Below are 72,089 nucleotides of genomic sequence, written 5' to 3'. Positions count from 1 at the left end.
GAATTGTTTATAATCACTACTGTAATTATTCAAAGTAATCCAAACAGCACTACTGAGTTGAGTTCTATTGTTACTGAAGAATTGTTTATAATCACTACTGTAATTATTCAAAGTAATCCAAACAGCACTACTGAGTTGAGTTCTATTGTTACTGAATAATTGTTTATAATTGTTTCGAGTGACCAAATTTGTAAAAAAAAAAAAAAAAAAGTAAAATTATACAAAATAATCTTGAAACGTAAGCTTACTGGGATTACTAAATTTAAACCATGAACTAAAGCAATTTTTTGGAAATTATTTAACTCGCAGTTCACTTGACTCAATAATATTGCATCTGCACCAACAAAAGCCACTTGCTCATCTAGAAGGACAAACCAAGAAACCCTCAGCCATCATTGTAATGTAGCGTTGTAGTAATAAAATGTTTTTTGTTCTGTTGTTTTCAGATAGTTACGTTATTCTAGTGAGCATAAACAAAGTATTAAATTACCAAATAAATAGTTGGAGGACATGTTTTACAACGGCCACTCTATCACTGCTAGTACTCTGGTTTTAAAAGCCGTAACCTAAGATTCTGGCTTAAGTAAGAGTTATACCACTCAGCCAGAATGAGAAACTAACCCTAAACCCGTAAAACACAGTCGTCGGATTCAGAATCACTGTGTAAGCTAACATAGGAATTTATTACGATGTTTCATGCAGTTATCTTCAATTACTGAAAATACTTTGTGAGTTTGTTGAAACTATAAATTGATTTTGCGATCCTAAATCTTTGTTGTAACTGATATCGAAGCCAAAATACGAAAACATAGGTAGAAGTTTCCATTTTTGATATTTATTTACCTATGTGTGCCAAAGTAGCATCATGTAATTAGATCGCGTGAAACATATAAAATCCACTAAAAATTTTGAATGATTGATAACTCTGATCTGCTTCCCCACTGTATAGAATACAAAGATATTTGACGGTACGCCAAGACAAGAGATGAGGAACAGATACTGGTAAACTTGGTTTATCGTTCCTTGCCCACAAATCAGTTCCTGTATAGATGTAAACAAAGAAAACATTTCTTATATAGGAGAGTTTTTATATAGCTTTTAGTTTGTACGTCCGTCAATCAGGAAACCGAAACCTTATCGTTAGTGTTCTCTAGCCTGAAGCTGCTAAATACAGCGAATTGTTTTGTTCTAAAAGTTATAGAACTGATCTCGTTTCAAGTTACCGCTATACATGCAACTTAAAATATCTGTTTGTAAAATATCTGTTTGTAAAATATCTGTTTGTAAAATATCTGTTTGTAAAATATCTGTTTGTAAAATATCTGTTTGTGCGTGCATCAAGCGTGAGCTTTTTCTTCCGTTTTTTTTTTTTTTTTTTTTTTTTTTTGGGGGTGTTAAATCCACAAAATAATTGTTGGGTAATACACAGATGTCGATGGTGTCCAAAGAGTGGACATTGGTCTCCGCCTGATAGAGAAACTTAAATGTTGTATAAGTTCCGAAAATTCATAAAATATCAAAATAAAGTACGTATGTGCTTTATTATAGTAAAATCACATTGAGCTATATGCTGTGTCCAGCGGGAAGAATCGAAACTCTGATAGCAGTATTGTGAAGCTGAAGATTTACCGCTGTTCTACCAGGGAACCCGGCATGGCCAAGCGTGTTAAGGCGTTTGACTCGTAATCTGTGGGTCGCGGGTTCGCATCCCTGTCGCGCCAAACATGCTCGCCTTTCAGCCGTGGGGGCGTTATAATGTTATGACCAATCCCACTATTCGTTGGGAAAAGAGTAGCCCAAGAGTTGGCGGTGGGTGGTAGTGACTAGCTCCTTTCCCTCTAGTCTTACACTGCTAAATTAGGGACGGCTAGCACAGATAGCCCTCGAGTAGCTTTGTGCGAAATTCAAAACAAACAAATGTTCTACCGGGAGACAAAAAGAAATAACAAAACGGTTAAACTTCAATGTTTGCTTTATAACAAATATTTCTATGATAACTACTGGAAGAAGCACAATGAGAAATATCACAGTAATTACGTTTGTGCAAACAAGGATTCAAACGTACTAAAAGTCTGGATGAGACATTAGAATTAACAAAGAAGGCTGATATCTCTGACTCTGGTTGTTACGTGTTCTAGCGCTGAGCTACCAAGCCATCACAATCTGGGATTTTTCTGTTTGTAGTTAGGCACAAAGCTACACAATGGGCTATCTGTGCCGTACCCATCAAGGGTATCAAAGACCAGTTTCTAATGTCCGAAGACTTACTGCAATGCCACTAAGAGGGTGAGAAGTACAGTCTAGGACTGGACATGATACGCTGTACTGTAATATCTACATCTTACCTTGTTCACATAGGACTAGGCGAGATATGCTATATTGTAACATCTACATGTTACTGTATACACCCAGTATTAGATGACATATGCTATATTGTAACATCTACATGCTACTTTATATACTCAGAACTAGATGAGATATGTTATATTGTAATATATATACATGTTGCTTTATACACCCAGGACTGGATGACATATGCTGTATTATAATATCTACATGTTACTTTATACAGCCAGTAGTAGATGAGATACGCTGTATTGTAACATATACATGTTACTGTATACACCCAGTACTGTATGAGATATGCTATATTGTGATATGTGCGTGTTTCTTTATAAGCCCAGAATTGGATGAGATATGCTGTATTGTAATATGTGCATATTACTTGATACACCCAGGACTGGATGAGATATGATATATTGTAACATGTACATGGTATAAAACAAAGTAAGTGACATGGGTATTTGCTTTATTTGGATTACTACTGTTGATTTTTCTGGTAAAATAAAACCATACTATAAAAAGTCCACTCCCCTTCTTGTTCGTTTGCCTGGCAATATGATTGTCCTGTCTTAGCGAACAAAATAAAACTCAGGAACATGTGTTACTATTATTAATACATATACAGTTTATCATAGTATGAAAATAATGCTACAAAGAATAAGAAGGCTTAATTATGGGTTCATCCCTTTCATAAGTACTCAGTAATCTCTACATGTGACATTTCAGTTAAAGCCCACAATATAGCCGCTCTACAACCCAAGATGTAGCCCAGATGTATTGATGATACATGTCTAGTACAGCTACACCTTGTAGTCAAGGGTCAAGAATTCACGAGCCACATGAAAATATCTACGTGATAAAATTCAAATTAGAAATAGAAAATAGAAGAATCTGCCTTAGCTAGTTATAGTTACCCAAACACATAACTCATATACCACAAAACCCTGATGGTTACCAACACACATAATTTATATACCACGGAAACCTTATAGTTACCAACACACATAACTTTTATACCACAGGAACGTGATACTTATCAAGACATATGATTCGTATATTACAACAACGCTATAGTAACCATGACACATAATTACTATACAACAATATCGTGATAGTTAACGTGACACATAACTCATATACCACAGGAACGTGATACTCATCAAAACATATAATCAATATACTACAGTAATATAATAAATAGCATATCAAATAGCTCGCATATCACAAGAACGTAACAGTTACCAAGACACAGAAGGAACGTGACAATGATTAAGATATAATTTATATACCACAGAAACGTGATATGTACCATTTAAAATGATTCATATACCACAGGAACGTGATAATTACCAACACACATAACTCCAATAGGACAAGAACGTGATAATTACTGAGACATAAATCATGTACCACAGGAATTTACATGAAACTTAAACATACTATAAATCATAACACCACAACCGTATAGACTTTCTAGTTTAAAGAATGAACAGTAATTATAATAATAGTGAAGTTCCTCCACAACAACCGAGAACATTTGATAAAAATAAACATAAAGTAAAAAAATACCACCATATATGTTTACCTTTGTAAAAGGTAACAGAGTATGTTAACAATATGTAATAAGAACGATATTTAGAAGTCACAGAAATATGCAGTCACAATCAACACACGCCAAATCACTTAAAGACCTCACAGAAAAGGAAAATACCATTTACTACATCCCCTGTGTGTGTGTACGTGAACACATTGAAATTCGCGCAACACAGAAAGCAATAGCTTACCATGCATGAGAGAACCACAATAACTGAAATAACAGGCTACTCGATTTCAACAGTCAGTTGATTCAAGGAGATTCCATTCGAGTTGACATCACACCAAACTTCCACCAGGAGGACAAGGGATTGAATCCTAGTTTCTACCGACACAGAAATCAGAAGTTATTTTGTTTTTTCAAAACTTTACTGAAGATGGCAGAAAATTAGCAACGAAAAGGTAGGATAATAACTGCTTAATAATTTTTGTTGTTATTTCAATGTAAAGCTACAGAACGGGGAATCTGCGCTGTGACCCACCTGCGCAATCTACCTCAGATTTTTACCATTGTACGTCCATAAACATACAGTTTACCGAGCTGAGGACTAGTATTTAGTATCTAATTAAGAAACATTAAAGATATTGCTAAATTGTTTGTCCTTTTAACACGACACAACACAGTGGGTGGTGTTGATTATCACTTGCAAATAAGGATCTCTAGCGCAAACAGCTCTCGAATAGCTTAGAATGGAATTCAACAACACAAAAAACGTATTCGTCTTGAGTAACTGAATCTTCTGTCACGTGTGCACAGTCATTTTATTAGTTTAAGCAAATTGTTTGTAATTAGGAAAGCAGTTTAATGGTTTAACTGAAAACCAGATGCACAAGAACTAATTCAGCTTGGATCTCACTATCCAGTTTTGGAAATTCCTCTAAAATGACAAACATGCATTTCAGTAAACAATGGCAATTTTTACCAATGTAGTATAATGAGTGTCAGCATTTAAAATACAGTACGCATAACGATACTGTATGAATCTACCATCTGAACCTTCACGTGAGTGGTGCAACGGATTTATCGTTATGCATTTATTTTAATATATATATACGTTTGTTTCACTTATATATTTAAAAATGCATGTAACTTATACTGTTAAATGTGTATTGCGAAAGTCCTGCCTATTCTCTAAATTTGTAGAAGATTCTCTAGCGCATGAATCAACAATGTACGACCTATGTTTGTAAAATACTAGCGATTGACAGCATTGTTGCTAACTGAATTTTCTAGAATTTCGCCTAATGCATAAAAAGGTAGCTATCGTAACACGCTGGAAAACAGTTTAATATCGTTGGTTTGCTATAGTTGATATATTATAAACCTCGAAAGATATAACTGTGGCAAACACTTATTAATAGGAAAACTGTTGATATTTAACAAGGACTGTTATAGTCTTCGAACATTACAAACTTCAGTAAATAATCTTCAGGCGTTAGTATTTCTACGAGAACATTAGATATCTTCGTCGGGAAAAACTCATGGGTGAATAAAGTAGCTTCTTTCCTTGAAGAGAAGTGTACATACACTACTGGCCAAAATCTTAAGGCCAATGAATATAAAGAAAAAATATGTATTTCGCGTTGTTAGACTTAACCACTTATTTGAGTAGAGCTTCAAAAGATGAAAATAATAAAAGGGAAAATAAAAAAAAAGTTTTTTAGCATTTAATAGGGAAAATGTAAACACTATGAAATTAGCCTAAATACTAGCTGGTCAAATGTTTAAGACCATACTGAAACGAAGCGTTAATCGGTAAACACGTAACTAAATTTAGTCATTTGCGTTCAAGCATTAGCGTTGTCAACATCTCACACTGACATCTCCTGTGTTATATTGGATAAAAATATGGCAAAGGCTAAAAAGTTGATAGAGGTTGAACGTGGCAGAATTGTCGAGCTGCAAAGGCAAGGTCTTTCTCAACGTACCATCACTGGTAAGACTGGGTGTAGTAAAACTGCTGTTGCAAATTTTTTAAAAGACCCTGAGGGATACAGAACGAGAATTTCAAGTGGTCGACCCAAAAAAATTTCGCCGGCGTTGAGCAGGAGGATTCGACGGGTTGCCCGGCAAGACACCAGCCAATCGTCGAACCAGATTAAGGCCCTTACAGACGCAGAATGCAGCTCAGGAATAATAAGACAGCATCTAGGAGAGAAGGACTTTAAAAACCGTAAACGTCTTTTCAGGCCATGCCTCCTTCCACACGACGAAACAGCTCGGTTAAACTTTGCAGAGAAGCACCAAACATGGGACGTAGAAAAGTGGACAAAGGTTTTGTTATCTGATGAGAAACAATTTATACTGGATGGTCCAGATGGTTTCTAACATTACTGGAACGATAAGGGTATCTCACTGGAGACATTTTCTACAAGACACAGTGGAGGAGGTTCCATCATGATCTGGAGTGCTTTTTCCTTCCATGGAACAATGGAGCTTCAGGTTATACAGGGGTGTCAAACAGCATCTGGCTATTGGCATGTTGGAGAGAGCATGCTTGTTGACTGAAGGCCCTCGCTTGTGTAGAAATGACTGGATCTTTCAGCAGGACAATGCTGCAATCCGCAATGCCAGCAGGACAAAGAACTTTTTCATGGTGAATAACGTGATTCTTTTGGACCATCCAGCGTGTTCGCCCGAACTGAACCTCATTGAAAAACTTTGGGAGTGGATGGCAAGGGAAGTCTATAGAGATGGACGTCAATTCCAAACGGTGCATGATCTTCGTGAACCCATCTTCACTATTTGGAATAACATTCCAGCCAGCCTTGTGTAAACGCTTATATCGACCATGCCAAAGCGAACGTTTGCAGTAATTCGCAATGACAGCCGTGCAATTCACTACTGAGACCTCTTGTTGGGCATTTCCTACCCTGTTCTCCAGTTAAAGGCTATATTCTAATCTATAATCTAAGTTAGAGGTTTATAAGGCAACTTGTTTCAGATTCTCAACCTGAATCCAGTAGAAAACAAATCAGTATTTACTGTGAGAAAAAGATGCAATTTCCCTTTTGTATACTGTAAGCAGCTCTTGTATTAGTAGCCCAAGATGAAAGAAACTGCTGTAAACTAAATTTCATATAAACATCTTTTTTCACAATGATAGATAAGATGTTGAACAGCCTCGTGGTACAAATATGTGGGAAAGAAAAGACTGACAGGTTGAGCCTAAGACAAACTTTAATACAATATCCAAGTTAGTGTACAAAATGATTAAAAGCCATTACGTATAACTGAGAGATGGTTCTCTATTCTTTTGAATAATATTGTGCCAGCCTCTCCAAAATGCTTTATTTACTTACATATTTAGCAGAGTATATCATTAATAGGTTATTATTTTTACCTCATCTTTGTTTTATCAATGTACGTTTCTTTTCTGTCTCTATAAATGTAAAACTTTTATATACAGGGTGATTCATTTATCATGAACATTACGTGGTGCTTGAAGGATGACTTGCAAAGAGAAAATGTTTATTTTGTGTGCGTTTAGTTTCTTTTCTTTTATTTGTTTAAGTTTGACAAAACCAAACCCAACTCTTTGGTTTTTTAGAAAATCCTTATAATGACTCGATAAATAACAAATAGTTTGTTTCCTATGAACAAACACATGACGTTATGACCAAGTTTCTTTTGAAAGCTGCTGCTAATCAGGAAATTTATAAATCTGACTTTAAGATTAAAGGTATGATCAAACTAAACTCAGAATTCTCTTCATTAAGTTAATCGTTTCTAAAATCTAGTAAAATATGTAGTGCAACATCTTGACCTTATTCACCAATACTACAAACATTACCCGATTTGTTTGTACAGATATAAAAAAAAAATATATTTAAATTTTGAATGTGAAATCAAATACTTCACATTTTCAGTTATGTCTTAATTGTACAGTAATATGGTTGTTACCGGCATAATATGTGTGAAAACATTATTTAAGTTAATAAAATTTGTTCACTCGAAATGGGGTTGGCTCAAACTAAAGTTGTTAAGATTCATGTCATTTTTTGATCAAAGTATTACTTAATAATCTTTGCTCTATAATTCTAGTACGATCCTACTACATACTAGATTTTCATACATTGTGCGTGGCATTTCTTGGTCAAACCGAGGGACATAAGGAAAATAAAGATGTTGACGTCATGTGTTAACACAAACCTGGTCTTTTAATTGTCTACGAAGTTTCTTATTCAGTGAAAGGTCCAGCCTAAAAGGAAGCTACGTCTGTGTCACAACTTTTAATGTTGACTGAATTAGAAATGATTATACTTGGTAAGAGCTAGAGAGTTATGTCAGATATCACTGCTATTTACAAATGTAATATTCAGACTACTTCCACTTGGAACTCCAAGTCTCACAAACAGTGTATTCACTGCTTAGTTTGAATATTCTACTAAAGGTTACTATGAACTAGACAGCTCTGTAACTTGGTGTTGTGTTTCACGCTAAGTATGCATGCAATAAAGTGCTAATTTTAATTTTTGTCCTCATATCTCTAACTTTTCAACTGTAACCAAACCGACAGAAGAGAAAGGTTATTCATGATTATTTCTTTCGAGTTTTTTTTGTAATTTAAAATCTGTATAATAAAATTGCTCGTGACAGTGTTTGTATTCTCTATTCTTATGGATTATTTACAGACTTGTTGTCTGTGGTCAATCATGATGTTTTTCCCTTGAAGAGAAAACTTTACTTGAACATTGTTGAGAAGAATTTCACCAAGTCTCTCAATCCGATTCGTTACCATCGACAGGTTACATCAAGATGATTCCTTTCGACAAATTTTCAATTTCATCTGAAAGTTTTAAGCGAAATACCACCGTCAACACTATCAAAACGAAACTACTTTGTATCGGTTTAATTTCAATCCAGTCCTAAAAGTCTTTCGACTTTAACTATTTGTGTTCAACATGGAACTCTTTTTTCACTGTAGAATTCATCATCACCACTAAGCGGAACTAACCCTTTTCTGTATTCCTTAAGAACGTGAAACTGTCCATTACAATTAAGGATATCCTACAGTCCCTAAAAATGCCACAAACACTAAAATCTAAGCTGTACACAAAACCCATACCAGAAAAACAGGGAAATTCACGAAGTAAATGAACGTCCTGAAGACCTTCTGTGGAGAGAAAAAATACGCAGAAAGCCGATACGCTAAATGAACACATAACATTCAGTACTGTAAACAGAGCCCAAGTTGTCGTCAACATCACTACAATTGACAATAGCCAATGTTACAGACTTGGAAGATAAGAATACAGAAGTCCTCACCACCAAGAAGAAAAAATTACAATACTGACAGTTACAGACGCAGACATTTTAATACAGGAGCATCCACTAATTTCCCATCGACAATAGATTGGTGGACCCAGATGAAAACAAACACTAGAATTAAAAACACAACAACTTCACACACAAATCAATCCCGAACCCAAAGCTGCAAAATTCACAGATCATAGGGTTTTGATGAAACAGAGTGTTTTCCAACACAAGCCAAAGATAGTCTACTGAAAGGTGCACACCAATCCCTATGGTAATTCGCAGAACTAAAAAGAATCTCGAATGACAATGGCTCCATGGACGACAACTACTCTTTTTCCTTCCCAAACATTCGTCAATTTTTTTCTCAAATTCAAGTAGCCTTACTAATGTAATAATATTTTCAAGCATGTTCTATAAAAACATTCTTCCATTTCAGCTTTACAGATCGGACAGAACTTTCAGCGAAAGTAGGTTTTTCTCAAAATACTCCTGTTTTCCCTCACAACAAATTCTTTAGTAGTGGATCACTTAATCCACTTCTTTTTAAATTGGATCCTTCAATAACATATTTTCTTTTAACTAGACAAGATAATCTACGTATAACTAACCATATATGAATTCCATACGAAGAGATCGTATAAACTAACACATAAAGATGGACTTATTCGGACATTTTTCTCTACAGTAGCTCTCCTGGTGAATGAAAATCAAAACAGTCAAGTTTTTTTTTTACAACAACAATTAAAACTACGAGTGGGATAAAGAGAGACTGGCTGTCCCCTGATTTATTTCAAATATAAATTCCTAAACAAATTTTTGGGCTGTAATGGTATCCCACAAATTTATTATTTATTTATTTGTGAATTTGAGAACATCGCACAAAGCTACACGAGAGCTCTCTGCGCTAGCCGTCTCTAATTTAGCAATGTAAGAATAGAGGAAAGGCAGCTAGTCATCACTACCCAACGCCAACTCTTGGGTTACTCTTTTACCAACGAATAGTGAAATTGGCTATCACATTATAATGCCTTTACGGTGGTTAGGGCGCTCGACTTGTAATCTGAGGGCCGCGGGATCGAATCCCGTCACACTACACATGCTCGCTCTTTCAGCCGTGGAGGCGTTATAAAGTTACAGTCAATTTCACTATTTCATTGGTAAAAGAGTAGCCTAAGAGCTGGTGTTGGGTGGTGATGACTAGCTGCTTTCCCTTTTAGTTTTACACTGCTAAATTAGGGATGGCTAGCGCAGATAGCTCTCGTATCGATTTGCGCGAACTTTAAAATAAACAAACCATTTCCCAGGAACTAATTGTGTCAAGTAGAGACAGGCACTTTCCTGTAGTAATAACAACACGCTTTTTAATTAGTAAGCCTTGTTATTCTTGCTGGCAAATTTCATAACATCTGCAGACGGACTCATCCGTGATCTTTACTGCCTGTTGCCCAAATGGTATGCTTTGTTGTATTAGAAACTTAAGACTTCATCGCCATCTTTAGAAATCGTTGGACCTGAGAAAGACGATTTTCTTTAGATATTTTTACAAATTTTTACAAGATTTTACACAAATTTTCGCTGATGTTAAGTTTTATAGAATTTACGTAGATATTTACACATGACAGCAGAGTTGTTTTCAATTGGACTGGAGTGGTGTTGTGTGTGTGTAACTTTCATGTGGATCTCCTAAAGTTCTTGTTTTTGATTGCTGGTAACAGGTTATGTTTATGTCGTTTGACTGTCTGAAGACAAATCACGTCCTCTGGTAACTTTATATTTAATTTTCATTTATGCATGTACAGTTTGGTTTTTCCTAATTTAGTTAAGTAATGATTAAGCTCGCCAATTAATGAATTGTATATAACTTGTTTCCTTGAACAATATAGCACAAATTTATTTTAACTTTAAGTACCGTAATTCACTTCTATACGCCAGCCTACGTTACGGGGGAAGAACACGTACTATCAGAAACATATTAGCTAATAAAATGTTAATTACACGTGCTAGCCCCACAACCGTTTTGTCACACATACAAATACATGATTACTTATCATAAAATATATTGCTGTAGTGTTTTCTTGTAATGTGTGATAGTACCTTATTGTTTGTATTCTTAACTGTGAAGATTTACAATCATATTTATCCTTTTTATAAATCTTTGTCCAACCTCATTCTTTGTGTCCCAGTTGTCGCACCTAATAATAAATAAACACTTGCATACCAGATCCGCGAGCTTCCCGTTATTTGCATTCCTTATGATATAACATTAGAGGGTGACCAGGGAAAACTTATTGTGCTATGGCCAGATTCTTTGTATTGCTGGTGTGATGTGCCAACGAGTAAGGTAGAAACCATAGTGTATAACCACGATTTCGATATAGTGCGTGTGAGGTACCAACGAATAAGGTTGGAACCATGCCGTGTGAAAACAATCTCAATATGCAGATATGAATTACGGGCGAGTAAGGTAGAAACCATACAGTGTGACCTCAGTCCTGGTATTGCAGGTGTGAAGTACCAACGCGTAAGGTAAAAAACCATACAATGTGACCTCAATCTGGTCCATTCAATCGGCCTTATGAAGTTTTTAACATGAGGTTAAAGCTCATTTTCAAGAACCATGAATCAAAGAGTATTTCATATAGACATGATCCATATATTGGATTAGTTTTAGATGTGATAATGATGGTTCGCCAAGAGATGCCATTTTGAAAGTATAGACAAACCCAAAACAACCACACCTGGGAAATGGGTTTGTCTAAGATCTTGTTAGGTGTATCAGCATGCAAGTGTAAAATATGTATTACAATCAATTTATATGTGAGGACACTTGGTGTTTCTAAATGATAACCTTAGCTACTTATGCCATGATATATCAACGATTATTACTGGTGATTTTGCATCCTCAATGTTTTAAATCGTAATTCATTGTTTAAATCAAATTCATACATACTGCATATTTTGTTATACATTGTTTGACTTCCACTAGTGTTATTGAAAAATATTATTACCAACAAATTGTCGTCTGCATATAGCATTTGAATTGTACTTTGAAAATCATGTTTTAATTATTTCGTGAATGCTTTACAACAGTTAATTAATTGCCCATCTATGTAGCAAATTATAGACAGGAATTTAAAATAACTGACATAAATTTGGAAATAATTCCTTTTAATTATTATAGGGACGATTTGAGGAATATGATGCCCTATGACATGTATCATTTACTGTCAATTAATTACTCCTTCCAGAAAAATATATATGTTCTGAAGTTTTTTTATATTGCTGAAAAACTCAAAAATATTTTGAAACAAAAATGATTATTTCTGGGGACAGTTGTAGTAAGTAAAGGGCACGTACAATTTAGTATCATATAATGGCCCATTTAGGGAACAGTATGGTTCTACGTTTTTATAATTATGTAACGAAGACTATATTACATCCTTACTTTTCGTGAGATTTTCGTACCCACTATAATTTTATCACATAAAGTTGCTAAACAGGTCGTATTCAGACGTCAAATAATATGAACGCTTCAAAGATATTTTTGACCCCTTCTAGAATTTATCTTTATACGGCTAATATTTGATTTTTGTATCCAGGAAAACTTTTAAGATAATGTATGATGTTTACGCTCAGCTTTATATTAATGGTTTAGATATCAGAACTGTGTAAATATTTAATATAAATATTTATTATTGTTTTCATTCAACGATTAATTAAGATATCAACTAAAAATTTCAGTAAAGATGTTGGTTAAATTATTATGCAATTATCATAGTGGAAACAAACACAAATTTCTTATGTGGCAACTTCTTTAGATTAGTGTTAGCAACAGCACTACTAGAGTTTAATGCACCATTGTCTTGTCATTTTACAAGTTTTATCTCAATAATTTACCTACAAGATATGATAGAATTTGTTATATGAGCATTCATAGTTTATAGATTTAAAATATAGTAACATCTGTCATTTTTTAGGTATATATTGATGGCAGAGCCATACTGAATATATGAAAGTTTAAAAAAATTGTAATACTAATAAAGCCATTTAAGCACTAAAATAAATTAGACTACACAATCCCCATGGGTTTACAAAGTGGTTCCCACTAATTCTTTAATAACTGCTAAGAAAGTGATTATGTTTTTGTTGAATTATTAAGATGCGGTACAGATGAAACAGTATGGCAATCAAGATGTGCTTTGTTGTATGTGTGTGCAATTCAGAAACGTGTTTTTCCCGGAATTTTTGCAACTTAGAGCCAGTTTAAATCTATTTTGATGCAGTGGAGGCCAAGATACGATGGAAATTCGGGATAAAATATACACGAAATTAACAAGTTACGTGTGTTCATACTGTAACACATCTGTGTTAACAAATGCAGGTGTTTATATTGTGACGCAGCATCTTTATATACATCAGTTGTGGGAAACAGTTAAGGAAAGTTGTGTAATAAAAACTAGTGCTTTTCACGCTTGATTTCTCGAAATGGGAGAAGTCATAAAAGCCAAACTGCATTTATCAAGATAGAATAGTTCTATAACTGTCTGTCCATTAAAGTTTTAGTTAGGGGGTGCTCTGAACTTTATGAGTGGACTAATTGTTGTCATAATAAACCTAAAGTAAATATGCAGTGTGGGATGATCTAGCCTAAAGCCAAATACATAAAATTTGTCATCAAAGTAAAAATATCAATAATTTATTACCAAACTTAAATCGTTCCTGATTTAAACTACTTCCTGTTATATCACCAACGTTTTTAACGTGACAGACGCTAACACACACACAACATAATAGATCACCTTTATAACTTCAGTGCAAGCGTGCGCAGATGTTTATTGTTACACAGCTTGTCAATTACAGATACATGTATAGCAACACAACTTTTATGTTAACAAGTATAGGTACTCGTACAACGATATATCTGTTGTGTCAACAAATACAGGAAATCATACAACGACACATCTGCTGTGTCAACAAATACAGGTAATCATACAACGACACATCTGTTGTGTCAACAAATACAGGAAATCATACAACGACACATCTGCTGTGTCAACAAATACAGGTAATCATACAACGACACAGCTGCTGTGTCAACGAGTGCAGGTTCTCATACAGTGTATTACGTATTATAATTTACCTTGGACAAATCTCTGAGTTATTTTTACGTATTATAATTTGAAATAGCCTGAAATTTTAATTTAGAAGCTAACTGAATGTCAATATGTGTCAAATCTATGATATTTGCCAAAAAGATTGATGCACATAATTTTTTCTTAGGACAGATATATTTTAATATACAAGCAATAATACAACTTATAAAAACAGGTATTATAAATAGTTGTTATAAATAATGATTTTTATACAAAAGTTTTACAAACAATACTGAGTTTTGTATCTCGTCTGGAACTGTATATTCTATCGACGGTTCACGATGAGCGAATTAATTCTGTGTTGATTCAGGTACACTTCAATTAACGGGAAGTAGGTAGATTCTTCAATGAGCACACGTGAGTTTTTTACTGACGAAGATATGTAATGTTCTTGTAGAAATACTACTTACAAAGTTAATTCACTGAAATTAAACTGTTTATGATGTTCGAAATCTATAAAAGTCTCTGGTCAAATATCTCTAGTTTCCCGATTGCGTTTATCACAATTATAGCTTCCGAAAATTAGGCTTAGAATATACTAACTGTAGCAAACCAACGATATACACATGTATAGTCTCTCGGCGCTTCGGTTTATAAACGTTAAGGCAAGGTTCTAGAAATTATCAGTTGGCAACAATACGCTAACGCTTTCTTAAAATATATAGTTGTTTCTTACACTCGAGAATCTTCTATACATTTAGAGAATAGGCGAGAATTTCGCAACACATATCTAAGTGTACGTTACACACATTTCTAAATATACACTTAACTGTAATAAATATTGATATTAAAATAAATATATAATTGCAAATCCGTTACAAGTGACATAGCTGCTGTGTCAACAAGTATAGGAACTCATATGCTGATACAACTTCTATGTCAACAGCTATTGGTACTAATACAATAATACAGCTTCTGTGTCAACAAGTATAGTGGTACAGGTCCTCATACAGTGACACGGCTTCTGGGTTAATACCTACAGGTATTTAGGTAATGTAACAGCCTCCGAGTCAAAGAAAGACAGGTGTCTATATAACGAAACAATATCTGTGTGAGGAAGTCTAAGTTTGTATATTGTGCTATAGCGTCTGAGATTTATAATTCTCTAATTATGAAAAGCTTGAAGAAACTCAAAATTCCTCAGCTAAATACTAGTTTTGTTTTACAGATGACGAATAGGGTGTGGACTAGTAACCTATAGAAACTAGTGGATGGATAAATTGATTGCTTTTAGATAAGAATGAAAGGCAAATAAAAATTTTAATGAACCAGAAATAAAATAAAACAAAATATCTGAAAAACAAAAATAACAGGAGTCAATAACGTTGGTAGGAATATTTGACATCTGTAACATAATAATTTGGTCAGGTATTGTATACTAGTATGTTACTATTGAGGCTTAAGTCTAACTTTTGAATATGCTTGACCGTCTACGTAAATCTACAATCACCTGTTATATAAGAAATGTTGGGTTCAACAGTCTGTAACAATATCATAATTAACAGAATATGTTGCAGTCTCTACTTTCCAATTTTCGAACTTCAGTGACTTTAGTTGTTTTTGTTAGCTGGGCCTTGCCTGGACTTCATTGTTGTCAACTGTAATATTTTCGGTTGTATTCTATTTTTGTGTTCTCTCCTCTATTATTATTGCGACTTACCGCTATTGTTTGTTTGTTTATTTATTTATATTGTTGTTGTTGTCTTTAAGGTAACAATACGAACGCAAATACTTTTACATGTTTATTCTACTACTTGACCTCGATATCTCATCCAATCAAATCAACCGAACACATGTAAAGGGGCGGGATTTGATAACAGCACGTGAAAGACCAGAGCAGTTCACCTTTAGTACATAGTTTGGGTTTGTCTGTTGTAGTGTTGAGCTTCGAGATACTGTTTAATTTTTGTGGTTAAAACGTTACTCTATGACATGCAACCAAGTCTGATCCCTTACAAGGATTTTGTCAATCATGTATTTTCCAGAGACTGTGATGGTTTCGTACACTGTGGATAAACTATCATGACGCAGTGGATCTGGAAGATCTGTTTCCTGGGTTTGTTCCTTGTTACAGGTACGTGGAAGCCTCGCTGATTTTTTACCAGTTACGTCATCTACGCATAGGTATGAATGTGTCTTGACCTTTCTTTTAGCCAAATGTGACACACGTAATTTTAAATAACCTTCATAAACATTCTCAAAATCAATCATACAAATAGGAATAGACACTTTGATCGATCTGAAGCGACTGAAAACTTTATAGTTCGTTTACTTCTAAATTGTCTATTAATTAAATAAGAAGTTATATATGTTTCAGATAGAGAGGCAGAAGAAGTAATCAGTAAACCAAATTGATTTAAATTATTCATGTACAATAAAAGAGGAATATTTTTTTTCCTCTCCTGAAAATAACATGCGGCCTCTGTGTTTCCACACACGTATGTCGAAAACATATAAATCGATGAACACAACAATTTCACAAAAGATGGGAAGGGCCCGGCATGGCCAGTTGGATTTAGATACTCGACTTGTAATCTGAGGGTCGCGGGTTCGAATCCCCATCACACCAAACATGCTCGCCCTTTCAGCCATGGGGGCGTTATAATGTGACGGTCAATCCCACTATTCATTGGTAAAAGAATAACCCAAGAGTTGGCGGTGGGTGGCGATGACTATCTGCCTCCTCTCAAGTGTTACACTGCCAAGTTAGGAACGGCTAGCTAAGATAGCCCTCGTGTAACTTTGCGCGAAATTCAAAACAAACCAAACCAAAGATGGGAGGTCTGTGTGTTTGTGTTTTTTTGTATAGCAAAGCCACAAAGGGCTATCTGCTCAGCCCACCGAGGGTAATCGAACCCCTGATTTTAGCGTTGTAAATCCGGAGACATACTGCTGTACTAGCGGGGGGCAATGGGAAGTCAGTATGGGACATTTCTCCCCAAACTTGATCCAGATTCAAATTGGGATTCTGGATCACTTTAAAACATTTTTTATAATGAGAAAATAGTGCATTTTCACGTTTTGGAGTTAATAAGTGCAAATTTTGATCGCACTTGTATCAAATGTCATGGACCCATTAAGTTTGAGCCTCCTCATCACATTAGATACTGAAATACACAGAGTTTCAACTAGTATATTTTGGTCATCACTAGGATTTGGTTAAACTTTAAATTAATCTGAGTTGGGTCTACACAAAACTGGGGCGAAAGTAACAATAACATAGTATTATTGATAAAAAAGCACGATCAGAGCAACTAGGGGAGAAAACACGTGCGTAACATGATAAAATCAAGATAATATGACAAAAATCAGAGGCGTCGCTAGATACTTAAAGGATTCAGGGCTCGGGCGCCGGGAGATTTCGGCGTTTCAGTGTGATATTGAATATGGTTTTCTATTCTAATTTTTCAAGACCCAACTGGCGAAATAGAATCAGGTTAAGGGCGTTGTGTACTAGCGACGCCTCTGATTAGCGATATTATAAAATAACTTATTAGAATCAATATACTGGTTAATAACATCACGTGCGTTATTTCAAGACCCTCTTCACTTTTAGCCGGGTGATCAACAATTTATGAGAGTGAGAATTGAAATGTGTGAACTGTGTGGGTCAAAACGTACGTTACATAAGGAACCACGTTAGTCTTAGCCTAATGATAAACAAACTATGATAGTCAAAAGGTCCATCATTTCTGGACCTATATTACTCTTACCACGATAATGACTAAGCTATGCCAGTCGAAAGGTCGCGTTTTATGCGTTAAATGTGTTTCTTTACTGAAGTTAATAAATAACACTACTTGTTTTATGATGTTGGAAAACAGATTTGTTGTGCTTAACAAATAGTCATGTCTAAAATTATTTAAACTTCCTTATACATAAATAAAAAGATGGAATATGACTGAAACTAAATGTCTGAGCTTAAGAAAGATCCTGATAATGTATTAGAGATGTTTAATTTGGCTTGTGGTACGTACCCTTATGTGTAAAATAACAAACCTTTTAGTAAGTCAGTCCTTCTCATATCCTGTTTGTTCCGTGCTCTCTCTCTCTAACCTGAATCTGGCGGAAACCGTAAAAGTAAGACCGTGTCGTGACATCACGCCTCGCATATTATATTACCGCCATTCAAAGTCACAACATGCCAATGCATAAGCACGTGTAGAAAGTTGCACGTGATACGTGCTCACGTGACTACGAAAACCATTCCTTTTATTTGTAAAACTATGTCGTGAAAAGCGAGTTATGTTAGGGTTAAGGTAGATGTTAAACCGTCTCTCTAAACTGGTATAGAAGTTAACAGTCGATATATTATTTACTGATCTCGTATTCAAGGGGAACGTTTTTTGCCTTTTTTTCAGTTCTAGCGTATTAAATTATAAAGATACAATGTTTCAGGCAAAAACATCGAATTTCTGGAAAGGTATAAATTTTAATTAAATTTATTATTACTGTTTAAACTTTAATTTTTATTAGATCTTTTTTATGATTTTCTTCAATTGCAGTTCCAACTTTTCGTGCTTAGGCGTAATAGGGATTTACACCCAGAAAAAAAGGTGGGTATTAATTAATCTATGCCCATCTAGCTAGCTGTTCATTCTAAATTGCTAAGATGATAAAGGAAAGCTTACATTGGCCTTTTCTTTCAAAAACTGTCGGTCTGATGAAATTCAATCGGTTTCCTCGTTGTTTAAGTCAAGTTTGTACGCGCTATTCGAAGAAAGAAGCATAGTTCTCGCAAAGATATTTCATTCTTTTTATAGTAGTAATTTTAGTAGCACGTTTCATAAATGCAATTTAAGGACAATGTTCAAACCATGAAATTTAAAAACAATGTCCAACATGTCATGGTTAGACTCGCGGCTGGTAATATGACTATATAGAGTAAAACGTCTCTTTGTTACTTTATGTACGGCAATTCTTTTTAGAATTAGGGTTCTAGAATAGAACACCGTTGTTGCTATTTTCTAGATAACTATCTTCTCATGAAACTCCTATTTATGTGGTAATCATGAAGCGGCGAGAGCAAGTGAAACAGGTTTTTCTCTCGTGACACTTTGTACCCTTTCTGTCAATCTTCCAACAAACTGCTAAACAGAACGTGACTGGTAGAAAATGTTAAAAATTCGGCGCTCCTTGTTCTATAGTCCACGTTCATTATGTCGTCCTTGTATTGCTTCGTTTTTTAATATTGTTAGGTATCGTTTAATATGTCATGTGCTTACCGCTAAACGCCAAAATGTTTGGTCCATAAATTCGACTTTTTGTCTTTTAAATTTTCAACATGTCCAGACGATTAACGCTAGCCTTGTTCATTAAATAAAGGAAAACTAGAGAGGGTTCATTTTCAGCAGGTCTAGACGATTAACGCTAGCCTAGTTCATTAGATAAAGGAAAACTAGAGAGGGTTCATTTTCAGCAGGTCTAGACGATTAACGCTAGCCTAGTTCATTAGATAAAGGAAAACTAGAGAGGGTTCATTTTCAGCAGGTCTAGACGATTAACTCTAGCCTAGTCCATTAGATAAAGGAAAACTAGAGAGGGTTCATTTTCAGCAGGTCTAGACGATTAACGCTAGCCTAGTCCATTAGATAAAGAAAAACTAGAGAGGGTTCATTTTCAGCAGGTCTAGATGATTAACGCTAGTCTAGTTCATTAGATAAAGGAAAACTAGAGAGGGTTCATTTTCAGCAGGTCTAGACGATTAACGCTAGCCTAGTCCATTAGATAAAGGAAAACTAGAGAGGGCTCATTTTCAGCAGGTCTAGACGATTAACGCTAGCCTAGTTCATTAGATAAAGGAAAACTAGAGAAGGTTTATTTTCAGCAGGTCTAGATGATTAACGCTAGCCTAGTTCATTAGATAAAGGAAAACTAGAGAGGGTTCATTTTCAGCAGGTTTAGATGATTAACGCTAGCCTAGTTCATTAGATAAAGGAAAACTAGGGAAGGTTTATTTTCAGTAGGTCTAGATGATTAACGCTAGCCTAGTTCATTAGATAAAGGAAAACTAGAGAGGGTTTATTTTCAGCAGGTCTAGATGATTAACGCTAGCCTAGTTCATTTGATAAAGGAAAACTAGAGAGGGTTTATTTTCAGCAAGTCTAGATGATTAACGCTAGCCTAGTTCATTAGATAAAGGAAAACTAGAGAGGGTTCATTTTCAGCAGGTCTAGATGATTAACGCTAGCCTAGTTCATTAGATAAAGGAAAACTAGAGAGGGTTCATTTTCAGCAGGTCTAGACGATTAACGCTAGCCTTGTTCATTAGATACAAGCAAGGTAGAGAGGGTTAAGTGTAGAACACAGTTGTAACGGCTATTATTGTTAAATGAATTGTTTTGCACTATTGGGTGTAAGCAATAATACAATGTAGAGTCCACGGAATAACTAGAAATATGTTTATTTATTGGACTAGAGATTTTACAACTATCACCAGTAAATAAACATTTCCCTAGTTATTTCAACTGAAACTAAAGAATATATACCATTAAAGAGTAGTTACTTAATTTAGGCGTTTCTATTTGTTTATACGAGAGTTCTAGTAATTGGTCTTTCATAGTAAAATGTTAATAACCACCGATTATCGTGAAGTCAGACAAACCATAAATATTGTTTGAATTTATTCTCTTAAATAGTCTCCATGTCAAAATAAGTTATCTTACTTTTTAACCGAGTAGCTGTCAGAGGCGGTGACAGTACCAAAATTTTGGGAACAAGTGGGTGGCAAGCCTTTTTTGAAGGGGGAATAAAATATCTTTTATTCACGTGTAATATTTACAGGAACTCGTATTTTCCCCATCACGTTAAACTACATTGGGTTTCAAAAAGTACTTAGTTGTGCGTTTAGAAGCAAACCGAGAAATTTAACTGAAACGTAGTAAATAATATTATTTAACTTCTGTACCACGTGATAACTCTAGATAAGTTGACAGTACACTTAAGCCAAGATGTGGTAAATTCTGGTATTTAACTAATGTACCACGTAGTAGCTCTGGATAAGTTGACAGTACACTTAAGCCAAGATGTGGTAAATTCTGGTATTTAACTAATGTACCACGTAGTAGCTCTGGATAAGTTGACAGTACACTTAAGCCAAGATGTGGTAAATTCTGGTATTTAACTAATGTACCACGTAGTAGCTCTGGATAAGTTTACAGTACAACTTATCAAAGATGTAGTAACTTATATTATTTAACTTAAGTACCATGTTGTAGCTCCAGATAAGTTTACAGTACAACGTAGCCGTGATATAGTAACTTATATTATTTAATTAATGTACCATACTCTCTCGTTTTCTAACGTCGAGTGTCTTACTCCAATAACTGAGTTGTATCTTTGAAGATAAATGTCTTAATTTTTTTTTCTGTTTTTCCTCTTTTAAAAATGTTTCCTCTTTTAACTAAATTTTCTGTTGATAACGTTTTTAATAATAAGCACTAGGTTTTACATTAAGAGAGATTTATTTGAAATAGAGTTAATATCGTTAACACTGGCCTCAATTTAGAAACAGAAAGAAATATGGTGCAATATAATAATTGATATTTTATCTAAACCAACTCATTTCCTGATGGACAATTCGAAGCATCAAATTGGCCTTGAATGTTCTTCCCCGCGCCACTAAAATTCCGGCCCACCAGGCCAGATGTTTATCCGGAAGCAATGCTCATCCTTGACTTTGTGTTTCATACTTAGATCCCGTTATTTCAGGAATATCATAACCGTTAAATTTAACACACCAATGTAACATGTTACATGCACAGGTTTCGAACGTCATGTAGGAGTTCTTGGCAGCCTAACGTGGCAGTGTTGAAAGATAAGATGATGTCATTAGACATTGAGAGAAGGTATTAAAAACAGTTTAATTACAAGTCCACCTGAAAATGAAATGATTTATTTTAACCGATTAAGATAATTTGAAAGTAACACCTTGTGATGGACTCTTTCACTAATTTGTTTTCACATTTCGGATTTGAAGTCTACAAACGTGATATCATGCACTCAGATCCCTTCACGTAGAAAAACTTCTAACGATACGATTAAAACGAGTTTTAGTAATTGTTGTTATTCCTACACATAATTTATAAATAAATCCGATCTCGTCAAAAGTAAAGTATAAGACCATATTTAACACAAAAAACTTCATATAAGGGTGTGAGTGATCAGTTTCAGTTAGGGTGTTAGTAACATAACGTTCTTATTGGTTAGAACACAGTGAATTTTAATTAAGTTGTCATAAACATAAGGATCGTATTGGTTAGAATAAATTTCATTTAGGTTTTGGTAACAAAACGGTCTTATTCGTTAGTTTGTTTTGGAATTTCGCACAAAGCTACTCGAGGGCTATCGGTGCTAGCCGTCCCTAATTTAGCAGTGTAAAACTAGAGGGAAGGCAGCTAGTCATCACCACCAACCGCCAACTCTTGGGCTACTCTTTTACCAACGAATAGTGGGATTGACTGTCACATTATAACGCCCCCACGGCTGGGAGGGCGAGCATGTTTGGCGCGACGCGGATGCGAACCCGCGACCCTCAGATTACGAGTCGCACGCCTTAACGCGCTTGGCCATGCCGGGCCCTTATTCGTTAGAACATAGTTTCAGTAAGATTGTTAGTAACATAACGGTTTGACTGGTTAGAAGGAAGTGAGTTCCAGTTAAGTTGTTAATAACATAATGTTGTGGCTGAGTGAAAAACAGTGAGATTCGGTTAGACTGTTAAGTAACAGAATGGTCTTATTGGTAGGAACACAATGAGTTTCAATGCGATTATCAGTAATACAACTGTCTTATTGGTTAGGAAACAGTGAGTTTCAGTCAGATTGTTAGTAACATAACGGTTTGATTTTTGTTGTTGTTTTCGCGCAATCCTACAGGATGGATTTTTTGCGCTACACGTTCCTAATTTAGCAGTATAAGACTAGAGAGACTGTAGCTCGCTAATACCACCCAACGCCACCCTTTCGTTTTATACTCTTTTACCAACAAATAGTAGGATTCACCCGTAACATTTTAATGTCCCCATGGTTTAAAGGGCGAGCATATTTGATGTGACGGGGATTCTCACCCATCAATTTCAGATTACCAGTCGAGCGCCCTAACTACCGAGGCATGCCGGACCTAACATGATAGTGTGGTTTGTCAGAACACTGTAAGTTTCAGTTTGGTACTTAGTAACTTAGCGGTCTGACTGATTAGAACACAGCATGTGTCAGTAATAGAATGGTGTGACTAGTTAGAACACAGTGAGTATCAGTTAGAATGTTAGTAACATAATGTTCTTATTACTTAGAACACAATGATTTTCAGTGAAGTTGTCAGTAAAACAACTGTCTTATTAGATAGGAAACAGTGAGTTTAAATTAGGTTGTAAGTAACATAAGGGTCTGACTTACTAGAACACAGTTTCAGTTAGGTTGTTAGTAACATAATTGTGTTATTAGTTAAAATACATTGTTTTTTCTTTAGATTGTTAGAAATATAACGGTCTGACTCATTAGAACACTGGATATTTCAGTTAGGTCATTTTTAACATAACGGTATTACTGGTGAGAACACAGTGAGTTTCAATTTGGATGTTAGTAATATACTGGTTTGACTGATTAGAAAACTGTGAGTTTCAGTTAAATTGTTAGTAATGTAATATTCTTAGAACACAATGAGTTTTAATGAGGTTGTCAGTAACACAACTGTCTTATTGGCTAGGACACAATGAGTTTAAATTAGGTTGTTAGTAACATAAGGGTCTGACTGGGCAGAACACATTGAGATTCAGTAACGTTTTTACTCAGATAACACTGCACAACAGTGGGTATTCCTTATAAATATTTGGCTGCTGATCATGAAAATCACATCCAAATTTGCCCATCACGTACCGTTTCATCGAAATCTTCAGTTTCGCCAGGACATTGCTACAATGGAAAAACAATATCAGGGCAACTTGAATCCGTCAATGCTTGCTGACTACTGTTAGACACTGCAACGTGATGCACCGGACATTGAATACAAACGAAAATCAGGAGCAAAAAACTTTTAATTATGTTGAATTTATTAGCGTATTAGAAACATAAACGCAATTAAATACGTTATTGCCGGTAAACAGTTAACTGTCTATTTCTCAGAGTTCCTACGTGATGAAGCAAAACCAAAACTATATTTGTGCATACCTACCCAGGTACCTGTCACAATCGGAAAATAACTTTTCAGGTTTGTTTGTTTGGAATTTCGCACAAAGCTACTCGAGGGCTATCTGTGCTAGCCGTCCCTAATTTAGCAGTGTAAGACTGGAAGGGAGGCAGCTAGTCATCACCACCCACCGCCAACTCTTGGGCTACTCTTTTACCAACGAAAAGTGGGATTGAACGTTACATTATAACGCCCCCACGGCTGGGAGAGCGAGCATGTTTAGCGCGACGCGGGCGCGAACCTGCGACCCTCGGATTACGAGTCGCACGCCTTACGCGCTTGGCCATGCCGGGCCAACTTTTCAGGAAGCAAAACTTTTCAAAACAATTGTTGTGCAGTGTAATGGTTCAACTGGTTATAGCATAGAAAGTTTCATTTAGTTTGTTAGTAATATATCGGTTTTTCAGGTTAGAACAGAGTGAATTTCAGTTATATTGTTTGTAACATAATAGTCTTATAAGTAAAAACACTCGTCCTAGTTGGTTTATTGGGCCATAACGTCTGACGGATTAGAACACAGTGAGTTTCAGTTACGTTGTTGGTAACATAACATGTCACTGGTTGGAACACAGTGAGTTTCAGTTAGTTTTTTTCAGTAACGTGACGGTCTGACTTGTTAGAACGCAGTGAGTTTCAATTAGGCCCCTGGTGATATAGGGGTCTGACTGTTTTAAACACTTTGAGTTTCATTTAGGTTGTTAGTAAAAGAAGAGTGTTAATAGTTAGATTACAGTGAGTTTCTGTAAAGTTATTAGTAACATAACGGTCATACTGGTTAGAAAGAAGTAAATTTCAATTAAGTTATTAGTAACATAATGGTGTGACTGAATAGAAAACAGTAAGTTTTATTTAGGTTGTTATTAAAGGAACTGTGTTACTGGTTCGAGCAAAGTGAGTTTCAGTTGGGTTGTCAGTAATATAACGGTCTTGTTGGCTAGAACACAGTTTCAGTTAGTTTGTTAGTAATATAACGTTCTTATTGGTTAGAACATATTGTGTATCAGTTAGGTTGTTAGTAACATAACGTTCTTATTGGTTAGAACATAGTGCGTATCAGTTAGGTTGTTAGTATCATAACAGTTTGAATATTGTTGTTGTTAGTTTGTTTGTTTTTCGCACAATCCTACAAGTTGTTAGTAATTTAACAGTTTGACAAGTTAGAACACATTAACTTTCTGTTAGGTTGTTAGTAACATAATGGTGTGGCTGATTGGAACACAGTGAATTATAGTTATGTTGTTAATAACTATGATTTGAGTGATTGGAACGCATTGAGTTTCAATTGGGTTGTTAATAAGAGAATGGCGTGATTCTTAGAACACAGTTTCAGTTAGGTTCTCAGTGACATAACGGTCTAACTGGTTCTAACACTGAATTTCAATTAGTTAGTAACATAACGGTCTGATTACTTAGAACACAGTGAGTTTGAATTAGGTTGTTGGGAATATCCTGAGACTAACGGTCTGATTACTTAGAACACAGTGAGTTTGAATTAGGTTGTTGGGAATATCCTGAGACTAATCGCACCTTTCAGAAAACCATCAATACAAGACCAGAAACAACTGATGAGTTCAAAACAGTGTAATATTGAAATATATTAATGTAATGTAAAGACGGCGTCAGTACTACAATAGTGATAAACATAAAGATAACTTTTGTAAAGATAGTATCCGTACGTCGGTAATGACAAGCATATCGAAAAGGTTTCTAAGGAGAGAGGAGAAATACAATAATAATGACACTCTTTGACTTCATTATTAGTCATACGTATCCACTACTGGGTATGACCCCCTTTTGCCTCCAGAATAGTCTGAATTCTTCACGGCATGGATTCAACAAGGTGCTGGAAACATTTCTTCGGGATTTTGACCCATGTTTACTCAATAGCATCACGCAGTTCCTTTAGATTTGTCGTTCACACATTCACGCTGCAAATCTCCCGTTCCACTTGATCTTACAGGTGCTTTATTGGATTAAGATCTGTGGTCTGTGCAGGTCATTGTATTATGCTGAAGTCACAATGCAGAGAACGCAGTAATGGTGCACTGCTGATTGTACAGGAGTGGAATCAGCTCGAGATGATGCGTGCTTTGTCACATGGCGCATTATCCTGCTGAACATAGCCATTGTAAAATGGGTAGTCTGTGATCATAAAAGGATACAGATAGTCAGCAACAATGCTAAGTAGCTTTCATATGATGCTCAGATTGTATTAAGGTTCCTAATATGTGTCAAGTAAATATTTACCACACCATTACGCCACTACCAGCAGCTTGTACCGTTGACACAAGGCAGGATGGATCCATGGATTCACGCTGTTTTAGCCAAATAAATTCTGATCCTATCATCTGCATGTTACAGCAGATATCATGATTTGTCAGACCAGGCGACGTTTTTCTAATCTTCTATCGTCCAGTTGTGGTGATTTCGTGCTCACTGTTACCTTATTTTCCTATTCTTAGCTGACATGAGTGAAACCCGATGTGGTCTTCTGCTGCTGTAGTCTGTTTCAAGATTCGACATGTTGTGCGTTCATAGATGCCCTTCTGTACATCAATGTTGTAGAGTGATTATTTGAATATTTGTGGTCTTCCTGTCAGCTTGAACGAGTCTCACCATTCTCTCCTTGGCAAAGTGTCTTAGCCCACAGAACTCCCATTAACTGGATGTTTTTTTTCGTTTTTGTTTTCTACACCATTCTCTTTAAACTCTGGAAACTGTAGTGCGTGATAACCCCAAGAGGTCAGGAGTTACTGAAACCATCACGTCTGGAATTAACAATCATTCCACGGTCAAAGTCGCTTAGATCACGCATCTTCCTCAGTCTAATGCTTTGTCGAACAACAACTGAACCTTTTGATCATGTCTGCATGTTTTATATATTGAGTTGCAACCACATGATTCACTCTTTGGCTATTTACGTTAAAGAGCAGGTGTACCTAATAAAATGGTCACTGAGTGTATAACTATTCTAAAGAAATTGTCCATACCACGTTAATGACAGGAATACAGACAAGTGTTATAAATAATTCGTCCATACTACAACAATGGCAGCATTATAGACAAGGATTGTAAAGAATGCATCCATACTGAAACATTGATAACAATATATGATAGATGTGTATTTTAAAGAAGGAATTCATAAAACAATAATGATAAGGATATAGACGTGCGTTTTAAAGAAGGAATTCATAAAACAATAATGAATAAGAGAAGTATATAGCAGGTGTTTTCTTGGTCTTGACTACACTGGATTTTTATGAACAAAAGTTCATTGTTCGAAACTGATTACTCAGCAGATAAGAACGATAGTGAGTTCACTGTTGTAGTTGAAGTTGTATGAGTAACGTGTGTGGTTGTTTATAGTATGTGAACATATCACTATTCTTCTATATTTGTACAATAACTTAGAGAATCTCTACAGTTCATGGGTGTTCTTAGCAATTACCTGAAGCAAAATATTCCAGCTGTTCGATAATATTTACTATTAAAACAACCGGTTTTAATGTCCTTGATCCAGTTTCTAGAAGATGTAGAGTAATCTGTTTTATTCATTTTTGTGTCATCCTAATCGCGTCTGAAGGCTGTTTCTTTCTTTTTTTTTTGATATTGATAACTCTGTTGCTAAATAATCAACCCAGAAGGTTCTTCATATTTTTACTTATAAAGATCAATTACAGAAACTCAATCGAATCTCTCGAACTGAGCTAATTCTGTTTTCTACACATTTTATACTTTTCAACCCTTGAGACAAAGTGGTTTGCGTTATTTTTGTCAATTTATTTACCGAAATTTTCAGATACTTAATGTTTTACTTTAAACGCAGCGACCGAAGTCTTCACTTAAATTGTAGTTAGTTACGAATCATTTACTCAACTATTTATTGTGCTAAACTTTGGAAAAACAGTGGATATTGAAATTATCTTACAATAATTGACATCAACAATTATTGTAATTGTTAGTATACAGGAATTACTGTTACAATATTATCAGTATTCATTTATGTTAATAACATTTAGGTATTCACTCGTGTCATTGTTCACTTATCAGTACTGTTATTTTACAGGAAATAGTGTTACAATATTCTCAGTATTAATTTATGCTGATAACATGTATGTATTCGCTTGTGTCACTGTTCACTTATCACTGTTGTCAGTTTACAGGAAGTACTGTTACAGTGCTGTTCTACAAAGTTATCCTGCACTACAAACTCTTACTGTGCTACAATACTATTAGTAAAGACTAATAGTGTGTTACAGTACTGTTACTACAAGCTCTTATTGTGCTACAATACTATTAGTGGAAACTAATAGTGTGTTACAGTACTGTTACTACAAACTCTTATTGTGCTACAATACTATTAGTGAAAACTAATAGTGTGTTACAGTACTGTTACTACAAACTCTTACTGTCCACACTACTGTTAAAAGAAACTTGCATTGTGCTATAGAACTATTAGTACAGACATATACCGCGTTACAATACTGTTATTACAAACTGATAGCGTACTACACTACTGTCAATACAAATATGTACCGTACTGAAGAACTGTTAATATAATCTTATACAGTGTTAAAATACTGTTATTAGAAATTGATATCGTACTATAGTACTGCTAGTGCAAACTTATATCGTTCTACAGTAGTGTTGCTACAATCTGATACTGTATCTACAACGTGTAACAATTACTTTGTGTAAGAACGAATACTTTATAAAAACGTATATGCGTGTAAACGTGTAATGTAATAAAAACTTGTAACTGTTTTTACCTGTAATAATTTCTAGTCTATATAAAGTGTTATAGCACGATTAGTACAACCTAATACCACATTAACAATGTGTTAAGAATTTGCTTCTTTAATAACTACTAGTTTGTATAAAGTGCTAGAGTACTGATAGTGTAAATTTGTTTTATCCTAAGTCAGAAATTGCGTTCGGTATTTTGACTCGTACATTTTATTTTGATTTTTAATCCTTACAATTAATGTCAATAAAAAATGTATTTTTTAAAACGTCTTTCTTCTTAACTAACTCAAGGCGGTAAGTATGATTGTTTGTTTTTGAATTTCGCGCAAAGCTACTAGAGGGCTATCTGTGCTAGCCGTCCCTAATTTAGCAGTGTAAGACTAGAGGGAAGGCAACTAGTCATCATCACCCACCGCCAACTCTTGGGCTACTCTTTTACCAACGAATAGTGGGATTGACCGTCAAATTATAACGCTTCCATGGCTGAAAAGGCGAACATGTTTGGTGTGACGGGGATGCGAACCCGCGACCCTCATGTTACCAGTCGCACGCCTTAACCCACCTGGCCATGCCGGGCCCGGTAAGTATGAAAACTTTGTTCTAGTTTAGTCTGTTACGTACATTAGTTACGGTTATCGAGTTTCGCTAAGTGAAGCAGTAAACAATTCCTTACAATTTTCTTAAAACTAGGCCTTATAATTAATTAATTAATGTGTTATAGACTGAGAAAATATTAAACACAAGAGTCCTACGTTGTATACTTGAAAAGCGTTTTTAACGGATTGCGTCTGTCTGATGAGTGCTTGAGCTAACATTTCAATCTGTCGTGTAATTGTTCATCAGGACGTTGTCCAAAAACTTCTCAAACGGATGCAGTCCATCACAGTGGAAGTATTCTCACCTCATTCTAAACCTTCTCTAAAGCGAGGTTCGTGTCTAATAAAAAAATATTACACGTATAAAATTGTGTTCAAATTGACATGTATTTTTCTGAAGTAAGAAATTCATCCTTCATTAATGTTTCGTACCTTATTCTGCCCAGTGTATCAGTAGCAAGTCTGAAGGCTTATAACGCTAAAAACTGGGTTTCGATATACTTGGTTGGCACAGCACAGACAGCCAGTTGTGTAGCTTTGTGCTTAACAATAAATAATCAAAACTTATTCCAATAAATAATGATTCATTACTTCTTTTATCAGAACAGAAAGTATCAGTTACCTCTGGTTAGGTAAGACTCATGGAAGAGTCATTATGAACATTTAATTATATTAAATTCTTGCTAAACTGATCAACAAATTCAAGTTCTTTCTTCTGAGTACGTGAGTTTAATTTAAGACAGAGTTTCTGTTATAATATTTAATCTTGGATATGGAGCAGGTTTCATCCTCTAAGGTCTAGTCTTGAATAGAAATCAGGTTTCATCCTCTAAGGTCTAGTCCTGAATAGAAATCAGATTTCATCCTCTAAGGTCTAGTCCTGAATAGAAATCAAATTTCATTCCTTAGGGCGTAGACCTGGATATAAATCGGGTTTCATCTTCCAGGACGAAGTTCTGAATAGAAAGCAAGTTTCATACAATAAGATATAGTTCTGAATATGACTGATATAACCCTCTGATGCAATCTTAGAGAGAAAAAAGGTTTCACCCTTTAGGATGTAGTCCTGTAAGAAAGGCAGATTTCTCCCTTTAGGATGTAATTCTGGGAGAAAAGTGGGCTTCTTTTCATTCACGTAGTTCTGAATGGAAAGTGTTTATTCTTATAGGATGTTGTTTTAGGTGGTAACCAGCTTTCCACCTCTATGGTGTAGTTCTAAATGTCAAGCTAGTTTTTTCCTCTAGAATATAATCCTGCCTCAGAAATTGGTTTCCTCTTCTAACATATAGTTTTGGATAAGATGCGTATTTCCTCTTCTAGTAGGTAGTTCTGAATGAGGAACAAGTTTCCTCTTCTAGGATGTAGTCTTAGGTGAAGAACAGGTTTCCTTTTCTAATAAGTAGTCCTGAATGAGAAACAGGTTTCCTCTTCTAGGATGTAGTCTTAGGTGAAGAACAGGTTTCCTTTTCTAATAAGTAGTCCTGAATGAGAAACGGGTTTCCTCTTCTAGGATGTAGTCTTAGGTGAAGAACAGGTTTTCTTTTCTAATAAGTAGTCCTGAATGAGAAACAGGTTTCCTCTTCTAGGATGTAGTCTTAGGTGAAGAACAGGTTTCCTTTTCTAATAAGTAGTCCTGAATGAGAAACAGGTTTCCTCTTCTAAGATGTAGTCTTGGATGAGGAACAGATCTCCTTTTCTGGTAGGTAGTCCTGAATAAGGAACAGGTTTCCTCTTTCAGAATGCAGTCCTGAATGAGGATCGGGTTTCCTTTTCTAGAATGTAGTCCTGAATGAGAAACAGGTTTCCTCTTCTAGGATGTAGTCTTGGATGAGGAACAGACCTCCTTTTCTGGTAGGTAGTCCTGAATAAGGAACAGGTTTCCTCTTTCAGAATGCAGTCCTGAATGAGGATCGGGTTTCCTTTTCTAGAATGTACTCCTGAATGAGAAACAGGTTTCCTCTTCTAGGATGTAGTCTTGGATGAGGAACAGATCTCCTTTTCTGATAGGTAGTCCTGAATAAGAAACAGGTTTCCTCTTTCAGAATGCAGTCCTGAATGAGGATCGGGTTTCCTTTTCTAGAATGTACTCCTGAATGAGAAACAGGTTTCCTCTTCTAGGATGTAGTCTTGGATGAGGAACAGATCTCCTTTTCTGATAGGTAGTTCTGAATAAGGAACAGATTTCCTCTTTCAGAATGCAGTCCTGAATGAGGATCGGGTTTCCTTTTCTAGAATGTAGTCCTGAATGAGAAACAGGTTTCCTCTTCTAGGATGTAGTCTTGGATGAGGAACAGATCTCCTTTTCTGGTAGGTAGTCCTGAATAAGGAACAGGTTTCCTCTTTCAGAATGCAGTCCTGAATGAGGATCGGGTTTCCTTTTCTAGAATATAGTCCTGAATGAGAAACAGGTTTCCTCTTCTAGGATGTAGTCTTGGATGAGGAATAGATTTCTGTTTTAGGGTTCAGTCTTGAATGGAAAACAAGTTTTCCCTTACATGGTAACCCTGGAGAGAAATCAAGATGGGAATAGGGTTAAAGTGTGAAAACTACATCGGTATCTTCATCAGCACGTTCCAATTTATTTTGCATTAGCAGTTTAAAAGTTTTACCTAATTGTCATAACATGATACAATTCTCAACTGTCTCTACCTGTGTTTTATAAAAAACATCTACGTATTTCTGCTAAGCATATAACTCTAAAAATAGTGGTGTCAATTTGTATAATAATTTATTTCATATTACTCAATTGAGTCACTTTGTAAACGATATCATAAGTGAATTTAGGGTTCAAGGCTCTGAGTGATAAAACTGTACTTGGAAATAACAGGGGGTGGGTGAAGATCGATAAATATGAAATGTATATAAAGCTTGTTAGTAGTAGTATTTACCTTTAATATCGAACATCGAGTTACTAAGACAAACACTTACGGTTTATTCATACAGAAGGAAAATTACCATTTCATTCGAGAACAAATATTGAAAATTGTTGAATTGAGTCGTAAACTATTATCGGTATTATCTATGGGATTTTGAAATTGTTTTATTTCATCATATAGTAGCCTAAATTAATTTAAATATGTGAATAATGTCATGACATTTCGTGAAGTAAAACAGACTCAATAGCTATTATATGTACTTCACCATAAGAGGCTTAATGGCATTTCCTTGGTCTGATGAGCCAAGGCCTGCTAATGAGCTTTGAACAGGTGAAACTGCAGTTTACAGCAGAGTGTACAGCCTATTAAAGAAAGAGTTAGATCTCCACATCACAGTTTTTTTGGTGTTTTTTTTTCAATTTCACCACTGATGAGAAAGAAAATAAATCCTAACATACATACATATATATATCTGTAAAAACTGCTCGTTTGGGTTGAGAAGATATTTTACGTAGAGGAGCGAACAACGTTTCGACCTTCTTCGGTCATCATCAGGTTCACAAAGAAAGAAAGAGGTAACTGACCGGAAACTGACCACAAGTTTGAAAGGGGTTGTGTAACTGAGTGTCGGAATGTAGAGGGCGTGCTTAGATGTTTGAATATATAATTTTATATTATTTATTTTATTATTATAATTAAAATCCGACTTACGCATACCACAAATATACGGCTTCCCCAAACCTCATAAACCAGATTGTCCATTACGACCATTAATGTCCACATATGAATCGTTTAATTACAATCTTGGTAAATACATAGCATGGGCATTCTCCAAATATGTAACATCAGCCAGCTCATTCATCAAAGACTCTTTTCATTTTAAGTCTAATCTTAATCAACTTAATCATAAAGTCTTAATGGCCAGTTTCGATGTTATATCCCTCTTTACAGAAGTTCCAACCACTGAAGCCTGCAAGATAGCCTTAGAACTCTATATCCGAGACTCTAACCCATCTATAGAAATTCCCAGTAACCAGTTAGCAACTCTCATAGAATTCATCACGATAAAGACAAACTTCATGTTCAACAATCACAACTATATACAAACAAATGGCCTAAGCATGGGCAACCCAGTATCACCAGTTCTAGCCAATATTTTTATGACACAAGTTGAAACAAGCAATTAATACAGCATTACATCCACCACTATTGTGGTACAAAACCATACGCATGGTTTTAAATACAGAATTAACTTGAATTAATTATATCAGGTAAAACATGTTATAAAGGCTGCATTTCGATCCCACTTCATTCACGAATCATTTAAAGCAGCGTTTCCTAAACGTTTCCAACTGGAGACTCGTTTACATTTGTAATTTTTCATGAGGCCTGGCTTCCTCAAATACCTAATTAGACAACCCACTAAGACATAGCTAAGCCTTAACATTAAGCTGAAAGCAATAGTTCTATCAATACATCATCGATTATATATAATATACGGGTGTTTTATTGTACTACTGTGTAAAAAGAAATAAAATAGATTATACTTCATTGTTATTTAATCTTTACATTAACTGCATATTTATTAATGTTCTTTTAAGAACTAACTTATCAAATAAGAAAGATGATGTTGTCTTATCATCACACGACAACTTCAAATCAGGACGAAGAGAAGTCACTTTGATCCTCAAATCTGGCTCGACATCTAATCTGTTCCTGTACTAGTTTTTTTACGACAACCAACGCTGAAAACCCTGATTCGCATTTATAAGTCGTTACAAAGAGCATAAGAAATTTCACTGCTTTTTCTGATAAATTTGGATACTCAGCACGACAACTGAACCAAAAATTAATTAACAAGACTTTACTAAAACCAGAACAATTCAATAATAGAATCAATTTGTAATTCACTGAGTTGTAATTCTTCCTCATTTTCCACGTCAACAGTAAAAGATCCATATTTACTGCTGTCAATTAGAGAAAAATATTCCTTCAAGTTTGATTTTAGCCCCAAAAGATGCTCTTTGATTCATAAGGAAATGAATATTATCTTCTCCATCTTGGCTTAATAATTCTGTTAAAGTAGAGAAAGACTTATAATTTCTCATCTGACTTCAATGTATCCGCAAGTTAATTTTTTATAGCTGCTTCTATATTTTCGTGGACTTTAAAAATATTTATTTTAGCATCTTCTAAATTTAGATTTAACGAATTTAAGAAGCTAAAAATGTCACATAAATATGCCACTTTAATTAACCAAAGCAAGTTATGAAACCTGTCTCTGAATTCAAATATTGCATCTTTTGCTGATGGTGTACGTTGTTCCACAAACAAAATAACTTCATTAATCATTTCGATGAGTCTTTTAAGACATTTCCTTTTAATAACCACCAAACTTCACAGTGTAATAGGAGATGCCCATGTTCACTTCCTAATTTTTTTGCACAAACCATTTAGATTCTTAAATTCAACGAACAAAATTTTATACAGTTTATAAATTTAACACATTCTTGCATAGTTGAATTCAAAAGTAAATGTATTTTCTTTACATCTATGCACCTATTCACAGTCTGATTCCACTGCTCGGATCCTCTAGAAAACTCCTTTATGGGAACCTGCCATTGAGCGAGTACCATCGTATTCAATCCAACACATTTCAATATCACTCTAAATTATAAAATTATTGATTAAATTAACATTTTCGTCAGCCGTTGTTCTTGCTGGAAGTGGTTTACAAAACAATAAATCTTCATGAATTGTATCCTTATAATTATATCTTACAAAGCACATTTGACTGACATTATCTGCTATCTCTGTGCTTTCATCCACTTGTAACTAAAAAAACTGACTACAGTGAACTCGACGTATAAGAATTTCTTGAATATTTTTCACCATATCCACAATTCTACCTTCACTGTATTATTAGATAGGGACAATAACTTCAACTGATTTTCTTGTTTGTTTGTTTTTTTTATAAATACGAGATGTCATTATTTTTACTGGAGGAAGTTTTAACGTTTCACCAATAGTATGCCAATAACCTCTCTCGGCTACTAGTTTTGAAACTTCCTATGAGGCCATAACCAAGTCTTCATTGTCATTATTTTTACTGGAAGAAGTTTTAACGTTTCACCAATAGTATGCCAATAACCTCTCTCGGCTACTAGTTTTGAAACTTCCTATGAGGCCATAACCAAGTCTTCATTGGAAAATCTCGTAGAAAAAATGCGTGAAATTATTTGTTTGGAAAAACTATTTCATTCTTCTTATCTAAAAATCTACTGACTTACTCGAGTATTCTGGATGTCTGGTATCCAAATGGTGTTTCAGTTTCAATGGTTTCGAGCTCTAATTTGATAATGTTGAACAACAAAGAACACATAGTGGCAAGATATTATTGCTACCAACCACTTATAAAGGCATACTTCAAATATTTATCACGATATTGTCGAGTCCAGCAGGCCTTTCTTTTCTTTTCTTTGCTACCAAGCTGCTCATTACTTAAACTAGGCCTGTTATTTTCAATAACTCCAGTTTCACTAAAACTAGGCTGCATTTACGCATCGCTTGTCAGAACAAACTGACGCTTCTGTCACTGGTCACCAGCAATTTGTCTGCTTGTCTGCTGCCACCTTGGGCTACTAGACGAAAGACTGAGGTTTTGCATGCCTGTCAATTTCCATTAACAGAGTAAGCAAATTTAACACATTTGGAATAAAGTTTTTAAAACTCTGGTGTCGAAGAACCACTTAGCTTGAATGAACAAGTGGTCCTTTTATGCGGGAAAAAATCCCTTCTTTGATCTTACCTTCTGACAGAAGAAGATTGGCTTGGACTCAGAAGAGGAATGTGTATAGCTAACATGTTTAAATTTGCGGCATTTCACGAGAATCTTAAGGTTATCTACACTGTAAAACTTAATCTTAGACTGGCTAAATTGCATTAAATGAAAACACTTTCATTCCTGAGGGACTGAAGGTATAAAAGCATCCGTAAACTTGTGAATTCTACAGTTTCGTAGCCTTAAGTACAAACTCTCATTTTGCCTTTCTGTTATATTAGCTTAGTTGAAATACCGAGAGAACCAAGTTAGATGAAGTTTTGTTTTTTGTTGTTTTGTTTTTTTTTCATTTCGATAAAGCTACTCGAGGGCTATCTGTGCTAGCCGTCCCTAATTTAGCAGTGTAAGACTAGAGGGAAGGCAGCTAGTCATCACCACCCACCGCCAACTCTTGGGCTACTCTCTTTACCAACGAATAGTGGGATTGACCGTCACGTTATAACGCCCTCACGGCTGAAAGGACGAGCATGTTTGGTGTGACCGGGATGCGAACCCGCGACCCTCAGATTACGAGTCGCACGCTTTAACCCACCTGGCAATGCCGGGCCCCAAGTTAGATGAAATGAAGATTTAAATTATAATGTATTTGAATACATTAATTTTATTAAAATATATTTATATTTACTGGTTTCATACACATTTCTGTAATATACGACAAGAGCTTAGAGAAAGTTGAAAACAACTTAAATTTAACCCTTTCATTTAATTGTATTTATTTTAGTATTTTGTGGACCGGCATTTTTTTTCATGGACTGACACCAGGTTGCGGACCAAACTTTGGGAAATGCCAATTTAAAATGATAGAGTTACATTGGTAAAACCAAATATCAATTATCTGTACAACTCCACATACACATGGGAATTTACACTCACACTATTTATTCCCCACGAAACCTCATCAGTGATATTTTAAAGTTTTAGTTGCGATCTGGTTATGAAATACAATCCCCTCAGCTCATAAGAAATGCAACTCTTGTCGAATTAAACTTGTTTCAACTTTTCTGTGTCACTATATTCTTACTTACTTGCTTGATAAAAACCAAGTTAATGTAATGTTTTACCGCCTTCTTCCCTTTCAGTCTCAACAATTGTTGATCGTAGTTGTGTACTTCTATTTAACGTAATTGTTGTTTTGTGTTAACTTTAGAAATTTAGTATAGAACACAATCGTTAGATATGTTGGCATGTGTTAATTCTATAGTTGTGTTAAACTAATGGAAATACAGTTAAAACGTTATCTTTAAAAAAAATACCAGTTATCTATCTAAATTAGTCGTTATTACGAACGTATCTAACTCTAGTACTATATAGCTGTAATAATATAGTTATGATGAATATTTATAACTACAGTACTATATAGCTGTAATAATGAAGTCGATAGGACAAGCATTTGTAACTGTGGTACTATATAGTTGTAATAATGTAGTCAATAGAACGAGCATTTGTAACTGTGGTACTATATAGCTTTAGTTATGTTGTCTTTATGAGGAATGTTTGTAACTGTTGTATTATATACCTGTAACAATGCAGTCATTACGACAAATATGTGTAACTGTAGTGCTATATACCTGTAGTAGTGTAGGCGTTATAACAAATATGTGTAGCTGTATTACTATATACCTGTAATAATGTAGTCGCTATGACCAGCATGTCCAACTGTACAACCATTTCTGCATACATGATAAAAATAGTCCTAAGTGCCTCTCCACCACTAACACTTATGTTATAAAAAATACATTTATACCACTAAAACAATATATGCATATCATCAGTAATTTAATTTACCGTGAAAGTATGAAATAAAGGTTTTATATGTAACTTGTCTTGCCGAAATTTAAAATTATTGAAAATTGTGAAATGAACAGTTCGTGTAGTGTGGACTTTTAACACAATCGAATAAAGTGAAAATGTATTTAACCCAGCATTATTAACATAATTATATATATGGTCATGGCTCTGTAAGTGGTCAACTCGTGTTCTAGTTAAACTCTTGTAGTAATTAAATGAATACTGAGAGAAATTAATTACAGAAGGGTTGAAGAGATCTTTTGAATCTGGCCTTCCTAGGTCTACAATCCATAGAACATAAGAACCTTACCTTCCTAGGTCTACAATCCATAGAACATAAGAACCTTACCTTCCTAGGTCTACAATACATAGAACATATGGACCTTACCTTCCTAGTTATACAAGACCTAAACATTGATACCTGGTTCCAAGAATCTGACCCTTCTAGGTATACGAGACCTAAATAATGATACCTGTAACACAGAACCTAGCCTTCCCAGGTCTACTAAATCTAAATTTCACTATCTAGAACACAATAACCCGACCCTCCTAAGTCTACAAGACCTAAATGCCGGAACCTTGAATACAAGAACCTGGCCCTATTAGGTCTACAAGACCTAAATACAGATACCTGGAATACAAAAACCTGAGCCTCCGAGGTCTACAACACCTAAATAGTGATACGTGTAACACAGAACCTAACCTTTCCAGGTCTACAAGACCTAAATATCGCTATCTGGAACACAGAAGTACTATATAGGTGTAATAACGTAGTCGTTATAACGAACATGTCTAACTTTGTATTAGTTAGCTTATTAAGATAGCATTCTTTATTTAAACGTGCTTATTAGCATTTTGTTTAGCTAAGTACAATCAGGAATTGTTGTGTCACATGGACATACCTGTTTTCAGCAAGGAAAATTATTAATACATAAGGTAAAGGTTCTTGAAAAAGGTGTAAATTATTAAAAGTACAAAGGACCAATTGGTTTTATGACCCACACCTGTCGGGAGTTGTTGTCGACTCTTGGCAGCACTCCTCGTGCACCTGTTTTCTCCCCTGCTGGTGTAGATTAATGAAGGACAATACTATGTTGTGATTAAATGTTGGAAAACAGCCACTCGATCTCCACGCTGATATCATAAGCATTTTGGGAAAGTGTCGGAGTAAAGAGGAAATGGTTGAGGTACTCCGAATAATTTTCAAACGTTTACTCTCTTTCCGTTGAGAAAGTTTAGAAAAATAAACTTCTTATAGTTGGCTGTTTTATTTTTATAACCTATCGAGCAGAATACTAAGTTTTAAAAAAATATCACAAGTGAAATTAAATCCAGCAGTTTTATAATTTTTGAAAAAGGTGGCAAGATAGATCACAACTGGAACAAATGGGTTCCATTACCAATAAATATGGCACGAATATTTTCCAGCAATTGTAGAAATAAATATTTATTATATATATATATAAACAGCTGGTATGAGTAGAGAAAGCACTATGTAGAGGAGCGAACAACATTTCGACCTTCATCGGTCATCGTCAGGTTCACAAAGAAAGAAAGAGGTTTTTGTTTGTTTGTTTGTTGTTGAATTTCGCACAAAGCTACTCGAGGGCTATCTGCGCTAGCCGTCCTTAATTTAGCAGTGAAAAGGCTGAAAGGGCGAGCCTGTTTGGCGCGACAGGGATGCGAACCCGCGACCCTCAGATTACGAGTCGCACGCCTTAACACGCTTGGCCATGCCGGGCCAAGAAAGAGGTAACTGACTGACAGCTGACCACATGTTTGAAGGCGGTTGTGTAATTGAGTGTAGGAATGTAGAGGAATGTTGAACACGAAATACAAAGAACTTTATCACGGATTAAATGCGTATTTCAACTTTGAATGTCTGAATTTAAATACAAATTGCTGTTCAGGTTTGTGATGACAGAGAAAAATTGCTCGGTTGTTCTTAGTTTTATTTTATTCTTATTTATATACAAAATGCTAATCTGTTGAAGAACAGAACAAGTATGTAGTGCCATATCACAATGTTGCCTTGTCTTCTCATGTAGAGTAGTCATACCACTTCTGATGTACTATCTCTATTTCTTGTTTAAGATATGCCAAATAAAAAAAATCGAGAATTATATAACTAGAGTAACTTCCAAAAACATTTTCAGAGTAATCAATATTTAAACATCACATTTTTATATAAAAGTTTAAATAATATCATGACTTTATATAAAAACAATTTACTTCATTTTTTATTTTTATACGAGATGGTTTAAAACAAAAAGATATTAAATATGACATTTCTTATTAACGTAATGAAGAATGCTGTCCTGGAAATACGTATTTATAAATTTAGGCTTAACTGTTCTAGGACTTACATGTTTCTTTTTCGTATTATTAATAATCTGTGAACTTCAATGACACAATTTAAACTTTTCATCCATCGATTGTTTCAAATCTATTTCTAAAGTTCAAATTGTAACAGTAAATTCAGATTAATGATAATGTTTGTTTGTTGGTAAGCACAAAGCTGCTCACAGATTTACCGCTGAACCACCGATGAGCCGAATTACCGAATCTTCTTTTGTTTGACAAACTGACTAGAGTTAAGTAAAGTTGTCAAACAGTTTACGAGAAATTAAAACCTATGATCATATTATATACTTCTTCTTTCTTCACCAAAGGTAAAACTGAGAATATAATCTGTGACGTAGACACCTAATGCATTCTTTGATTCGCCGTAAGCTCTTCTGTGGACTCAGTGATGTCGAGAAAACCCACTTGTTGAGAAATTTATATGCAAAAACGGCTCGTTAGGGTTGAAAAAATATTTTACATAGCCGTTTTTGCATATAAAATTCTTCTGTGGACTGCAGTATGGCCTGTTCAAGGCTCATCAGCACACGATGGGTCAGCAAACCATATCGCTGATAACTTAGCTCCTGTGTTCCAAAATATTCACTTCAAAGAATATCTAAAAATTAATTTGAATAAAGTTTTTTCAAAAATTCTAACTTTAAAGCAATATATTCTAAAATTGAAGGAAACACATAACATACTATGGCAAATAATCGTATATGTATTTACGTGTGGTATCGTACCAACATTTAATGTACAAGTAAATGAACGACCTAGTGTATTTTATATATTAACTTACAACACAATTCCAACGTTTAAAGAACAAGTAAATGAACGACCTGATGTATTTTGTACATTAATGTGCAGAAAACCTTGTTTACAAATAGGGAAAAAAAGATACATAGCATCAAACATATGCTGTTCTGCCAATCATATTAGTTATTGTACATTTTACATAAATAACAACTGTTATGATGACTGAAACATGTCAGGACACAGAAAGATTCACCAGAGAACCTAATTATTTTGCATGATGTTTTAAAAAGATTACTCGATTTTTGTAATATAGACAGTAAGTTCCAGTTTTACTTGTAGTAGTAGCAATTACAGTCGTTTACAGTATATATATCATTTAATATCACTTTGAAAAACTGATTTCAGATGATAAATGTTACTGGATAAATAACTACTTTTATTTGTTTTTTCCTGTTAATTTTAGGGTTATATATCCAATGTAAAGTTTGGGGTTAAATATGATAGACAGGGTGTTCCTAGCCCATCTGGTGTTATGGGCTAAATCTTACAGACAACGTATTCCTATTCCATATGAAATTTAGGACTGAATCTGTTAATCGGTGTATTTCTATCCAAAGTGACGTTTTTGGATTGAGTCTGATAGATAGTGTCTCCCTAGCCCAAGTGAAATTATGGACTAAACCTTATAGTGTATTTCTATTCCATGTGGAGTTATGTCTGTATAGAAGGAGCTCAGTCCCAGAACCCATGGTCTTAATGGGGATCCAGTGATAATTTTATTGTACGTAAAAATTACATGGGATGTAGGGCCCACACAACCTTAAATCCGTCGCTGAGTGTATCCTTGTCCCATGTGAAGTTTGTGACTTGAGTTTAAACCTATGACACCCTGTTCTTCCTATACGTGTCTTGCTAGAGTATATCTTAACCTTTTTTAAAAATTTTAAAATTCCTTATCACTTGTGTAATATTCAATGTTTAAAACCACATAATTATTTTAAAACTACGATTATTTAATACACAATTCTAAAATGGTCTCCAGTCTCAAAAGTATGATGAAACACCATGACTTATTATTTTCACACTCCTGAAGATGACACAGTGATATACGTCGAAACATGTGTGTGTGTGTTTTCTTATAGCAAAGCCACATCGGGCTATCTGCTGAGCCCACTAAGGGGAATCGAACTTCTTATTTTAACGTTGTAACTCCGGGGGAGGGGGCGTCGAAACACAGAGAGTGTGTGTTTTCCAGTCTCGGAGTTTTTATTGATTTTAATTCTGTATAGTAAGTTACGGTTTTTATTATACTTTTGAGACTGGAAACTCTTTTAGATTTATGTATTAAGTACTTGTTGGTTTAAAATAATTCTGTTTTTAAATATATCTTAATCTCCTTATATCTTAGTTTGAGTCATTTAATTGTTTGTATTTCCTTTTTTGTGAAAGGCTTTCCACATTATTCCTGTGGTCTGATGTTGTTACAAAGTGTCCTTCAATACAAGTATGCTTTTCTGTAGTACAGTGATATGTCTTCGAACTTATACTGCTTAAAATCGAGTTTCGATACCCGTGGTGAGCAGAGCACAAAAAACCTTTTATGTAGCTTTGTACTAAATATCAAACGATAACAAGAAGATAAATACGTATTATTATGTTACGTTGTCTGTTAAGGATGGTGACATGTACAAACATTTGTGCGTGTATACATACATATATATGCGTGTGATTGAGCGTACATATTAAAAGTGTAAAAGATTGTGTATTTTTAATGTATGATATATAATTACAGCAATGTGAAAAAGTTAGGACACCCTATGAAAGCCTGTGTATTTTTGTAACATTTTTGGATATATAGATATTTAATCTCAATTTTAAGGAATAGGAATATAACTAAACAATTAAAACTGAAGAAAAGACTTTTCAAGATCTTCTGTAAATGTAATTCTACAAAAATGCGTATTCTAACTGAGGATAAAGTTAGGACACCCACACATTTATTCCCACTTAAAATGGCTCAACTCACACACAAGTGTATCACACTAGGTGCACATGATTAGAAGATCGTTACTTAGCATTTTGAATGATGCTTGCCCTGTTTAAACCTCAGACATTTAGTTTGGTGTACTCCTGACTGTTAAAGTGAGAGTGAGCACCGTGGTGAGAACAAAAGAGCTGTCTGAGGCCTTCAGAAAGAAAATTGTAGCATCTTATGAGTCTGGTAAGGGATTTAAAAAGATCCCAAGAGATTTTGAAATCAGCCATTCCACTGTCCGGAAAATAGTTAACAAGTAAAGGGCTTTCAAAACAACTGGCAACATGCCCAGGTCTAATCGTCCAAGCAAGACCACCCCGATAGCAGACCGCAAGATGCTAAAAGATGTCTCCAAACACATTAACATCACGAGACCTACAGCAGGCTCTGGCTACTGTTGATGTGAAAGTGCATGCCTCTACAATCAGAAAGAGACTGCACAAGTTTAACTTGCATGGGAGGTGTGCAAGAAGAAAACCTTTGCTCTCTAAAAGAAACGTCAAAGCCAGACTGAAGTTTGCCAGAGAGAATGTAGACAAAGACTAGGACTTCTGGAATAATGTTCTTTGGACAGATGAGTCCAAAATTGAATTATTTGGACACCAGAACAGAGGACATGTTTGGCGTTAATCAAATACAGCATTCCAGGAAAAGAACCTCATACCAACTGTGAAGCATGGAGGTGGAAGTGTCATGGTTTTGGGCTGCTTTGCTGCAGCAGGACCTGGACAGCTAACAATCATAGAATCCACCATGAATTCTACTGTGTATCAGAGGGTGCTTGAGGATCATGTGAGACCATCTCTACGAAAATTAAAACTGAAGCGGAACTGGACCCTGCAACACGACAATGACCCAAAACATACCAGTAAATCCACCAAGGACTGGCTGAAAACTAAGAAATGGAGAGTCCTGGAATGGCCAAGTCAAAGCCAATATCTTAATCCCATTGAGATGCTGTGGGGTGACTTGAAACGGGCTGTACATGCAAGAAACCCCTCAAACATCTCACAGCTGAAAGAATTCTGCATTGAGAAGTGGGGCAAACGTTCTTCAGACCGATGTCAGAGACTGGTAGATGGCTACAAGAAGCGTCTCACTGCAGTTATTTCAGCCAAAGGGGATAACACCAGCTATTAGGGGGTAGGGTGTCCTAACTTTTTCACATGACTGTATATATATGTATTTTACCCTTTTCTCGAGTAAAAATGTTTCAAACTGTTACTTTTAAAGTTACCGAAGGTTAACTTAATGGAGCAGCTGTATTTTAATCTCTGTCACTAGTTAGGCTGTTGACAATCTGACTTCAAGCATAGATTGCCAGAGTGTTAGCAATTGTTGGAATTAGTCGAAGACGATCAAATGACAGACAAGCCTGTCAAACAAACGAATAGCGTGGGCATTAAAACAACGACCTATTAGGATGGACCGAGCAGGATGGACGTTCAAAAAGTACCTGTCAAACAAACGAACAGAGTAGAAGCTCGCACAACAACCTGCCTGACAGTGAAATAGAGTGGACATTCCAACGAAGAACTGTCAGGCAACTAAATAGTGTGAGAAAAAGAAATGTCATATTTTACTGCTGTGTGTTTCAGATATAGATGTTCAGCAACTCAGAGCGTAATGTTGATTCACCCAGTGTAGTTTGTAGTAATTATTCAGGCATGCCACAGAACCTGAAAGAAAGAGAGAACTCGAAAGGGCGTATAGTGCTAACCCTCCTATTGTTTTCTTTTCTCTGTACTATAATCACCACCCAGTTCTCCAGCCTTTCGAATGAAGCCAAAGAATGTGGTACAATGTTGACGTCATAAAGTATTCTCCCACACACACACACACAACGTTCTGGATTTCCTAATTTTTTAAGCCAAATACCTGGGTTTCCTGTAGTGCTGTAAACCTTGAAAAGAAACCTGTTAAACTGTTTTTCCCTTTCTATAAAACACCCATATCTGGAATTAACTGTAGAGTGTTTTTTCAAGAAATGCCCAAGTCTGTCTATCATCTCTTAACTTATTACCCTATGAATATCAATGAAGATGATAAATCTTGTCTCATGAGTGTAACATTGTTTAACTGACAATTAGAAACTAAAATTTCCTTTACTCAATGTATAGCGAAATTTCAAGTATGTAATGATCTCTCTTCCTCAAAAGTTCCCCACTTAAACTCCGGCAGTCACATACCAATTTGTGGTTCACGATAAATATAAAGTTCTAGCATCTGCTGTCAGCTCTTTTACCATTCGGTGAAGAAAACCGCGAGTAATCGAGTTTAGTGTTTAACTTTTCTAATCCTTATTAATCATAATCAATACCACAGTTTTGAAGTATACATTAATTCCAACACATATCACACCGTACAAACTTTAGCCCACTTCCTGAATTATCTGTAAGGTTCATCAGGGCCAGATTAGCGAGAGAGAAGTCAGCGACAGGACAACTCGGCGACCCTCAGCTCATCAACAATACTAATGTGTGTGTGTGTGTTTTCTTCTAGCAAAGCCACATCGGGGTATCTGCTGAGCCCACCGAGGGGAATCGAACCCCTGATTTTAGCGTTGTAAATCCAAAGACAAACCGCTGTACTAGCGGAGAGTAACAGTACTAATAGTCGACAGAAACCTCGGCGCCAGTATTCTTGGTCGACAAACAGCTCGGCGACAACCCAGGTGTTGAAAATATTATCAATTGTTTGGCAGTGCTGTAGCTTCTTTGACCATATAAATCATTATTGCGTCATTTTAGCTTTTGCTGTGAAGCATCTATGACACATTAATTTTCAATATTTTTTTTTTATATTCTTTTCTTATTTGGTTCATTTTCGAGGTATAAATTCAATACTTCGGAAACCATTGTATTTTATATTTATGTATTCAAAATGCAACAAATTAGTTATATACGTTGTAAACCTGATTCATGTACACGTAAACATGCATGCATTCCCCTAAGTAAACGTTAATATTATATCAAATCCATCTCATAATTGTCGACAAGATGATTTTTCAACCAACAACTTGTCCAGTCGACGGCCTCTCTTTCGATATAATTTTCTTTCGCCCATTATCACCGAACCATCTTTAACCTTAATGAAGACATGTTGACATCAATCTTCATTCTTTACTAGTAGTATTATCAATCTAACCGTCTATTATTTGTATATTTAACTAAACTTTAGCCATTTCACACATAAAGGTAGCATTCTAATCCTTTTATTTATTATTGATATATTTAATTACTAGGTATCACATCTATAGATGTATACGTCGAGTTATAACTAAACAATTCAGTAGCTTCTAATTCTAAGCAACTTACGAAAATTACCAGCTAACAAATAATATTGGGGATAATTTATCTTTGAAGTTAATTAACTTCTCTTTCTTATTTAGCAAAAACTTGAGTTAATTCTTTATTTTAATTTGCTCCAATAGCGATATGTCTGCAGACTTACAATGCTAGAAATCGTGTTTCGATACCTGTTGTGGGAAGAGCAGAGATAGCCCATTGTGTAGATTTACGCTTAACTACAAACAAACATTTTAATCTATTAACTTCATTATCCACAAATAATATAAATACTTATAATCAACTAAAAAAGAAAAAAGAAATTGTATAGTTAGTCCTAAAGACCAGTTTATACTTATAATTTTGATATACATACGGTGGTAACAACTGTACAAATAGTCCTAAAGACTAGCATATATTTATTATTTCAATGTACCCACGAAAGTAACAACTGTACAGATAGCTTAAAGACTAGCGTATATTTATAATTTAGGAGTAACCTTGGAGATAACAGCTATATAGTTACGCCTAGAGACTAGTGTATCTTTATAATTTTGGTGTACTGACGAAAGTAATAAGCGTATAGTTACGCTAGAAGACTAGCATATAACATAGGTGTAATCAGGGAGGCAATAGTTGTACAGTTAGGCCTCAATACTATTGCAGGTTTTTAATTTTGTTATACTCACGGAAGTAACTATTGTACAATTAGGCCTAACGCTAGCATAAATTAATAAACTAATTTTTCTTATGGAGGTAACAATAGTACCGTTATGGCTAAAGACTGGCATATATTTATAATTCTACTGTACTCATAGAGGCAGAGATGCCAACTATTTCAAATGACTGAGCGTAATGACTGCAGACAGTACCATTTATTATTTGCGACTACTAGGCCTGACCAATGTCTCTATGCTGTTTATTATTACATTATTATTACAACTATTATTATTTATTACTGCTATAGATTGCTCATTTATGACTGTGTTTTGTGTATTTAATAAATAAATTCAAAAAATGCTTTTGAAATTATGTCTTATATTTAGTTCAGAGTAACAAACTGGTAAAACAACATCGAACATGCACAAACAGTAAGCATAAAAAGCCTTTGTGTAAGGACTAGTTTATATCATGTTTATGACACTTATTGTAATAGATTTGCAGCTGTTGAAACCTTTGCTTTCATGAGAATGTCTCTGGATGGTTGAGAGTTATAACAATATTGTCCATTTGACTGCATACACATCTTGTGTGTTATAATACTACTCAAAACTGAGGTGCTCAAGTTTGGTCTGAACTTGCTTTTGTTTTTAATCACTAAACCAAATATCCTTTCACTGTCAGCATTAGAATGGAAGATTGTAAGAATCCAAGCATGTCATATTTCTGGTTGCCATTTCCATCCTTAACTGTAGACAGCTGAACCCAAAACTTGTCAACATTCAACTGAAGGACAGTTTCTGAGAAAGTATCAATTTGATAGTTCAAATATTGCCCTTCCAACTTGTCAATAGTATTGTGCTCATGTGTACTGACAAGGACAGGATACCTGTCTGTGAAGAAGCGTAGAGAAGAGAAATCTTTGCTGAGTTTCAGTTTTGGATCAGCAACCTCTGCATGAATCAGAAGTTCATCATTTAGAGGGAAATGTTTCATCATGTAATTTGTAGCTGCAATTTAGTATTTCTTGACACTGGTGTAGAAGCTGATCAGGTCCAGGTCCTTTTCATATTTAACTGTATTCCTTGGCAGCATTTCCAATAGAAACTGCCTCATCAGATTTGTGTAAGGATTCATTGTTGTAGTCAAGTTCAGTAATGTCGCCTTCAAGATATTTTGGTTGATGTATCTGACAAGTATATTTTTAACTTGTGTAATCAGAGTTCTATGCATAATGTGTATGCAAGGTTCTTCTATTTGAAATATCAAATTGGCTTGCTCAAACAGAGGAATTGCAGACTGAAGAAAAAGACAAAATAACAAGTTCATTTTGTTGTCCAAGAAAACTGTTAACTTATCTAACTTGCTCTGCGCATAACTTTTCTTGGTTACTTCCTTGCTAGCTTTCGTTTTCTTCTCTTTTTTCATTTATTGTCTCTTCTTTAGTTCAAGGTCAGACTGCCTAAACATATATTGAGTTATATCAAATGTTTCTTTGTCTGCTTTTGGAGACTGTTGTCTTGTGTCCCTGTGTGGCTGAGAAGATGTCTTGACTGTGTTCCTGTGTGGCTGGGAGGGTGTCTCGACAGTGCCCCTGTGTGGCTGAGAGGATATCCTGACTGTTAGTCTTGCTGCCTGACTGAACTGCACATTTAGATCCTTTTGAATCTAGTTTTTCCTTTTAACAGTGAAAATACTTCTTCAATGGCTTCCATATGTCCAATATTCTGTTGAGGCATACCCCAAGTGATAGCCATCTTGTATCAACAAGTTGTAGAATTGTTCTTGTTTCTTTCTCATACAATCCTTGAAACTCTTTGAAATGTTGTTTTCTGCTGGCACTTTTGTCCAGAAAATAGTAGATATCTATCAATATATCAGAAACTGAGCAGGGCAGTTCTCTGGAAGCTTTCTGGGCAGCAATATTCATGAGGTGACAGACACAGCCCATGAAGTAAATGCTAGGCTGTCGTTTTGAGATGGGTCCCATCACACCTTTACCTATACCAGACATAACTGAGGCATTGCCTTAAGAAAAACTAATGGAATTTTCCTCTTTGTCAGTTCGTGGTCCAAAAGCTTGAAAATATTCTTTCCCGTTGAAGCTTCTTTCCATTCCACCATTGTCAAAAGAGAAAAATCAATTTTTCCAAACAAAGGGTCAAGATATCGTACAACCACTGGATACAGTTTTGAATCATCCATGTCTGTGGATCCATCTGTGGCTAAACTGTAAACACTGTTAGTAAATATGCTTGAAATCATTTTGTCATCTTCACAACCCAAAATGTATACAATGGCTGAGGTTTTTGTTCTAGCACAACCATATTTTTTCGCTATAACAGAGTCTGGGAACATTTTTCTGAATAGATGTACTGCATGATCGGCTACAGCTAGGGGTAAATCATAAGCAATGACGAATTGCGTGAACATCACTTCTGCATTTATGGTTTAATATTCTGAATTCTTATTCATAAATGTCGTTATCTGCATCGTTTTTGTCTTCGCCTCAGCCTTTTGTTGGTGAGATGCCGAGTTTGTGCACAGATGAACTTGTGTTTACGACCTGTAGAAAATTGTTAGCTTTTTCTTTGCTGTCTTTGTGGTACTGTTTCAGTTCATGTGCCTTGAAGTCTTCAACAGCCTTCTTCCAGTTTGTGTATGAAAATTTCACTAGTTGTCCCAATTTCTGGCTTCCACCATCAGCACCATCAGGAATAAAAAGACAGCAGTACTTGCAGAAAACACCCTTTGCATGTTGATAGTAGAGTAGCCATCTCCACTGTGAAAGCCAACGAAGCTGAAAACGCAGCTTTCTTGGACCACACTGGGGAAAACATAATCATTCCTGGCTTCCAGGCAATCTCAAGGAGGCATTTTTTGGTTTCTGCGTTTATCTAAAAGAGACAGAAAGACATAGTTCTAATTAAGTTATTTTGCACATAGGAAAGTTTGTTATGAGAGTACGATAACCTCGAAGAGAATAGCTTAGAGCTGTACTTCACAGAGCAGGCCTAACATCCTGTGGCTGTAGGCCTACAATCACTAGCAGCAATGAATATTCAGTCTAAAACTCATCAGAGTGTTTGCATGATTTTTAATACAAAATTAATATAACGAGGAGTCGACTTACCTGTTTACCAATGCTGATATCATCAGAAATGTAATTTCCAATGTCCCAGACTGGACCTGAGGTGGTAGTGGCAGTACTGGTAGAAGGTCACGGTGATGATTCTGACAATTCAGTTGACAATTCTGATTCAACCTGATTGGCTGCAGCAGATTGATCAGGTTCAGCCTTATGAATGGTTTTAAAGAACTCATGCAGTGTCTTTTGCTTTTTCGGGCTTGACATGGTGAATGATTGTTTATCGCAACTTTTGTTTGTCAACGTCACATTCACAGTACTATTGGCGTCGTCTATAGTGAATGATTCACTATAGATGGCGCCAATTGTACTAGGTTAGTGCCATGGTGCTGCAGTCTGCCACGGTGCTACCCACTGTTTATTTGTGAAGTTAATTCTTGAAATCCAGGGAATCTGAACATACACTGTCCATGACATTTGAATACAGATTATAGGCACTATACATATATTTTGCACTCTTCTGAGTGACTCTACATTTCATATGTTGATGACAGGACTGTAGGCCTACTTTACTGTGCCTGATAACTTTAAGTTATATATTATAAATATAGGCCTATATATTTATTTATGATTAAAAAATAAGACAAACAACTCAGTGTGCCATTCTGAAATTTGCCAAAAAGGTGGTCTCAGAATGCATAATTCAGGCCTTTCTTTTATGTTTTTACTAAAAAAAATTCCTGGGGTGCATGCCCCCGGACCCCCCTAGCATGGCTTCGTGCCTGCGGCGCTTGCATCAAGCACTCAAACTAACCCCTTCCCATGGCCATTTCTGGCTACGCCCATGAAAACTGGGGTTTATCTATAATTTCGGTGTTTTCACAAATATATCAACTGTACAGTTAGGCCTAAACTGTAGCGTACATTTATCATTTCGATGTATAATATTCACGGAGGTAACTACTACACAGTTAGGCCTAACGACTAGCATACATTTATTATTTCAATGTACTCACGGAGGTAACAGCTGTACTTAAAAGTAGCAACTTATAGAATAGCGCATACTTATAAATTAGAAATCATCACGGAGATAACAACAGTACCGTTAGGGCTAAAGGCTGGCGTATACTTATAATTTTGGTTTACTCACAAGAGTAACAATTCTATAGTTAAGCCAAAATACTAGCGTGCATTTATACTTTCGATGCACTCACGGGAGTAATAACTGTATAGTTAGGCTTAAATGCTAGCGTAAATGTATAAATTCAGTGTTCTTATGGGGATGACAACAGTGTCGTTAAGTGTAAAACACTGGCGTATATTTGTAATTTAGTGTACTCACAAAGGTAATAAATGCTAAAGACTAGCATATATTTATAATTCTAATGTAAATTTATAATTTTGTTGATCTCACGGATGTACCAACTGCAGAGGTAGATCTAATGATTAGTGTATATTTATAATTTTGGTGTAATCATAGATGTAACAGCTGTACAGTTAGGTTTAAACACTAATGTGTATTTATAATTTTGAAATACTCACATAAATACGTTTCACAGTTGGGCCTAAATACTATTGTATGTTTATAATTTCGTTGTACTTATGGAGCATCCAACTTCTACAATTAGAACTAAGAACTATTGTGTAACTATAATATTGGTATACTCACGGAGGTGACGTTTCACTGAAAGGACAGATATGACACATCTTCCTCAATGACCCCATGTAAACGTAGTCATCAATTCTTCGGCTGCGCTTATGCTGGCCCGGCATGGCCAAGCGCGTAAGGCGTGCGACTCGTAATCCGAGGGTCGCGGGTTCGCGGCCGCGTCGCGCTAAACATGCTCGCCCTCCCAGCCGTGGGGGTGTATAATGTGACGGTCAATCCCACTATTCGTTGGTAAAAGAGTAGCCCAAGAGTTGGCGGTGGGTGGTGATGACTAGCTGCCTTCCCTCTAGTCTTACACTGCTAAATTAGGGACGGCTAGCACAGATAGCCCTCGAGTAGCTTTGTGCGAAATTCCAAAAAAACAAAACAAACAAAAAGCGCTTATGCTCGTCTGACGATGTCCAAATTTCATTCCATTATTTCAGTCGTCAAATAAAACATAAATCATTTGTTTAAAAAACACGTTGTGAACTTAAACATGACAAACGACTTGTGAGATTATTTCAGGTGTTCGATGTGTACAGATTATGTTGAGATTCTTACATAAATCGAAAGAGAAAAGACAATGTTATTCTAATTCTTATAATAAAAGTTGCAAAAATGAAAGTATTGATACAATTTGAGACATAAAATCTTTTTTTTTCTTTCAGAAATTCATATGATACATTAGGTAAAGCTTGAATACACTTACATTTTTTTCAAACTGAAACACATCACATATCTTGCTTTGAGACCTGTTGTCTATTGTCACTTTATTGAGAATGTGAAATGTCTGAAAGCATCTTTTATTTTGTTTTTCTTCTTTTTATCTACTCATATCGTTTACGTTCGATTTTCTTCAACGAAGTACTATATATAATATTACGACATAATCACCTTTAGAAATCCAGCATACTATTTCCCCAAAATAGATTAGTTCCTTTAGTGAAGTTATAGGACCACCTTTAGCAAAACAACATAATGCATGCGTAATAGGATTAGTTACTCTAATGAAACTATATAATCACCTTTAGGCTTGGTATGGCCAGGTGGTTAAGGTACTCGACGTGTAATCCGAGTGTCCTGGGTTCGAATCTCTATCACACCAAACAAGCTCGCCCTTTCAATACTATCAATCATCTTTACAATCTTGAACACCTCAATCAGATTCCCCCATAACTACTTTTTAAAGGCAAAACAATTTGAAATATTTTACCCTTTGATCATATGACAACCCCTCCATTTTAGGTACCATTCTAGTAACCCTTCTGTGAACCTTTTCCAATGTTGATTACATTATGATATAATAAGAAAATTCTACCTCTGATTAAAAAGTCTGCATTTCTGTAAAATCCCAAGAGTTACACTTAGAATTAAATTAGATAACTTGTCTGAATGCCCGATCACACCAAACATACTCGCCCTTTCAACTGTGGGGGCGTTATAATGAAACGGTCAATTCCACTATTTGTTGGTAAAAGAGTAGCCCAAGTGTTGGCGGTGGGTGGTGATGACTAGCTGCCTTCTCTGTAATCTTACACTGCTAAATTAGAGACGGCTAGCGCAGATAGCTCTCGTGTAGCTTTGCTCGAAATTCAAAACAAACCAATAACCTTTAAAATACAACATATTCTACGGGAAAAAGAATTACTTGCACAGATAACACTATATAATCTTCTTCAGAAAGCCAACATATTGTACGGGTAATTGAAACAGTTGCTCTGACGACACCTTTACAAATCCAACACACTGTAATGATTACTGGATTAGTTGTTCTCATGACGCTATACAATCACCTATAGACATTCAACTCAGTATACGAGTAATTGGGTTAGTTGCTCTAATGACTCTGTGTAATCACTTTCGTAAATCCAACTTACTGTACAGGGTTATTGAATTAGTTGTTCTCACGTAGAGGGGGATATTTGAAACGAGAAAATTAGAAAAGTAATTTTAATATTCAGAATTTTTGTAATGTTATTTGGTCTTACTATTTTATCTTTAGAAATTAGAAGTAAATAACAAAAACTATACTTAGTAAGATTGGGGAAGAAAATAGTAGGTACAAGATTTTAATTTAGATTTTAGTAGTTTGACGTTTAGTATAACGTTATATTAGGCTTAGTATGCATAACGGTTCTTTTGCCTTAATTATAATTCAACTTGCAGTGATATTCTAAGACAAATTAAATACATTATTCTATTTAATGGATAAAATCCAAAACTAGTTAATTGTCAAACTTCGGCTTAAAGTGTTAACAACAGGCTACTGGTATTTAATCATGGTATAGAGTGCTTACTTTAATTCTAGAAATATAAAATGGTTTGGACCATTTACTATTGTAATGACAGAAGTATAAGATATAAAATAGATTACTTTAGGACACTGGTAGGAATAGAATATTTTGATGTAATGGGAATAACTGAAAGATAGTTAAATGTAGATGACTTTTAATGACAGAAATGTATTTGAAGTATATGGTTATAGTTTATTTAATACGGACAGAGTAATAAAGAGCGGGGAAACAGTTGATCTATACGTAAAATCTGAGTTACATCCTGTTGAAGTTGAGAATATTAAGGATAATAGCAAGGTAATCGGATCCTTTTGAGTTTCTGTTAGTGAAATTTAAAGGAAGAAGCTCTTTGTAGGAATTTGTTACAGACCACCAGATGAAACTGATGAAATTAGTGAGAAACTTTACAGTGAGGTTCAGATTTCAGTTGTTAATTAATTCATAATTATGAGTGATTTTAATTTCAGACATTGATTGGGAAATGCTAGAGTTAAACCATGAGTGAAAAAAATTTCTGGAAACTGTTCAAGTGAATTTCTTCGTTAATTGGTGAAGAACCCTGCTAGAAATAATACTATTTTAAATTTGGTGTTCACTTCTGATATGAAAATAGTTAAGAAGGTGGCAGCTAGGGAACACCTAGGTACAAGTGATCATTGCTATATTAGGTTTGATGTTTTGCTGCATATGGAAATCAGGAATAATGATATTTTGATTACAAATTTAAAAAAAAAGCAAAATTTGAAGGAATGCAACAAGAATTATCTGTTAAGAATTGGGCAGCTGAGTTACTTGAAGACACTAAGAAAACGTGTATATTTTTTAATATTCAAAACAAATATATTCCTTGCACAAAAGGTATAAGAGATAAAATTAAACAAAGCATCAGAAATTCAAATTGACTTGATATTATAGAAGATCTAGAAGATTATAGAAAGCCAAGAAAGTAGGCCAAACAGGAAATTAGGCCATCCAAAAGAATGTATGAAAAAATATTTGAATGAAAACAAAAAATAACAGTAAGGATTTTTAAACGTACATTAGGGGTAAACAAAATGTTGAGATGTGGATAAGGGCCTTTGAGGGATGTTAAAGGAAGGGTTGTATCTGATTATTATAAAATTAATAGGCTATTAAGTTCTGCTTTTTTTATTTTTTTACTAATGAAGACTTAAACAATATTTCTAATCTTGAACAATTGATAGATGAAAAAAAATTGAACAAGACAATTGGATAAATTCTGAGATTGTTAAAATAAAGTTGGAAGGTGTAGAGAATGATAAGACTCCTGGGCCAGAGATAGTGGACAAGTACTAACAGAATGGAAATTAGTTAACATCACTCTAACTTTAAGGGAAGAAATGGAAGTTGTTCCAGTAATTATAGACCTATTACTCTTACATCGGTTGTAGGAAAAGTTTTGGAAAGTACAGACAAAGATACTTTGCAAAGTCATTTAAGAAAAGAAAAACTCGGAATTTTATTGGATTGTCAACATGGTTTTACATTTGGCATTCTTTGACATTCATATGTAGATGACGGTAAGGGTGTAGATTTGGTGAATTTGGATTTTGAGTAAGTGTTTGGCAAAGTTGTACATAAAAGGTTTGTAAATAAACTTATCTCCGTAGATGTGGGGAATAAATTAACTAATTGGATACAGGAGTGGCTTGATGGAAGAAAGCAAAGAGCTATTATAAATGGAGTTCAGTCAAACTAGATTAATGCTACAAGTGGTGTACCTCAAGGCTCTTAGAATCTCTGCTGGTTTTGATTTACATCAAAAACATAGATGAAGAAATAGTCAATAAATTACCTACATTTACTGATGATGCTAAAGTATTGAGAGCTGCTGACTGTGAAGAGAATACTACTACCTAACAAAACGATTTAAATCATTTAGTGAGTTTGGCAAATACAGAACAGATAGTTTTACTTTTGTAAAATGAAAGATAATGCATGTAGGTTATCACAGTTTGAATTATAAGTGTAATTTCAATGGTTTTTGAATTAAGCACAAAACTACACAATGGACTATCTGTGCTCTACCCACCATGGGTATCGAAACCCAATTTTTAGCATTTAAGTTCCATAGACATACCCCTGTATCACTGGGGGACAGTTTCAATGAGAATAACCTTAAGAGTATCATGAAAGATAAGGATCTTGCTGTAACTGTCGATCACTCTCTAAAGCCATCCAAGCAATGTGCTGTTGCTAGTGATATGACAAATAGGATTTTAGATTGTATCTACAGAAATATTGAACACAAGTCTAAAGAGGCTATAGTTTTTTCGTATAGTCATTGGTTAGGTCATGTATGGAGCGTTGTGTTCAGTATTGGGCTCCTTACATTAGGAAAGACAATACCTTGTTGGAAAGGGTTCAGAGGATGGTTACTAGAATAGTATCTGGTGTGGAGGGGGTTGTCATTATAAAAGATTAAGATACTTAATGTTGTTTTATCTTAGAAAATGAAGAACTAGGGGGCATCTTATTAATGTCGGTGCATCAACATTTTTCAAACAAAACAGCAAGAGTTGTAAAACTATGGGACACAAATATAGATTTATATTTAAGGTAAAAGCCGTCTTCACCTATGACAATTTTTTTTTTCAAATAGAATGGTTGACTTATGGAATGGGTTGCATTCAAATATTATAGAGGCAGTAAATTTGAGTGAGTTTAAAAGAAACTTGATAGATACATAAATGACATGGGTTGGCTATAAAGTTAATAGCTTCAGGTTGACTTAAAGCATGAGACAGCCGAGAAGAACTAACAGGTCCCATGCTGACACTTTATAAACATCTTTAGAGATCCAACCTACTATACGTGTAATTCAACTAATCATTCTGTTGACATTATATAAACATCTTCATAAATAAAACATCCTATTCGGGTTATTGGATTAATTGCTTTGATGACACTAAATAATCACATTCAAAACTCAAGCATACTGTATAGGCAATTGATATTATTTGCTGTGGTGATACCTATATAATCACCTTTTGAATTACAACAAAATATTCGAGTAATTGCCTTAATTCCTATGATTACTATACATAATAACCTTTAAAAATTCAACGTACGATACGGGAAATTGAATGAGATGCTTTCACGATGCTACATAATCACCTAACGAAATATACTGTACGGTCGTCTGAATTATCTGCTGTGATAACGCGTGTAGTCAGTCACTTACAGAAATACAACATACTGAAAGAATAAATGGACTGCTTGCGCTGATTACACCATATAATTACTTTTAAAAACAAAACATACTCTATGGGTAATTGGATTAGTTTCTGTGATTGAGGTATATAATCATCTTTAGAAATTCAACATACTATATGGGTAATTGATTTAATTTATTAATGACGTCGTATAATCACGTTTAGAATTGAACATAGTATTCAGGTTGTTGTGTGCAGAAATACATCGTATTATACGGGTATTTGGATTTGTTGCTCTGATTAGACCATACAATAATAATATAGGTGAAACTGGATTTTTTACTTTCTTGAAACAACATACTATAAGTGTAATTAAATTAGTTGATTTAACGATACCAACTTTAGAAATCCGACATACTTTACGGGTAATTTACTTGATTTCTGTTATAACACTTGTGTAGTAAAATATACAAATCGAACATAATATACGGATAATTGGATTAGCTACTCAGATGACGTTGTATAATCATCTTCAGTAATCCAACACAGTATACATTAATAGATTTTGTTGCACTAATTACACCTATATAATCATATTTATAAATCTAACATACATCTGTGGCTTTCATTACAAAGTGTTATTATCATTAGAAATCCAACATACTATGCGGGTAATTGGATTAGCAGGAAGACAATGTGGACCAACGCACCAAATTGTTCATGTTTGTTCTTCTTCGTTCAATAGTTTAAGGCTGAATCCACTTTATGTGTTTCTATGCACTTCACGTTGTCAGTGCTCAGTCGTAATGCCTAACAGTATTTTTTAAATCATAATTCCACTCTAAACGATGTTACCATTACAGCTTGTAGTTAGCTTCCTCATGGATATCTGGTTTTCTTTATTAAAAAATGAAAACCTTAAGAACAGGGTGAAATAGTAATTACACTATGTAAAAATGTTTTTACTGTTTTTTGTTCCTGGGCAGAAAGTGTTATTTCCTAATTACTTATGCCTAAAGTAAATAGAAAAGACCTATTTTTCTCTTCAAATTTTGCTTTTGGGCAATCACAAGACCGAAAATTATGTGGAACTGGTTGAGGCTCTGCTGAAGAACTTCGGCAAAACGGGGCGCAAGATGTCCCTGAAAGTCCATATCCTTGACGCTCATCTTGATAAATTCAAGGAGAACATGGGAGCATAGTCAGAGGAGCAAGGCGAGCTCTTATACCAAGATATACTGGACTTTGAACGCCGCTACCAAGGAACATATTGCGAAAACATGATGGGAGACTATATTTGGGGGCTGATACGTGAAAGTGATTTACATTACGGTCGCAAATCTCAAAAAATTACTCACTTTTAAACATTTTTGTTCATTTTTGTATAACTTTAATATAAATACATGTAAATCTTGATTCATATATTGTTTTCTTCAGATCTTATGTAAATGAAAATGTGCAAATATGCCAGTTTTTACATGTAAAATAGGTTAATTTATAAATATCATTATCCAGGTCACAAAAGAAAAATTTGAAATAATAATGGCCATTTTCTGTACTTTTACAACACAAGCAGTTAAGAAATAACACATACTATCCAGGAAGAAAATTTGTGTCACATAGTGTTAACAGCAAATAATACATAAATATTGGATGAATGTATCATGGAGAATACTCAATGCTTTGTGCGCTATACCATCGTGAATTTTAGGGAGCCAATCTGTATATTATGAACGAAGGAGTAAAAGGAAATCAATACACATAAAAAAAATTATACACCTATTAATGGAGCCAAGAACTTACGTACAAGAAAACCAAGTTGAGTCAAAACGTCTTGATTATTACAGTCCATTATACATCCCCGCTGCGATGTTGGTCTAATTGACCAACATCATAATCATTTTGTGCTCGTGCATTTGACGGTATAACCTTAAGTATTAATATTGAAGCTCATGTAAGGATGATTTAGGTATAGCTGTATCTTCCATGTACTCATATTGACATTCTATTTGGCTCTGCCATTCCTTCGTCATTTTAGATGTGCCAAATACTTTTGATTATTTGTGTAGTTATCTTTGAGGACCCCATATTGTATGATGCTCTTTTCATAAAGTTCTACATACAATAAGAAGTACGAGATTATTCAACTTATACCTATATAATTTAGAACGTATAAAATATTATTCCATTTTACTATGAATACCAGAATATGTATTTAAAATTATTGATGCGTAAAACCCTTTTAAAAGTGTTGTATTAAACAGACATAAATGTATATATATTTAAAGTATTACTTTAAATGCCGTATTAAATCTTATAACAGCACCAAGTTGTTTAGCTTACCTAGTGTTACAGATATATTTTTTAAAATTTTAATTATGAGGCCATAGGGTTACGGAAGCATTTTATTGTCGAGTGACAAGTATTGGTTGGGAATCTTATATATAAAGGTAGTCAAATGTTGCCCATATAAACATGGCTCATGTTTCTATTAGCACTGTGTTAACTTAAGCAAATGTCAGCATCCTTTTGAAAAATTGTCCTAACCTTCAGTACTACAGCTTTATCGATGTGTTTTAACATAATTATCTACAGAACAACGTACTGGTCCTTTACTGGAACATTAAACACATATAGCCCAAGAGTTGGCGGTGGGTGTTATGACTAGCTGCCTTCCCTCTAGTCTTACACTACAAAATTAGGGACGGCTAGCGCAGATAGCCCTTTAGAAGCTTTGCGCGAAATTCAAAACAAACAAACAAATCCTATCAGCTTTCTCGTTCTGTTTAAGTATTTCTGGAAATATTCAATCATAAAAGTGTTTCATCGTTAGGATGTTTTCATGTGGCCAAGTATATTAATATAAATCCACTTTTTGAACTTCAAAACTGATAAACCACCTATGTCTTGAAAATAAAAATGAAAAAACTTTGTATACATGAAAAACAGAATATCATAAAATTCGCCACAATAAAAACCTCAACACTATAATTTCATTGGTCACAAGATGGCACTACTAAGCATCTACAATTAATTCACCAATATCAACAAGTGTCTATCGCATTTATAGATAATACCTTATTAATACTTTATTTACACGAAAAAAGTATTACTAGATGCTTTCTTATTCGGACTCTTGGTACCTGAGGACATCGCAATAGATGCTATACAATAAAGACTTTCATTAAATGATGGACAAGTTACTGGGTTGTTTGTTGTACACATTTCTGCTACTTTCTTACAAGTTAATATTAAATACCTTTTTTTAAATATCTTTTACTCAAATGGAATTTTTGCTTAACTTCGACCATTTTCAAAAATAACTATAAAATCATAAAATAATAGAGGTAGGAAAACAAAGTACATGATATAAAAACAAAATAATTGTTGTTGTTTTACTGCACCATGGTCGTTACATTTCTGAGGTAGTTGTGGGTAATTTAAGAGAACTGGGTACTTAGCATTTACTTCACTATTCCTTCTTTAGTATATTTGTAATGGACCTGTTTGTGTATTTGTAATGGATCTGTTTGTATATTTGTAATGGATCTGTTTGTGTATCTGTAATGGATCTGTTTGTATATCTGTAATGGATCTGTTTGTGTATTTGTAATGGATCTGTTTGTATATTTGTAATGGATCTGTTTGTGTATCTGTAATGGATCTGTTTGTATATCTGTAATGGATCTGTTTGTGTATCTGTACTGGATCTGTTTGTATATTTGTAATGGATCTGTTTGTGTATAAAGGCACAAAACTAGTCATTTCTCAGCAATATCTGAATTTTATTTTTAATTTTCCCGAGTTAACAATGTGAGTTTACTATGTCTATAGCGTGCATTCAACTAAAACCCAAACGTGATCCATAAATGTCAGGTGTTCTCATCGAAATCTACGAAAACAAAAATTTCAAAACCTGTTTACTACAATGCTTCAACAAGAAATTTGAGAGTCATTGACATTTGTAATAAATATTTGTTTATGGTAGAAACATACACCTTTTTTGCCGTAGCAATTACAACTATTTATTAATCCAGATGTGTCTTCTAAGGTGTAGTTTATCTGTATTCACAGGCTTACCTGTCTTTTGCGAAGATGCTACCACTCCAGTCTACAGAGGAACCATGGATGACCTATCTGCTGCTGCAGCTGAGATAATGGTGGTGAAGAAATCTAGACCAACTGTAACTGTCCGTGGGTTTCTTAACTTTCGAACAACTGTAGATAATACAGTGATCATATTTACACCAGGGAGTGACGATAAAACTCAAAGACCCAAACCTCTTCGAGTGTCATCATTACACACAACTTCGTCAGCTGTGATAAGTAACAATAACGAAAATATGAAAACTGAAAACGTGGCCTCCACACAAAACACTAATTTATTTAAATCTCAAAATAGTCTTCATCGTACAGTGAAAGAACCTCATTACCAAAAAACATTTAATAATGTCATTCCAAGCTCAACTACTTTTCATCCATCAAGGACACAGTCTTCATTATCTCGTTCATCTTCCAAATCGCTGACATCGACCCAATCATCCAGAGATTTCCCAAGTACTTCTACCAAGTCAACAGTAACATCTGCTCTACCTCATTATCCAACAGGCTTAGTAACTATTTTGGGGGGAACACTGGTAGGAGGTGGAATCACAACAGTCTATGAAACCAGTGTCATTGGAACTTACATAGAAGGAAAGTATGCTCAAATCCTTCAAAGTACTTCGTTAATTATCTCTTCCGTTTCCAGTACATCTGTACAGAAAAAGACTCAACCTTCTGCGACTCCTGTTGCTCCGCAACAAACCACAAGAAAACCGAGGTTTCAATTTTCCCGCCGAGTTACAGCCTCTAAAAGTTTAAAACAAAGTAACCATCCATCCACAGGTTCAATTCGACATCCAGTTGATAACAACAAAGACTCAGAAGCAAACACACATGATGATAGATTCCCCACACGTCTTGAGTCGTCCTTTAGGTCCCCGGAATCCTTCCAACATCAGTCTCACCGACCAACACAGTCCCTTGACACTGTTCACACTCGGACTCTGGCCATTCGACCACGTTTCTGGGCCTCTCGGCAGTCTGAAAAAGTAGAAGACACTGTCTTTATGCGCTCACTCAGAAGACCTTCAATCAGGTTTCAGTATGTTCCCAGGAAGAGGAAAACGAACACGGTTTGTAGCATAACACCCTAGTTCTTACTTTTGTAAACTGTGTTCTATACAAACTAAAGTGATCAGTTATTTTTACAAGAAGGCTGTTTTTGATAAAAGTTGTAAGGTCTGTTTGTTAATACAGAGTAGTGTTATTGCAATACATGTTAATATAATACAGCATTGTAATAGAAGATAATATTTTGTAGTGCATGTTAACATTACTGAAATGAGATTAAAATTACAATGCATGTTCATATATTGTAATGAATGTAAGTATTTTGCTGTAATTCAGGAAAACATTCTGCAATGGAGGTTAATATTTTGGAGGTGATTATCTACTTTAGGTTTTTGTTTTGAACTATTAATTGATAAAACACAACAGTAATTTAAAGATCCATAATGATTGAGATATTTTAATTTTTAACATTAATAACTTGTATGACATTTAAGTTAACATTTAAGTTGGAAATGTACTTCGTTTTGTCTTTCAGGTTCGTTTGAACCGCTTCAAAGTGAGGTTGGCAACGCGTCCGGAAATCTACAAAACGCAAAAGACGTTTTCTCTAGAAGATAACAGCGAAACGCTGCCAAATGAGGATTCATTTGATCCTAATAGTGTAGTATACGAACTAACTACCGTAACTAGTGAGGTTACTTTACACGTGGGTCGTCGTAGGTCAGTACGGACACTAACCATAACCACCCAGGTTCCTCATACACTCGAGGCAACAGAACTTCTATCCAATGATCTATTCGAGCTCACTGAAGACGACGATAATCTATTAACGAGCTTTAAACCGTCTCTTACCGTTATCACACGGAGTTACTCCACTACCCAGCACACGTGGCGGACGTTTCTAGTTCCCGTGTTTGATGGAGAGTCCACAATCTCTCGCACTGTAACTGAAAGTTACATTATCCGGAAGACTATCACTGCCTACAGAACAATGCCTCCAGCAGACCTGTTAGTGGTAAACGCTTCGGAATTTCAATTTCCAGACATTATCGGTTTGGACTCTCAGTCAAGCGTCACTGTCCAAACCCCACTGCCTGGGATCCGAGGTTCGAGAAACGACAATCCTCTACTGTCACTGGAGTCGGCTTTGTCCCAGAACCCCTTAGCAGCTGTATACTTGGGTTTGCAACAACTCAACCAACAAGTAGCCCTTATGTCAACCATCACTAAAACATCTTCGTACGTGACGACTGAGACCGTTTACAGCACCAAGGTCGTCAGCTTCTATGATGGTCGAGCTACTCGGTTTAGAACATTATCCGAGGTTCTGTCAACCATACAACGAACGTTGTCTTCTATACTGACCACAGTACAACCAGTGGTCAACACAGAGGCGCTTCAACAACGTCAACAGTTCCAGCAGTTATTCGCGACCCAGCCACAGCCACAGTACACTACCATCACTTCGTCTTACACCACTGTCACCACGGCAACCAGTACCAAAGTCCGTGTCTATACGCTCATTTATAATGCATTTAGCACTAAGTACCGTACGGTTACAAGCACTAGTTTCATCCCAACAACCGTATCAACGTTTACTACGATAAAAATGCCTGTTACTCCTGTCTATACTTAAGTGTATTGTATATTAATATTAAACTTTGTATTTCTCAGGAACTCACTGCCACTAAGGGGACATCAGGCTATTAGTTCTGTAACCTCTGGAGCCTGTCGTTGTAATCAAATGAGTACAGACAACGATCAGATAAACTAACAGAACACAAATAACTTTTTGATCGACACGTTAGATAAACAACGGCGTAAACATCATAAAGAAAGCTAAACTTTGGTTTACTGAAAAGTTCTTATGGTTGAATGTTTAGTGTGTGTAAGTTACGAATGACAAATTGATGAAGACATGCACGTGGTTATTGTTGAAAGATTTATACTTCATTCCAGTTATCAGTTCGTGAAATCATAATTGTTCCCATGTGAACCTTGCAACGTTTATCACGTGATAAATCAACTTATTTCTTGGAACAGCGGATACGTAATTGTCCAAATCTCTAATACATAGCGGTTCATTTAGATTAATTTAGGGTTTTAATGTATTTGTACTTATACGATTTCGACCTCTTGAAGACGAGCCCTAGTATTTTTACTTCACTCACGTCTCTGATTGAAGGTTGTAGTGGATGGTGAAATAATATTTTAATACCCTCTAACACCTATAACATAAGTGATCGTGGCGATAAGAGTACAGTGGATAGTAACGTAATGTTTTTAATACTCTCTAACACTTATAACAGAAGTGATTATGGTAATGAGAGTACAGTGGATGGTGAATTAACGTTTCCTAATTCATAGCGAAAATAATTATGTCAGTCATTATCTGGTACCCTATCGTTAGTATATGTAATGTAAAATTTAAGTTTAATGTAAAATAATATTTATACTAGATGAACTTGGGTATTATAATGTTCTAATATATATCTATATATGTTCCTAAAGTGTCTCGTGGTTCCGGCTTGTATTAGGCTGAGGAATAATTCGTGAGCGTTTTTAAATAATTTCATTCAAGCATTACATGAAAGACTATACAATACTTCAATGCATGAACACATTACACCCAAAACATTTATTATGATACTTTATTTCATGTAATACCTAGGTATATAGTATGCATTGTTTTAAACGAAATTGCAAGAAATTAAATGCGAAAAGCAGATGGTGTCGAAAATGCTCGATTTTGTCCACTTGACATTCCATTTAATGAGCTGAAAATGAAAGCAAAAATTAAAGACATATGAAAATCAAACACACCATCTATTAGAGCAAAAATTTATCTACCAAATGACATGAAATATTTTGCGAAAGCGTTTCATTTATGAATATATTTTTTTAACTTGAAAAAAACGCTCACGAATTATTCCTCAACCCAATAGATTTGGGTTTCTCGATCTTATGTTGTTTCAATTCTATTTCAGGTGTCAGTATTTATTTACAGGTCTAGTACGATATGTATAACAATTAATTTGAAACCTATTCGTTTACTTCACCATGGGCAGTCATGTTCTACGTGAAAGCCGTGTTAATTAACAATAGTCCTGTACAGTAAGTTCTATTGGGAGAGAGCCCTGTAGTAAGTTTTTTATGTCCCAATCACACCACTTCACCATTTCTGTTTTCCATAGTTTACCAATTCCATGATATCGATGATTTCTCATAGCCCGTTTCAACAACGCAATAGCATAAAAATACTGTAACAATTAATTTCGTCGATATGTCTTCTAATGCAATAATAGTAATACCTATTTAATTTTCTTGTGGCTTACGGTATTTTACAGTTTAGGTGGAGGTATCATTTTAAAGCGTACCTATTTCAGACTTCTTGTTTATGTCCAATATTGCTGCTAGGCACGTGGACTACTACTGTCATTCAAATCCGTGCCCCAGGATTCTCACCTATTATAAGACACCACATTTTTTTACTTTGATCTTAGAACAATCTGTTGTAAACCTTCTAACCGGTCCGGTTTGTCATATGCTTTTGTTTCCAATGTCATTAAATACACGGAATATCTTCTTCTTGGAAATTCTAAATTCCCGATCTGACCGTATCTTTTTTTATCCAAGCGAATGCATTTTTTTTCTCGAAAATGGTTGTTACGTGACTTTCTCAAAAGTGATGGTAAGAAATGACCAACTGAATGTCGTTTAATGTGTAAGAAATAAGGAACAAAAATATTTTCAGTTATTTATATATTGAACATTATCAGGTGTCGTAAAACGAACATTAATGGAACATAAACTTTTGTTTAAATTTGCAGGTGTTTCAGTCAGACATATTAACGATTTGAAAGTGGTTTAGTCAAGCGTGTCTACAGTTTGAATATGTTATAGTCAAACATGTCCACAAGTTGAAGATGTTACATCCAAATATAACAACAATTTGAAAGTGTAACAGTAAAACAATGACTTGAAAATTCATAATACTTATTAATATTTTCGAACTATTTATAAAATAAACCTATTTTATTTTTGCCGATTTATAATGTATGTTTTATTAATCCGTTAAAATTATCTTTTTTATTGCATCTTTGAAAAGCTAAATAATTATGTAGAAATATTGAAAAATTATTTAGAATATTGAATATAATTTCATAGATATTCTAAAATAAAAGAGTAAATAATACTTCAAAACATAAAATAAATAAATAAAGATCGAGTAGGAAAGTATTAGGAATGGTTAACAGAAATGGGTAATAAGAATCTAGTATTACGTTAAGAATCGCTAAAATAAACACAGAAATGAGGAAAATAACAATCTACTTCAACGATTCCTTAACAGGAACATAGAAATAAAAAAAGCGAGAATTTACCTTTGTGTTAAGAACCGTTCATAAAAACATAAATATTGGTGAAAACAAGAATCTACCATTGTGTTAAGAATCGTTCATAAAAACATAAAGATGGGAGAAAACAAGAATCTACCATTGTGTTAAGAATCGTTTATTGGAAGAAAGAAATTAGGGATTGTAAGAAGACACCACGGACACTCCTTGAACACAATTTTATTTGTTTAGAATATCACGTGGAAACACACTCATAAATGAATGTCTTATCTCCAAAGGCTGAGATAAAAGCAGAAGCGTAAACCTGTTGATTCCTAGAGTTATAACATAGAATAATAATACCGTTAGAGATGAAATATACTGAATCATCTAAGAAACAGAAACGTGAATCTGGTGGGTCTTTAGTGTTAGAATATACGGCCATAATATTCTTATGTACAGAATATGCCAAAATATATTATCTTATAAAAAGGACAAAAAGAAACGTGAAACTAGTGATTCAATAGAAAAAAAGTTCAATTATCTTAAACCCTTTAAATTCCTCTGAACCCTTTCCAACAATCATTATCATATATAGTAGCCCAAGACTGAACACATTACTCCAAATGTAGTCTTAATCGATGACATATACTACGACATTATAACCTTTTTACACTTGTATACAGTTTTTCCGTAGATAACCCGAAAGTTCTCTCACTTCTTCTACCAGTAACAGCACATTGCTTGGATGGCTTAAGAGACTTACCAACAAGCATACCAAGATACGTTTCTTCCGTAAAACTGTAAAAGTTATCTCATCAAAGTTATACTCATGTTTTAAATTGTGGTACCTCAGGTACACTACCTTACATCTATTTCAATAAAAACCATTTGCCATTGTAAATTTATTTGTCCAATGCATCAGACGTTCCAAACTCCAGTCAGGAGATTACAGTTATCCCAACTGTGGCATTATTTCAGTTTCACTCCATTTATGGCACTCATCTGCTTTTCTCAGTCAAGACATTTTCTCCACTCAGTGAGCCAATATGTCCTCAACGTTCTCAACTTTCATAACAACATGTTATGAAGTACCCTGCAAATACTCTTAAAATCCATAGGCACCAAGTGCACGCCTATATCCTTATGTACATAACCTGTAACCTCTTTAAAGAATGTCAGTATATTAGTAAAGCTAAATTTTCCCTTGCTGAAATCATGGTGAATATTGAACAAGATTTTTAACCTTTCTAAAGTATCTTGAACGTGACTTTTAAAACTCTTCCCACCAATAATGTAAGGTTAATAAGACTATAATCACTGGGATATTTTCATCATCTCTCTTTAAAACAGAAGTAACACAAGCCACGTCCAATCTTCTGACCACTAGTCAAGGACTTACAAAGAATAGTGGCCCAGCATGGCCAGGTGAGTTAAGGCGTTCGACTCGTAATCTGAGGGTCGCGGGTTCGAATTCACGTCACACTAAACATGCTCGCCCTCCCAGCCGTGGGGGCGTTATAATGTGACGGTCAATCCCACTATTCGTTGGTAAAAGAGTAGCCCAAGAGTTGGCGGTGGGTGGTGATGATTAGCTACCTTCCCTCTAGTCTTACACTGCTAAATTAGGGACGGCTAGCGCAGATAGCCCTCGTGTAGATTTGTGCAAAATTCCAAAACAAACAAATAAACAAAGAATCATAGCAAGTGACTCACATATTAAATATTAACCTATTTTTAAAGGATTATTAAAATATTCTTTGCACCAAGATCTTTATCATTCTTTAAAGTTCAATTTATTTTCTAAACACACTTATCGCTATCTAGCAACTGTTTAAGATGTGGAATACTGCTTAAATATTTATAAACACAAAATATAATTAAATAACTCAGCTATTCCATAGTTATCTGGTAACAGCCTTCATATATCATAATTTAAATTCTATACTTTCACTCTAACATAATTTTTTTTTACCTTTAATGCATTGAAAATATTATTACCGTTGATTTTAACATTTTAAACCAACGATTTTTCATGTAGGTTTTCTTAACTTCCTGTTTCACCAACTCTCATGACCTATAATAGTTTTAGACTCCAATCATTGTAGTGAATTTAAAATTCTTATATCTATAACGCTTTGTTTTATATTCTTTAACAGCCAACCGAGTTTTTTCCTTTCCAGATGTCCTCTTTTGTGTGTAAATGACATGTCCATCTTAAATATTTATCACTTTGTTCTAAAATATTTTCCACATTTTATCACTATCTTCAACTAATTTATTTGCCCAAAACATAGAACATAATTATGTATCATTCATCATCATCTACCACTCGATTCCGTCAAGGAACATAGGGCCGCAATCACTTGCGGTTTCATGAACAGGTATTTAAGTGAGTAGGTTGTTAGCCCACTGCACCGAACCGTCCCTAATTTAGTAGTGTAAGACTAGAGGGAAGGCAGCTAGTCATCACCACCCACCGCCAACTCTTGGGCTACTCTTTTACCAACGGATAGTGGGATTGACCGTCACATTATAACGCCCCCACGGCTGGGAGGGCGAGCATGTTTATGCGACTCGGCGCGAACCCGCGACCCTCTGATTACGAAGCGCACGCCTTAACGCGCTAGGCCATGCCGGACCCCTATTATGTATTACTGTCTTGAAATCTGGAACCAAAATCTCATTATTCCTTATCACCAATAGCAACAAAGTACCAACTCTGATTATCCAATAAACAATTGTAACAAATGTTCTCCAACCTCTATCACATTTATTAAAAGTTAACAATAAATATAAAATAGCATTTTTTCTGGTGGGTTCCTGAACCAATTTTTAAAGAAATCCAATCATAGCAGGTTTTAAAAACCTTTCTCCTTCATAATTTTACTATGATATTTTACAATCTATATGTCCCGAAACTGAAACCTAACACAACTATAGCAACAATAACAGTTGAATTCTTTATCTACTGTAATGTTTCTTATCAATTTTATCTGATACTTCGAAGAAATTTCAACTAAAAATCTTTTTCTCTTGTAATCACTTAGAGAAACTTAAATACATTAAACCTATTTGTTTTATATCCTCAACTTGAACATGCTGTAACTCATATGTTATACATAAAAACACAATTCTCTGTATTTTCACTACTATATTACTATTAAACAACGTATAACCATGTAATCCTACTTTATGATTTTCCGCGTCGTTGAGTTAATAGCCCTTCAAACAAGCCAACTCATCCCCCATTTAAATATAAAACATCCATTCCACAAACCTTCCTTTTCCAGTTGAAATGTTCACATAAATGCTATTAGATAACCAGGTCCCCCCTTACATAATAACTTAAGCTTAGTATTCAGCCCTAGTGATTGACTTATAATATTATTCCCACAGTTAATTCTTGGGACTATTCATGACAAAATAAATTATGACTCCATTATTAAAATACCTTTATTTAACGATACTGACCTATCATTAGTTCGTGCATGCACTGAAAATGCTGTATCACTACAACAGTCATATACTCCAGACCACATCTTGGATAATTATCTATTTATTCCTTATTACCAGAAAGGCACTTAAAATCAAAGATATCTTTCTTTCTTGGCCTCCTCATCTATAAAATATTAACACCATAAAACGTGACTTTTATAACTTATTGTACTCTCTCTGAATATTTGTACCACTGATTTTAACGAACTTATAACGCTATTAATTCTGCGCCGCCGGGAATCGAACCCGGGTCACAAGAATGGGAATCTTGTATGATACCACTACACTAGCGGCGCTGATTGGCCGATTTAGTTTTTGATCTAGTCAGCAATAAATAGATGGTGATTTGTGTATTTAATCTTGTGATTTTTTTTTCACTGTATACACACTTTCTGTAATAAGATATAGTAGCGACTGATCCGGATGTGAAAGATGAATTCAGTTCGTGTACAACACATCCTAGAAACTTACAAGACAATGTATGTCAGTCATGTCTTGAGTTCCATACTACTTCCTTGTCATGGCGCTACCTATTTGGGTCTGATGAGAAATGTTATCCAACAGTTCTGTGCAATTGTTTGTTTAATTTGTGTCCAAAGTAAGTAATCATTAAATTTACTTTTTGTTTTATTAAAACGATGTGACTAATATAGTTCATTTTTCCCAATTTATTCAAGACATAAATCACTTCCGTCCTTCATACCATCTTCCAGTATTCTTCCCACTACTATAATTACTATTGTCACATATTAGGTAAGTCGGTACACCTAAAAAATACCACAGTTTAAAGTATAAAAGTACTCGTCATTTCTAAAACTTATACAATCAGTTATGAATGTTGAAAGTTCTGTGGGATCGTTTTCAGAACGAACTAAGATGATTCTTAACTTCTGATGTACAGACTAAATGTCATCATGATTTACTTTTACGTGCGATCATTATCTAGTATTTCAACAAGCCTGCCAAATTTTCTCCATTCATATATAAGTTAACACTATCCATCACTGACGTCCTGTGACACAATTTGTAGCATATAGATATAAGACCTAAATTACTACCGTGTTAGTTAGTTTGCTTTACAACAAACTGACATTGGACTATCTGTTGTGTCCACCGTGAGGAATTGAACCTAAATTCTTTATCTGGAAAACGGAATTTCTTTCGTAAATAGCAGATTGCTTAGTTCTCCAACAGGATTAGTGCAATATGTTAATTAAATTACGTATGCGCTTCTTGACGGCTAATCAGACAACAACTGCACGTGGTCACGCCCATAGTTTGTACCTTCTGCTGACTCAGTGAATTCAAAACATCCGTCATGTGTTTCTTTCTGTACTAAAAGGCTGAGGTCAATTGGTATATTTACCATGAGTGTGTTGCTTTTTTTATAGCAAAGCCACAGAGGGGAATCGAACCACTGATTTTAGCATTATAAGTTCGTAGACTTGCTGCTGTCCGGGGGTAGCGG

At 35.0% G+C, this 72,089-nt stretch overlaps 1 protein-coding gene and 1 non-coding gene across 2 annotated transcripts; one reads left to right on the top strand and one right to left on the bottom strand.

Moving 5' to 3' along the window:
• The first annotated feature begins 16,212 nt into the window (after positions 1 to 16,212).
• On the top strand, positions 16,213 to 64,884 carry LOC143243346 (uncharacterized). Its single transcript, XM_076487220.1, has 3 exons — positions 16,213 to 16,423; positions 61,749 to 62,851; positions 63,325 to 64,884. Exons 1-3 carry the CDS (start codon positions 16,372 to 16,374, stop codon positions 64,423 to 64,425), a joined length of 2,256 nt encoding a protein of 751 aa, XP_076343335.1. The 5' UTR covers positions 16,213 to 16,371; the 3' UTR covers positions 64,426 to 64,884.
• Positions 64,885 to 70,846: 5,962 nt separating this feature from the next.
• Positions 70,847 to 70,918, bottom strand: TRNAG-CCC (transfer RNA glycine (anticodon CCC)). Its single transcript has one exon. It is a non-coding gene; the product is annotated as a tRNA-Gly (tRNA).
• Between the last annotated feature and the right edge of the window lie 1,171 nt (positions 70,919 to 72,089).

Source organism: Tachypleus tridentatus, chromosome 1 (genome assembly GCF_004210375.1).
Source record: "Tachypleus tridentatus isolate NWPU-2018 chromosome 1, ASM421037v1, whole genome shotgun sequence".
In the NCBI taxonomy this organism is placed as follows: Eukaryota; Metazoa; Arthropoda; class Merostomata; order Xiphosura; family Limulidae; genus Tachypleus; species Tachypleus tridentatus.
This window is presented reverse-complemented; position numbering and strand designations above follow the sequence as displayed.

Coding starts and splice junctions, on each gene's coding strand:
- LOC143243346 (XM_076487220.1), top strand. CDS start 16,372: ATGACGCAGTGGATCTGGAAGATCTGTTTCCTGGGTTTGTTCCTTGTT. Junction 16,424..61,748: donor GGGTTTGTTCCTTGTTACAG/GTACGTGGAAGC, acceptor CTGTATTCACAG/GCTTACCTGTCTTTTGCGAA. Junction 62,852..63,324: donor GGAAGAGGAAAACGAACACG/GTTTGTAGCATA, acceptor TTTGTCTTTCAG/GTTCGTTTGAACCGCTTCAA.